Source organism: Arachis stenosperma, chromosome 1, assembly GCF_014773155.1.
Source record: "Arachis stenosperma cultivar V10309 chromosome 1, arast.V10309.gnm1.PFL2, whole genome shotgun sequence".
NCBI lineage: Eukaryota > Viridiplantae > Streptophyta > Magnoliopsida > Fabales > Fabaceae > Arachis > Arachis stenosperma.
Genome location: NC_080377.1, coordinates 10,347,324 through 10,404,808, shown reverse-complemented (window position 1 = coordinate 10,404,808; position 57,485 = coordinate 10,347,324). Strand labels below are relative to the sequence as shown.

General features: G+C 35.1%; 4 protein-coding genes and 1 non-coding gene across 6 annotated transcripts; all 5 read left to right on the top strand.

Annotated features, from left to right (window-relative positions):
• The first annotated feature begins 22,982 nt into the window (after positions 1–22,982).
• LOC130961906 (protein LHCP TRANSLOCATION DEFECT) lies at positions 22,983–25,599 on the top strand. The gene is made up of 2 exons (XM_057887946.1): positions 22,983–23,423; positions 25,067–25,599. Exons 1-2 carry the CDS (start codon positions 23,124–23,126, stop codon positions 25,319–25,321), a joined length of 555 nt encoding a protein of 184 aa, XP_057743929.1. The 5' UTR covers positions 22,983–23,123; the 3' UTR covers positions 25,322–25,599.
• Positions 25,600–28,898: 3,299 nt separating this feature from the next.
• Positions 28,899–32,887, top strand: LOC130939621 (septum-promoting GTP-binding protein 1-like). Its single transcript, XM_057867713.1, has 6 exons — positions 28,899–29,422; positions 29,824–29,944; positions 30,099–30,195; positions 30,302–30,341; positions 30,895–30,978; positions 32,208–32,887. Exons 1-6 carry the CDS (start codon positions 29,021–29,023, stop codon positions 32,370–32,372), a joined length of 909 nt encoding a protein of 302 aa, XP_057723696.1. The 5' UTR covers positions 28,899–29,020; the 3' UTR covers positions 32,373–32,887.
• Positions 32,888–33,265: 378 nt separating this feature from the next.
• On the top strand, positions 33,266–34,295 carry LOC130939627 (uncharacterized). 2 transcript variants are annotated; one of them, XM_057867720.1, is made up of 2 exons: positions 33,266–33,852; positions 34,005–34,295. In XM_057867720.1, exons 1-2 carry the CDS (start codon positions 33,388–33,390, stop codon positions 34,176–34,178), a joined length of 639 nt encoding a protein of 212 aa, XP_057723703.1. In that variant the 5' UTR covers positions 33,266–33,387; the 3' UTR covers positions 34,179–34,295. The 2 variants fall into 2 exon arrangements, with proteins under 2 accessions (XP_057723703.1, XP_057723708.1); XM_057867725.1 differs by having other exon boundaries at positions 33,973–34,295.
• Positions 34,296–34,678: 383 nt separating this feature from the next.
• LOC130943956 (FHA domain-containing protein DDL) lies at positions 34,679–40,633 on the top strand. The gene is made up of 10 exons (XM_057872064.1): positions 34,679–35,383; positions 36,823–36,851; positions 37,587–37,653; positions 38,476–38,533; positions 38,641–38,733; positions 39,253–39,367; positions 39,480–39,527; positions 39,610–39,655; positions 39,772–39,842; positions 40,323–40,633. Exons 1-10 carry the CDS (start codon positions 34,901–34,903, stop codon positions 40,360–40,362), a joined length of 1,050 nt encoding a protein of 349 aa, XP_057728047.1. The 5' UTR covers positions 34,679–34,900; the 3' UTR covers positions 40,363–40,633.
• Positions 40,634–53,852: 13,219 nt separating this feature from the next.
• Positions 53,853–53,956, top strand: LOC130952632 (small nucleolar RNA R71). Its single transcript, XR_009074814.1, has one exon. It is a non-coding gene; the product is annotated as a small nucleolar RNA R71 (small nucleolar RNA).
• Positions 53,957–57,485: the final 3,529 nt, after the last annotated feature.

Below are 57,485 nucleotides of genomic sequence, written 5' to 3'. Positions count from 1 at the left end.
CCAGGAGGCCAAGGCAAGGTCTCGAGCCAGGACTGGTGGCACCAAGGCGGTTATCTCTCCTCCTCCTCCTCCTCCTCCTCCTCCTCCCCGGAACACGGGGACTCCTTCTCAGCCCATTGTGATTTCTTCTTTAGCTTCATCTCGGCCGCCCCCCTCCGCCCAACCTTCTCCTGAGCCAGAGAAAAAGAAGCGCAAGACTTTAGAGTTTGGCTCTTCTTTTGGAGGTGAGGTTAAAGCGGACGCTCTTGCATTCGTCCGAAAGTATATCTACCCCCATGCTCGTATAAGTGTGGATGATGCTTCTGTTCGGAACCACCTTACCACTCTGGTTGAGGAGAGTCTCAGGGCGGCGGGTGTTTGTGGAAAACTCTTAGATATTTTTGAGAATACTCCCCTCAGCTCTTTGGGTTTATCCTCGAAGGTTGAAGAGCTGGAAGGAAGGCTTCTTATATATCAAAAGCATGAGAGGAAGTTGAAGGAGGAAGTCGCCAAGTTGAGGGAGGAGAGAGATAGCCTCCGGGAGAAGGAGAGTAAGTTGCAAGCCCAATGCAACATGGAGATGAACTTGAGGAAAACAGCACAGGAGAGTTATTAAAGTTTATTTGAAGATCTTGTGTTTGTGAAGAAGGATCTGCTGAATTCTCGAAATGCATATGCCGATTTGGAGGACTCAATTGCTGACGGGGCCGAGGAGGCTTGGAGGATTTTTAAGGAGCAAGTCGGAGTCATTGCTCCTGACTTGGATCTTTCTCCTTTGGATCCTGACAAAGTCATTATCGACGGTGCCATAGTGGATCCCCCTGCTTCCGTGATCGTTTCTGAGTCAGAATTGAAGACTCGGGGGCAGAGGATCATTGAGTCCCCTCCTCGCTCGAAGGATGCTCCGAGCTCTTCCGTGATTCCTCTGACTTCCTCTTCATCTCCTATGGATGCCTCTCTCCCTGGTCCTAATGCTGCTCCTATTACTCCTTCTGGTGGTGATCCGTCTATAGCTCTGAAAAAATGATTTTGTTGGCTATATGGGGGCCCGGCCTGTGGATCCCCCCCTTTTTTAAACTCTTTTATTTGTTGTTTGTTAGTGGTTTACTGAACAATTTTCTTTTTGGCCTTTTAAGGCTGTAAACAAAACATTTTATAATACCCTTTTTTAATAAGGGTTTTAAGTTAAAGTTAACAAAAAATACCCTTTTTTGGATAAGGGTTTAAGTTACCTTATGCGTGCATACTTTTCTGGTTTTGATTTTCGGAAGTTCCCTTGATCTTTTCTGAAAACCCTTGACTTGTCTGTCTTTTTAAGCCTTTTTGTTTTCAAGGTTTTTTTAGGACAGCTTTTAAGCTTTTCTCCTAGGTTTTTTGATCTCTTTTTGGTTATTCCTTGTACTCAACTTTGTGTTATTGAGTTCTTATGACTTAGGCTACTTTTGTAATTTGTTTTTGTTTTACTCGGTTTCTCATTTCGACTTATGAGTCGGTATGTTTTCGAGTTTACCACGATCAACTATAACCTCTTTACACCGACTTGTACCTCGTCGTTTTATCCTGACGACCATCTAGGTCGGTTCATGGGATTTTCACGTTTTGTCAAGCTTAAGTCGGCGCGTTTCGTCGAAAGAAAGAGAAAACAAAAAGGAATTTAAGAGATATTTGTAAAATGAAAAGATCTTTATTTATTGGGGAGGAACTTTTATTGCTACTAAGGGTTTTTGCCAATCTATTTCCCTTAGCCCCTACTATGATGCCTCGTTAAAAACCCTTCTCCAGAAAAAATCCTTTGATTTTGGAAAAAAATCATGAAGTTGGGAAAAGAGTACATCAGGGAGTAGAGTTCGCTTTTAACTGTAGTACCTTTTCATATTACAAGCATGCCACGACCTAGGTAACTCAATGTCGCTCAGGTCGGTCACTTTATAATAGCCTTTTCCTAAGACCTCATTGATTTTGTATGGTCCCTTCCAATTAGCAGCGAGTTTTCCTTCCCTTAATTTGTTGACTCCAATGTCGTTTCTGATCAAGACCAAATCATTTGGGGTGAATGTCCTTCGAATGACTTTTTTGTTGTACTTTGTAGTTATCCTTTGCTTCAACGCTGCTTCTCTTATCTGGGCTTCTTCTCGGACTTCGGGGAGCAAATCGAGCTCCTCTTTGTGTCCCTGTATGTTCCCGATCTTGTCATGGAGAATCACCTGTGGGCTTTGTTCATCTATTTCTATTGGTATCATGGCTTCTACGCCATAGACTAGTCGGAAAGGCGTTTCTCCAGTGGCGGATTGGGGGGTTGTCCTGTAAGCCCATAGCACTTGTGGGAGCTCCTCAGCCCAGGCTCCTTTTGCATCTTGTAATCTTTTCTTCAGTCCTGCCAGTATGACTTTGTTGGCTGCCTCGACTTGTCCATTGGCTTGCGGATGTTCTACTGAGGTGAACTGGTGTTTGATTTTCATACTGGTTACTAGGCTTCTAAAGGTAGAGTCGGTGAACTGGGTTCCATTATCTGTAGTGATGGAATAAGGTATCCCATATCTTGTGATGATATTTTTGTAGAGGAACCTTCGACTTCTTTGAGCGGTGATGGTGGCCAATGGTTCTACTTCTATCCATTTTGTGAAGTAATCTATTCCCACGATTAGGTATTTGACTTGTCCTGGCGCTTGGGGAAAAGGACCTAACAAATCCATTCTCCATTTTGCAAAGGGCCATGGAGAAGTGATACTAATGAGCTCTTCCGGGGGAGCCACATGGAAGTTTGCATGCATCTGACATGGTTGACACTTTTTCACAAATTCTGTGGCATCTTTCTGTAAGGTCGGCCAGTAGAATCCAGCTCGGATCACTTTCCTGGCTAGTGACCTTGCTCCGAGATGATTTCTGCAGATCCCACTGTGAACTTCCTCTAGTACTTCGGTGGTTCTTGAGGTCGGTACGCACTTTAACAATGGCGTTGATATCCCCCTTCTGTAGAGAATATTTCTCACCAAAGTGTAATGTTGTGCTTTCCTCCGAATTTTCTTGGCCTCTTTTTCTTCTTTAGGGAGGATGTCGAATTTCATGTATTCGACCAAGGGGTTCATCCATCCAAGGTTTAAACCGGCTACCTCAAGGACCTCTTGTTTGTCTTCTACTTTTTCCACGGAGGGCTCCTGGAGAGTTTCCTGGATCAGGCTTCTGTTATTCCCTCCCGGCTTGGTACTTGCTAACTTGGATAGGGCGTTTGCTCGGCTATTCAGATCCCGAGTTATGCGTTTGACCTCGGTTTCCGCAAAGCGCCCAAGGTGTTCCAAAGTTTTTTCCAAGTACCTCTTCATATTTGGGTCCTTTGCCTGATACTCTCCACTTATCTGGGAGGTCACCACTTGTGAGTCGCTGTATATCATTACCTTTGTAGCACCGACTTCTTCTGCCAGCTTCAATCCAGCAATCAGGGCTTCATACTCTGCCTGATTATTTGAAGTTGGGAATTCAAATTTGAGGGAAACCTCTATTTGGGTTCCTCTTTCATCCACCAATATTATGCCCGTACCACTTCCTGTCTTGTTTGAGGACCCATCTACATAGAGTTCCCATGTAGTTGGCTTTTCCTCTTGATCTCCTGCGTATTCTACGATGAAGTCGGTGAGGCACTAGGCTTTAATTGCCGTCCGAGTTTCATACCTCAAGTCGAACTCGGAGAGCTCTATTGCCCATTGAACCATTCTCCCTGCAACATCCGTTTTTTGGAAGATTTGCTTCATGGGCTGGTTCGTGCAGACTCTTACTGTATAAGCTTGAAAGTAAGGTCGTAGCCTTCGTGAGGCCACCACTAAGGAGTAGGCAAACTTCTCTAGTTTATGGTATCTTAGCTCGGGTCCTTGTAGAACTTTGCTGATGAAATACACTGGATGCTGGCCGACCTCGTCTTCTCTTATCAGGGCTGACGCGACAGCCTTGTCTGCTATGGATAAATATAGGACGAGGTCTTCTCCCGCTATAAGTCGGGTCAGAATCGGAGGTTGGCTCAAGAATCTTTTGAACTCCTGAAATGTCTCCTCGCATTCAGGAGTCCATTCAAACTGATATCCCTTTCTCAATAAGGAGAACAGCGGAAGGGATTTTAGTGCTGATCCTGCCAAGAATATGGAGAGGGCTGCAAGTCGGCCATTTAACTGCTGGACCTCTCTTAAACAGGTCGGGCTTCTCATTTCCAGGATGGCTCTACATTTATCGGGATTGGCTTCAATCCCTCTTTGTGTCAGCATAAACCCTAGAAATTTTCCCGCTTCTACCGCGAAGGCACACTTTGCGGGATTTAGTCTCATCCCGTGTAACCTTATGGTGTCAAAGACTCGTGAGAGGTCCAACAAGAGGTCGACTTCTTTCTTTGTTTTCACCAGCATGTCGTCGACGTATACTTCCATTAGGCTCCTAAGGTGGGGAGAAAACACTTTGTTCATCAGCCTTTGGTATGTGGCCCCTGCATTTTTTAATCCAAATGGCATGACCACATAGCAAAAATTTGCTATGGGCGTGATGAAGGATGTCTTTTCCTGGTCTGGTTCATACATCGGGATTTGGTTATACCCCGAGTAGGCATCCATGAATGACAAGTATTGATACCCCGAGCTGGAGTCTACTAGGGTATCAATACTTGGCAGTGGATAAGGGTCCTTGGGACAGGCCTTATTTAAGTCGGTATAGTCGACACACATTCTCCATTTGCCATTTTGTTTTTTAACTAGCATGTTGGGTATTTGACTTCTCTAATGAAGCCGGCTTCTAGAAGTGCCTGTACTTGTTCTTCTATTATTAGTGCTCGTTCTTGTCCGAGCTTGCGTCTTCTTTGTTGTACAGGTCGGAATCCCGGGTAGACCGAGAGCTTGTGGGACATGAGCTCGGGGTCTATCCCAGGCATATCGGAGGCCTTCCAGGCAAAGAGATCGGAGTTGTCTCTTAGGAGCTTAGTCAACCCTTGTTTTAGGGTTTCCCCTAGGTTGGCTCCTATGTGAGTATTTTTTCCTTCCTCTTCGCCTACCTGTATCTCCTCGATTTTTTCCCGGCTGTGGTCGCAGCTCTTCTCTAGCCCTTGCGCCACCGAGCTCTATTGTGTGAACTTCTCTGCCTTTTCCTCTCAGGTTTAGGCTTTCATTGTAGCATTTCCTTGCCAATTTCTGATCTCCCCTTACCGTTGCTATCCCCGCTGAGGTCGGGAATTTCATACAAAGGTGGGGAGTGGATACAACCGCTCCGAGTCGATTAAGAGTGGCTCTGCCGATTAAAGCATTATATGCTGACCCTACATCGATGACTATGAAGTCTACACTCAGAGTTTTGGATTTTTCCCCTTTTCCAAAGGTAGTGTGTAAGGGTAAAAATCCTAATGGTTTTATTGGTGTGTCGCCTAGTCCGTACAAGGTGTCGGGGTAGATTCTTAATTCTTTCTCATCCAACCCTAGTTTGTCAAAAGCGGGCTTGAAAAGGATGTCCGTTGAGCTTCCTTGATCTACTAGGGTTCTGTGGAGATGGGCATTGGCTAGGATCATAGTGATTACTACTGGGTCATCGTGCCCAGGAATTATTCCTTGTCCATCTTCTCTTGTGAATGAAATAGTGGGGAGGTCGGATGATTCTCCTCCGACCTGGTAGACTCGCTTGAGGTGTCTTTTGCGAGAAGACTTGGAGAGTCCCCCTCCCGCGAATCCCCCTGAGATCATATGGATATGTCTCTCCGGGGTCTGCGGTGGTGGATCTCTTCTATCCATATCGTCTCGCTTTCTCTTCCCATGACTGTCTTACCTTTCTATGAGATATTTGTCAAGCCGACCTTCTCTAGCCAGCTTTTCTATCACATTTTTAAGGTCGTAACAGTCATTTGTGGAGTGACCATATATCTTATGGTACTCACAGTAGTCGTTGTGGCTTCCTCTTTTTTTATTTTTAATGGGTCTGGGAGGTGGCAGCCTTTCCGTATTGCAAATTTCTATGTATACGTCCACTATAGAAACCTTTAGAGGAGTATAAGAGTGATATTTCCTTGGTCTATCGAGACCAAGTTCTTCCTTTTTCCTAGGCTCCCTCTCCCTCTCTTTTGTTGAAGGAAGGTGTTCGGGTCGCCAACTCGGATCTCTCAGCTTAGCATTTTCCTCAATGTTGATATATTTTTCAGCTCTTTCCTGTACATCGCTTAAGGAGATGGGGTGTCTTTTGGATATGGACTGTGAGAAGGGACCTTCTCTAAGCCCATTGACTAACCCCATTATGACTGCCTCGGTGGGCAGGTCTTGGATCTCTAAACATGCTTTGTTGAACCTTTCCATATAGGCTCGTAAGGTTTCTCCGACCTCCTGCTTTATTCCCAGGAGGCTCGGCGCATGCTTCACTTTGTCTTTCTGGATAGAGAACCTCATCAAAAACTTTCTTGAGAGGTCTTCAAAACTAGTGACCGACCTCGAAGGGAGGCTGTCGAACCACTTCATCGCCGCTTTCGATAGGGTCGTTGGAAAAGCTTTGCATCGCGTAGCGTCGGAAGCATCAGCCAGGTACATCCGACTTTTGAAATTGCTTAAGTGATGCTTCGGATCCGTGGTTCCATCATAGAGGTCCATATCGGGGCTTTTGAAGTTCCTCGGAACTTTTGCCCTCATTATGTCCTCGCTAAAGGGATCCTCCCCTCCTAGGGGCGGTTCTTCTCGTTCGTCACGGGAACTCCGATCTTTGAGGAAGAATTATAACTTCAAGAGTTTGCTTTCTAACTCTTTTCGTCGTTCTATCTCCTCTTTTAGGTTCTTCTCAGTCTCCCTTTGTCGCTCCCGTTCCTATTCTAATTGCTCCAGGCGATTTTGGTGGACGTGGACTAGTCCCATGAGTTCAGTTGCATGGGAGGGTCCATCTTTCTCCGATTCGCGCCCTTCTGAAGAATTTACCTTCGGATTTTTTACTCCGGAGGTACCTTCCCTATGCTGATCGTTGGTTTCCTGGTGAAGGGTCAAGTCTGCGTCATTGTTTCCAGTGTCCAAATTCTCTTGTTCAGAATCTGATTCCACATGACCCTCTTCGAGAGACCTGTCCGCCATCACTGGTTGATCTCTCGGGTCCCCGGCAACGGCGCCAATGTTACGGTAGATAACCGGAGATTAATGGATTGGATGGCTTTGGTTGGCCCAATCATTTGAAAGAGGAGGCCTTCGAGTGGATCTGCACTTTGGGGGCCTCCGCCCGACTTGTATGCGTGAAAGAATGGGGGGTGGTACCTGCAAAGACACTCCGATGCCTAAGTTAGCAAGAGTGTAAGCAGGTCTAGAGAGTATTGGGCTTAGAGATACCTGAGGGATGTCAGTGTATTTATAGTGGTGAACCAATAATCACCGTTGGAGTAGTGCCACTTTTTTAGGGTGTTAACCGTCCCTTTATCTTGGGGAGGTTAAGATATGGATACTGGAAGTGGTTAGAGAGATTTTAAGGGTAGTTACTCATCTGAATGAGTGCTTATCTGCCAGCTAACCCTCGTTCCCGACTTCTTTAGAACAAGTCGTGGTGAGCACCGACTTCGTAAGACGAAGGTCGGTGCCGAGTGAGGCTCAATCCGTGGGATTAGGCCTTTTGTTTGGACCTGGGCCTTTACTGTTGGGCCAGGGTATGAATAGTGCCCTTACTCGAGCCCAATTTTGTTTTCAAGATTTGGGTTCGAGTATTCTACTCGGGGTCGTAGCCGACTTGTTGGAGGACCGACGTGATGGTCTGAAACCGACGTGACTTTTCGTAACTTTTTGGTTCTGACAGTTACGTCTAATCAAGCATCGTGTCCGTTAGGGATGTGCGTAGGGATTGATGGTCTTGGTAACGGTGCATTCTCTTTTCCTCTTTCTCGTTCCCTTTCGCTGTGTAAAGTTAAAATCCCTAACCCTAGCTTTTAGTTTTCGATGATAAAACTAGGAAGGAATAGGAAAAGAAAAAGAAAGAAATTTTTATTGATTATTGATTATTGATCGATTGAATTGAATTATAAGGTTAAAACTAAATATATATATATATAGAGAATTGACTTAAGAAAGATAAAAGTAAATAAAGATAAGATAAGAACAACTAAAGATAAGATAAGATAAAATAATAAAGACTAAAATTATAATTGAATTTATATATTTTTGGACTGAATTTGTAGGGTACAAGACTTCTTTATTGTTGTTATGAGTTAGAGTAAAAAAATAATTTAATACAAATATCTCATCGATGGTTAATCTTTTTTTATATAAAATATTTCATATTTTTTTTAAAGGATCACACTGCGATACAAATGCAAGGTATAGAGATTCTCCCTTAAATTTTTGTAGCCATAAGAGCTTGTGACCATGGTTGTGGAAAGGCTGACTTGGCTAAAAGCACATTTGAGTGATTATATATAAAAGTTTGAGGGCAATGTACTTATATAAAATAAAAGAAAAAAATCTTTACTTAAATATAACATTTGCAAAGTGTTGATATGAGTGTCTTTTTTTATTATTATATAAATCGTGGGAGTTAACCACGATTTTTAATTTGTGCATAAATCGTGGGAGGCTAGGACGATTTTCACTTAGAAAAGTTTGAGCATAAACCGTGGCTGCTCACCCCACGGATTATGAAAAAAACATGCGACCTAAAAACCGTACTTGGTCACCACGGTTTATGAAAAAAAAGTTGTGAGCATAAAATTCTGTTGGCTGTTTATGTTTAGAATAGTATAAATACATAATTCGTGGATAGTCATCATGGCTATCATTTGTGCCAAACCAAAATTTGTTGAAGCCGGGAGGTTGAGAGTTTGAGGGAGAGGCTTTAAGGTTTTGGTGCCATTTGGGTGGTGGAGTCATGAAAGACGAAGAACCGACTAAATGGCGTTGCGTACGTGGCTTAATACATTGACCAAGAGGTTAGTTATTATTATTATTATTATTATTATTATTATTATTATTATTATTATTATTATTATTATTATTATTATTATTATTATTATTATTATTATTATTATTATTATTGGGAGTTGTTAGTATTATTATTATTGTTATTGTTTTATTATTGTTATTATTATCATTAGAGAAAATAGAAAATCAATGTGGGTGTATAATAATTTTTTTAAATTATATTTGCTGTTATTAGTATTGGTCGTATATTGAGGATTTTCTTACTCACATTTTGTAGCCTATTAGGGTTATTAGCGGTGTCAGGAGACAATAGAATATGCCTTTACACGACCGGATTATACCGTATCTGGAGACTGCTGGCTTGTATCACCTCGCTAGGCTGAACAGTCAGTGGTTCTGCGTTGATGAGCCTTTACTTAACGCATTCGTTAAGAGGTGGTGTTCTGAGACCCAAGATGTGGCATATCAGCTGGGTTTACCCATCGATGGGGAGGCCATTAGTGGGTGCCTGACTGACTTTGAGAATCTGATGGAGAATGGAAGACCCACATGAGTGTGATTTCGTGAGTTGTTTGGCGAGTTACCGCCGCAGAATAAATTCAAGCAGATGACGGTGTGCTACACATGGTTCCATGAGAGGTTTCGGGTTCTCCCAGCAGACGCGAGTGAAGAGACCGTGCATATATACGCGCGTGCTTATACTCTGATGTTGTTGTCCTCTCAACTGTTTGCGGACAAGAACGCAAACCGGGTTCACCTTCGCTGGTTGCTTTATTTGGCATCGATGGATGACTTGGGTAGATATAGCTGGGGATCGACTGCACTGGCCTGGTTGTATAGATGTCTTTGTCGTAGGACAAACAGAAACGTTGTTAACTTGGCTGGGCCACTACAGCTTCTACAGTTTTGGATTTTCTGGAGGTTTCCCAATTTGAGACCTAGTGGTTTTGATGTGTTTGGGTTTCCGCTTGCATCCAGGTACAATTTATTATTTTCGGTCCATAACTTGTTCAATTTCATGTGTTGTTGTTCGTTATGACATGCTTTCAATGAAACTTGTAGGTGGGCTACATATGAAGGTACATCGTTGACTCATCGACCTGATCCCCAAGTCGAACAGGAGAGGTCTTCAACACAGTGATTGTCCCGGCCATGGTCGACTATACCCCTAGCATCCAACGTGGCAATTCGGCATACGACTCTTTTCAGTCTTCATATATTTGTGCTATTGCCTTTTGTTTTGCCATCCAAACCTTTCTGTAACTAGGCCTGAACCTGTAATCGGCTTCTGTTGCTTGTTGCAAGACCTTTATCGTAATCGCAACATCCGCCCTAACCAACAGAAAAATCCTCGCACAGATAACGTGGTAATCAAGGTGACGGTGATCACTAGAAATAGAGGTTTAATTTCCAAGCAAGTGTGAGGACCGTTGTACCTCCTAACCTCCCAAGTGCCCTTTCGTGCACGAAGCGATATGCGAATCAACCAACTACAGCCCTTAACAAACTCCTTGCATTTTCCATGATACTTCAGATGATCCGATTTCAAGACTCTGTACTTAACACCTCGACGGATGCTATAGTTCTTCACACTCAGAACAGCTTCATCTTTATTCTGGAATGATTGCCCAATCTTAAATTCTGTAGAACCTCCAATTGTAGCACCTCCATCCGTCTGTTGACCCAGAGCCTCCAAGTTGAGAGTGGAGAAGTGTGGAGGGTACTGCTCTGTGCCAGAACTTGAAGGCCCGTGCTGTGTATGTGGATGGGCACATGTGTCATCATCGCTGTCCCCAATGATATCTACAGGCTCCTGGTCAGAGTCATCGTCCCGCATTACATTCTCTACTCGATCAGGTTCCTGAAGCCTTGAACATCATGAATCAAGGCACCATCGGTATCCACCTCAAATGCCTGCTGCCAGACCCCAAAATTCTCCAACGATACAAAACCAATTGCCTCCGTTCAATCTAAATCAGCCGCGAAGGAAGGGGATGCGACCTGCGGAACAGATGGTCCGACCGCAGGCATTGAACTAGACGCACTGCTTGCGGCAGTCGAGTTATGAACTGGAGCTGATGCGCCAAAATTATCGACACCAACCTCCAATTTCGCATACAGCTTGTGTATTTTGACCTCCAGAAAACTCCTAACGCAATGAAACAGAACCCTAATATCTTCATCAGCCGCTAGCACAAACGTATCATACTTAACACCGGTCGAGACAACTGCGATGGAAATATTGTAGAATAGCTTCTTCACCCACTTGCTCCCAAATACTCCAAACTTCTGTAAGATGCTATTCTTTACATCTGACAAAGTGCTTGATGAACTGATGAATACACTCAATGGTTTTCTGTCAGTGAACTTCACACCATATTTTTTGCTTCTTTTAATTTTTCCAGAGCAATGCACTAAGACAAGAAAACTCTCTTCCTCACTAGCCATTGTGTGATAATGATGTCTTCAGCAGCTTCAATATCGCTCATATATATATATATAATTCTTCTCCTCATAAACCGTGGCAGCCTATAAGAATTTATAACTTTAAAAAGTCCTTCATAAACCATGGATGGTTAGAGGATTTTATGGTGATATTTCTGCCTTGTTAAACTGTGGCTACCTACCATGGTTTACGTTCAATGCTTCTCCTTCATAAACCGTGCAAGACTGCAACGGTTTATATGTAAATTAGAAACCGTGGTTAGCTCTCATGGGTTATATAATAATAAAAAATGACATGCACGTAAGGAAGTTGCAAATGTTGCATTCAGATAAAGATTTCTCTCTTTTATTTTATATAAGTACATTGCCCAAATTTGATAACCTTATTTATTTTTTATTCAAGAGTTTTAAGAGTTTTGTTAAAGATTTTTTTTTGCCTAATAACAATTTTATAGTAATATAAATTTCTAATGGAGGTTTATCAAAAAAAATATTTTTAACAAAGACTACACATTTTTTTAAATACATTTTCATAAATAAATATCTACATAATTAGTTAATAGTACCATAAATTCCTAAAAATAACAAGCAATAATTACAATTCTAAATTATACCTCAAATAATAATTTTTGGATTAACAATGTATTGGATAATAATAGAGTAGAATTTAGATTCTATCCTAATTTTATTCGCATGTTTAAATTATTTTTAAAATTCAACTTTATCCTATTTGCAAGCTAAGGATCTTTGAATTCTAACCGTATTCGTATTTTAAAGTTCTTTATCTAACTCTATCTACAATATATTATTTTTTTAATCAAACATAATATTTAATTATTTTTTAATTCATAAATACATTGATTCAGTATCTTATTTTTTGTGTATATTATTATGTCGAATATAAATAAAATAAATTTAGAGTCAATGCATCAAATATTAGTATATCAGTATAGACAAATGTGTACACTTTAAAAAAATAAAGAGTGTAGTGCTCTATAAATTTAACCTGCTATTAAAAGTAAACAAAAAAAACAAAAAAAAATAAATAAATAATAAAACATCATAAACTCTAAATCTAAAACTTTAAAATGTAAAGCTTACAAAATCATAATTGATATGATCGTTATAAATCGGTCATAAATCGGTCATACGTTATAATTTGGCCAAGAATGTTATAAATTAGTTATCAATAATAATCATCAAAGCAGATATATTAAAACACTCAAATGCGCTATTATTCTCTGTTAATGGCAAAATTACTCGGAGACTCATCGGGGTGAACGCAGATTGAATCAGATCGGATATGGCCAAAATTTTGATCTAATCTGCACTAAAATCATCGAATTGGATTGGATCCAATATCCGCAGCTTTTAAGTTTGGATCCGATCCGATCCGCACATTTGCAGATTAGGTCGGATCAGATATATTCGCAAAATACAAAAATATTTTTAAAAGTTTATTTTTATTAAAAAATATCAATAAAATTCATTTTTCTATTCTTTTAAACAATGTTCTGAAAATCGGTTCGAACCGGCCGGTCGAACCGGTTGAAATGTGAACCAGTCGCTGTGGCGGTTCGGATAATAAGAAAAACAGCAGGATTTGAAAACCGGACTTGAACCGACGAACCGGCCGGTTACCGGTCGGTCGAACCGAACCGGGACCCGACCGGTTTTTTAACATTGCCTCAATACGCTGCCGTTTTGTGCTGAGGGAACCCTAATTCCCTTTTCTGAGTTTTCTCCTTCGCAGCCTCCACTTCCTCGTTCCTCCATCTTCTCAGTTCTTAACTCCAGCCTCCCACAGAACAGAACACCACCCAGTTACCCACAACTCCAGGAGGCCCTCAACGCACTCACCGCCGTCGCACTCACCTCAACGCACTCACCTCCATCGCGCCTTCAGCACGGTGACGTCGTCACCAGCGTCGCGCCGTCAGCTTCCTGGCGCCGTTGGGTCCGTCGCGCCTTCCGATACCTCACGCAGTCAACACCTTCCCGCCGTCAGCTCCGTCGCGCCCTCAGCCACTTCGCATGTCACCTCCGTCGAGCTCTGCCTCTGAGAAAGCAGTAGAGAAGCGTTGAAGCGTTGTCCTTCGAGCTCTGAGAGAAAGCAACAGATTTCCTCATTTCCAGGTAATTTTTAATTTAGTTATGAACATGATTTTGTGATGCAATCCGATTCTGATGAAACTATGCTCTGATGAACTGAACTCTGAGTCTCTACTCTTTGAAAACTGAAACTGTTATGAACTGATTTTGTGATTTCATTGATTCCGATGAACTGAACTCTGATGAACTGAACTCTGAGTCTCTACTCTCTGAAGGTGTTATGAACTGATTTTGTGATTTCATTGATTCTGATGAACTGTGAACTGTGAACTGTGATGAAAGTCATGAAACTATGAACTCTGTGAACTGTGATGAAAGTCATGAAATTGTGATGAAATATGAAGTGATTTTGTGATGCTTTTGTGAACAAAGAATTTTTTGAACTTGAGATGTTGTCCTTGTTCAGAGTGTTAAGAGTGCGGCATTCCACAACATGATGATCAAGTGTTACAGTTACAAAAATAATAAGAACGAGTTTTGAAATAATGCTCCCCATTTCTCAGTGTAGAACAGAGTGAGGACTAAGAGAAAATTAAAATTGTGGTTGGATCGACAAATTAAAGATAAGAATGGCTACATTATATTATGTTCAGTTCTTCAATTCATTGAGTCTTCTTTTTTAATTGTGTGCCAGTTGTTGTTGAGCATCTCCATTTATTTATTTGCACCTGTGACATTTCTTTTATAAGAAATTGTACCACTAGTTTTGAATTTTTTAAGAATAATTAATGTGCACTTGTGACATTTCTTTTATAAGAATTTTTTGAACCTGAGATATTGTACTTGTTCAGTTGTTTGTATACTCTGATTTTGAAATTTGGATGTTATTTGTTCATTTTGAACCTAAGATTATTGATAATGTGTTATATTTTCTTAGATGAGATTGATGCTGATTTAGATCAAGGTGGTGGTGGTGGTAGTACTAGTACATTTTATGCTGCACCACTTGCTTTTTGTGGTCCAAGTAGTGGAAATGAAGGTGATGAAATCAATGAGGCAAATCTGCAGCAAATTATGGAGGATTTTGATGATTGATGACAAACTTGGATCATTTTGATGCTGCTATGTTATGTTTGATTGGTTGTTTGTTGACTTTTGAAATTTGAATTTGTATTTGAATGAGATTATAACATTTGGTTTATGTAGTACTTTTAATTTGAATGATATTTTAAAGTTTAGATTAGACTATAATTATATTTTCATGTGCTTATTTATATTTTAATTATTATTTTATTATAAAACAGTTTTTACCGTTCACCCACGGTCAAACCGGTTGAACTTATGAACCAGTAAACCAGTGCCTAGAACGGTTCGATGACCGGTTCGATTTTCAGAACCTTGCTTTTAAATATGTTTACTCTTAAAATAATATTAACCATACTTTTCTTAAATAATAAATTAAAGCAATACAACATATATGATAATTATTAGTTGAAATAAAACATAAAAAAATATTTACTTATTTATTTCTTTATTTTTGCGGATACGCGAATATGCGGATCGGATATGTATACCTACACAAAATTCGCAATCCGATCCGATTAGTGTGCGGATCGGATCGGATCCGATATCCTTGCAGATCGGATCTATATCCGCAATTTTCGGATCGGATTCGGATAAACACCGCGGATATGCGGATCAGATTTGATCCATGAACACCCCTAACTCAACCATTATCTTCCATTTCCGATATAAAAGAAAAGGTAAGAATGTTGTTCAAATTAGGGATATTACAACTTGAAAAGCCTATTATTCACTTATTGACTTGAGTGTTGGAGTGCTTGTTACAGATATCCACCCCCTTATTCTCTTATTACCGACGTATAACTCATCTCGACAGAAAACTTGCAGAAATTTATCGACAAACGAACTATATAACCACCAACCTCCACAAAAACAATAATAATTATAACTCTAAACTTAAACCTAAGTCTTATACTCTTAAATCTTAAACAATATAAGCTAAAGCTTACCCCTTAATGTGTAATCGCTTTTTTCTGTTTATAAAAAAAATTACATTTTCAAAAAACCAAGATGACCCTCATATTTTTTGTTTAATGAAATTAAGTTCTTAGATAAAAAAAATTAGTAAAAATTATTTTTAGCATAGTTATTAAATCCAGTTTGATCTTGTTAGCCGAATTGGTAAATCCAATTCGACTTTGTTGATTGAATTAAAAATTTGGTCATTAATTTTTATTGGGTCATTAAAAATAATAACATCTTCTATTGTAACTTAATCTTTTAACAACAACAATAACAATAACAACAACAACATTAATATTCAAATTAAAAAAATTCTTTTAAATTTGGGGTCATTTTTACGTCATGTATAGGTTAATTTGATTAGTATTTAACTATGAGTGAGGTTATAATACTTTTGCACATTCAATTAAGTGTTTTAATTTAAAGAACTCTAATTTTATGTCAATTTGACAATGAACATATAGTGTTTTGTAAAAAACGAGTCTTTAATTTCTAATTAGAAACAATCTTCCACCATTAATAAGTGAAATAAATATATTGGTAATAAATTAGTCATAATATTAATCCAAACTTGTCTATAACTATATATTATTGTTGATAAAATTTAAGAGAAAATTTTATTCTTTTTCTCTAAAAGATACTAAAATGACATTTTTTTTATTTATAAAATATATATTTTTTATAATTTTTAAAAAATCTCCTCTTTAACTCATTTTAAATTGTTTGTGTTAATTATTATCATAGTATCTAAAGTGTGCATATTACTAATATGTAGTATTTATTAATTAAATAAAATCAATAACAAATATTGATTCAAAATGAGTTCATGATCTTCATATTTAATTTTTTATATTTTAAAATAACTATTTTCAGAATTAAAGTTTCTTAATTGTAATAGAAATTAAAATTTTAAATTTAATTAAAAAAAATAAAATACATTTTTAATTAATTTACATACGATTAAAAAATATTATAAGGAAGTTAAATTGTGCTTTTTGGTCTAAGAATTAAAGACAATGTACATTATAAATACATAACTCTCCAATTTTTTATTTCAAATTTTTTCACTCATGTAATTATTTCACTTAATTACAAATTAAAAAAAATCAAGTCAATTTCACTATAATCAAACCCAAGAACCATTTATATATAAACATTGCATAATTAAACTCTTTTTATAAAATTTTTCTTTGTTTGTATTTTTTAGTCGGTTTAATACATGTATCAAGTATATAACTTAAATACTATTAGAATTTAGAAGTATTTAACAGATTAATAGAAAAAATAGTTAAATAAATATGTAAATAATTGAAAACATAATGCCAATTTTTAAATATACTTCATAATTGAATAAATAAAATGTTGTTATTATTATTAACAATTTTAAGTAATATATATATATATATATATATATATATATATATATATATATAAAATAAATTTTGCAAGTAATTAAAAAGGATATAAAATTATGGATAGAAAAATGGTAAGTTGAATTATAATATGAGCAATACTACATAGTGGCTAGTAAATATTATTATTTTTTGTTAATAATAATTTATATCTATATTTACAGACATTTTATACACAAAAACATATAATTTATATTTATATTTACTAGAATTTTATATACATAAATCAATACAATTTGTACCTATATTTTTTAGAATTTATATACATAAATTAATAAAACTTATTTGTTAAAAATAATTTAATATTTGTGCTGGCTAAATAATGATGATCAAAATTACTTGGTTCTAAAAAATTTCTCATAAAATATTAGTCTATAAATGAATAAAAGAAAGTTATGTAACTCTTTTTTCATTTTTGAATTATACAAGAAAAAAGCTCTATTTGATATATATTATATAAAATTAGTTATCAATTTTCTCCATCAATTAAAAAGCACATATGCCATATTTTTTGTAAAAAATAATTATATCAATTAAAATTAAATTCATATTTTAGCTAATTAATATTTTTTATCTTAGCTAATTAATCTTATTATTGGTATTAAAAGTTTAATTTTTTTTATTTTTCTTACAGAACCCATTAAAGAGAAAAAAAATGGAGTCAAGGATCAATTTATATACAACAAAAGGTCCAATACAACATAAATGACTTCTCCTTTATTGTGCCTAACCAAGCTAAGCCACTAACTTTTTAGGTCACCGCAGCTGGCCAAATAGTACACGTGTTGCAAGAAAAATTATGTTATGAAAATATCTATAAACTTAAATCTGTATACTATAATTCACCTTTTTTTTGAAGATATTCCATTATTATATTAGGATAATTATAGGGTACATATGTATATATACAGATATTCTCTTTAGTTGAATACAAAAGTGACATGTGGATCTATGCTAATAATTGGGGGAACAATTTGATCATCTTTCTGAGCAGCTTGCAGTGTTTGCAGGGCTCGTTTATATAGTTCCATATTGAAGTTAAGCTGGTAGAAAAAAATATCATGGATGGGCTTATCATTGTTGGGCTATTATTTTGTTATTAAAATATTGTGTGGATTTCATCACTTAAATCAAAATGCTGTTGGACATCACTTATTTTTGGATCATATTAACTGATGCTATGCATATCACTTTTTTTTAATTTTTTTTGCCATATGTATTTATATTTATGAATGTAAAAATTATATTTTGTATAAATATAAATTCTAATTTATTATATTATTTTATTGAATAAGTACTTATGTAATAACAATTATGGTATATTATAATTTTTTATCATAATAATATAAATTTTAAATTTATTATAGAGTCAAAATATAAAGTGTATATTACATTGTAACATTTAAATTAATATAAAATATTGAAAAAAGATTTATTAGGTAATCAACAAAATAAAATAAACATAACAGCAATACAATTGTTTTAAGAGACTTGTGTAAAAAACTAATATAAATATGAAATTCTAAATGAGTTTAACTCTCTGCAATTCTAGAAAAATTATGCTTTGAGTTAAAAAATTATGGTCTATAAATAAAGCGGACTTAAACAGATCAACCCATTTAATTCGCTCAATTAATTTAATTTTCTTCACTTAACTTAAAATTTTGAGTTATAAAATTTTTAATTTGAAATTTAAATAGATATAATTTACATGAATGATTAAATTTAAGGTTTAATTATTCTGTTGGTCTCTATAGTTTCATAAAATTTTTAATTAAGTCCCTATACTTTTTTTTTCTTTTTAATTGGGTTCTTGTACCAATTTTTTTTTTCAATTAGGTCCCTCTTAGTAGTAATTTCCTTAATTGTATAGGGACCCATCTAAAAAAAATTGGTACAGAAACTCAAATAAAAGGAAAAAAATGGTGTAGAGACTCAATTGAAAAAAAATTAGTGCAAAAACCCAATTAAAAGAAAAAAAAGTATAGGAACCTAATTAAAAATTTCGCAAAATTATAGGGACCAACAGAGTAATTAAACCTAAGTTTAATTGGGTTAATAGTCAAATTAGTCCCTGAAAGGCGAGACATTCTTTAAATTCTGTAAAGACTCAATTGAAAAAAAAATTAGTGCAGAGACCCAATTAAAAAGAAAAAAAAGTATATGGATCTAATTGAAAATTTCGCAAAATTTTATGTCTTTCTTTTTTAAGATGATTAATTTTTTATTTTTTTTATTCTTTAGAATATTCAAATAATATTTTTTATTTTATTTATTTATTTTTCTATATTTAAAAAAATATATATATTTCATATTATTTATTCAATACAAAATAAGCATTTTCAAAAAATAAAATATCTTATGACAATTATTTTTATGTTGAATAAATACTTTTACTGAAGTAAAATGTATAAAAAAAATTGATTGGTAAACTGATTCTTTATCTATATTTTATTTTTATCAAATAATAATAATAATAATAATAATAATAATAATAATAAGATAGTAATAATGTTAAGAAACAGATAGTAATAAGATAATAAAGTTATATTTTTGAAAGAACATAAATAAAAGACGAATAAATGACCATTTGTATACATAAAAGATAAAAACGCTGATATATGTATCCACATTAGATCGAAATTAAATTTGTCCTCACGTAAGATGTTTTCTGTGTGACAAAAGTACCTTGTTTCTGGAGGGTTGGAGTGTCACGTAGGGTACTTTTGTTAAGGGTGGCAAAGCGGGCCGGCCCGCCCCAACTTGCCTAGACCCGCCCCATAAACGGGGCGGACCGGTCTGTCCCGCCAACTAATATGAGTTCAAAATGCTAGCCCGCTCCGCTTTATGGCGAATTGGCGGGTTGGCGGGCTAGCCTGCTGGACTCTTTTTTTTTTTTTTGAAAAATAAAATTCATTAAAATTAACAAAAAAATAATAATTAAAAAATTAAATACAAATAAAAATAGTTAAATTATAATATAATTTTTTTACTATTTTTTTAAATTTTTAACTTTAATAAAATTGTTTAAAATAATATTTGCCAATAGAATCATCTTTATTTTAAAAAATAAGTCACATAATTTGAACATATATACAAAATTGTAAAATAAAATAAATAAAGTTAATAACTAGAAGAAGAATAAAAACAAAAAATGAAAAAAAAAGTGTTTAAAAATTCTATAATTATTAATTTCATAATAGTAATCACTCTATTGTTTAATTAAAAAAAATAAAAATAAAAAGTCTTCGACCCCACGGAGCGGTCCGTCCCGTCCCGCAAAAACCCGCCACTTTGGCGGTGCGGGTTTGGCGGATTTTTTTTTAATTTGGCGGGTTCCAAATCCTAGCCCGACTCGCCCTTTTTAGCGGGTTTAGCGGATCGGCCCACCAGGCTCGACCCGTTTTGCCACCCCTACTTTGTCACACAAAAGACACCTTGCGTGGTACAAGTTTAGTTTCGATCTAGTGTGAATATATATGTTAGTATTTTCATTTTTTATCGATATAAATACTCATTTATTCAATAAAAGACTAATAAAACTATTTTAAAAAAATTAACACAATTAAGTTTCTGTGCTATCTCATTAATCTCATACAAGTATCAGGATTATGTCTACGAACTTAATATCTTAATGTAGTAGATCTAAAAATAGAGATCATTGCAAAGTTATATATAAACTTTATATTAATTTTTTTATTCTTGTGTTTCAATCTTTAAAATTTTTTACAATTTAAATTAAATGTGATATAAATTTTACTATTTTAAAATAAACTTTTTAAATCATTTCGATTTCTCGAAATAAAAATAAATGGCTCTAAATCAGATAAATATTAAAAGAATTAAAAAGTATTAAAAAAATAAATTGACATGAAGGCAGCGTAAATTTTCATTTGAGGCTCTATTATTACTGCTAATTACTAAATATGGGCTGTTTTCTCTTTTTTTTTTATTAACAAAATTCAAACATTTGAGGTTCAATTCATTATTTGGAATATTCAATCCAATGCTGCCACAACCCAATCCAAAAATTTACCAACTAACACTAGCAATGGATAGACTTGGCTCAGCCACAGCCACCATCATCCAAACAAGTCCTGACACTAATTTCTATTTGTCGATTTAATAGTGAACCAAAAAGTATATCTGTATATCTGTACCAACTTGTATTTATATCCTAGAGTGACCCATTATATTATGTACAAAAGTCTACAGTGAAATATGTAGTTAATTGTGTCTCTGTACATGACATAAGTGTAGGGACTTCACATGAAAGTGTATAACATTTCGTATTTAGTAAAAACTTAAGTTAGTTAATTTTATGTAAAATTAATAGTTAAAAATTATTAAATAATTTAAAAAATTTAATTAAATTATTATCTAATAATTTTTAATTATTAATTTTATATAAAATTAATTGTATTTAAATTTTTATTTTTATATAAAATATATAAAAATGTAAAAATTTATATAAAATTTATAATTAAAAATTATTAAATAATTTAATAAATTTAACTAAAATATTATTAATAATCATATCAAAATTAGTTGATAACTAATTGTATACATACATTTTTACTATATCAAAAACCCTAAACTTTATAACAAATTAACGTATTATAATAAAGCATAGACTATAATTTGGACATATTTGTGTCCTCACGTTTGTAATCCTTTCTTACTCATAGGGAGAGTTCTTTTTTTTTTAATATTTGTTGTGGTTATTAATTCTATTATAATTTATTTAAATTTTTAGAATACATATTACATATTTACATTTTTTTCTTATATTGGATTAATATTTAAATTAATACTAATTAAATTTTTATTCTATCACTTTTTATTTTTTCTACTAAATATAATAGTTACTATTATTTTTTGACACTTATTTTAATAAAGATATCAAAAATATTTTTATATAAATATTTTTATTTAAAAGTATGATTTATTTATTTAATTATATTTTAAACAAAAATAATATTTTTATAATATATTAAAATTAAATTTTACAATTTATTATTTAACGATCAAAATGACATATCTTCTTATGAGGATAATTGTAAAGTTTTTGTTGAAATATCACTAATTTTTCTATATTAAAAAAAAGGTTGAGAAAAGATAAATATTTAACCATAGTATTATAGTAACCTAACGTCATAGTGTCTCATATTTATAAATAATGCAGTTAGTATAGTTATGTAAAGTACTATGAAGGAAAAAATTAGAGAAGTTCCCGATGCGGTTTAGATCGGTTTTGAGTAAAAAATTAATTTGGTTCGAATATTAATTTTATTTGCGGTACGATTTAAATTAGATGTTTTTTTTAAAAAAAAATCGAAGTCGATCCAATTTCAAGCAGTTTGGATTGGATTGGATTTGTGGTTTTATAAATTAAAAAAATTAAATACATATAACAAGTCTCAACATCAAATTTTAAATAATCAATAATGATATAACAAGTCTCAACAATATCTTAAAAAGTCAATGATAACATAACAATAGAAATAAAATTATAAGTTATTTAAAATAAATAAATAAATAACAGTTTGAACATAAAATATTTATTAAATAATAATAATACATGAATAATATAAAAATGTATAAAAAATTGAACATGTTATAAGTATAATTATAAATATAATAATAAAATAATAATATTATAGCACATTGTGGAGTTTGAATTGAATTGGATCGGTTATGAAAAATAAATTCGAAATTTGATCCGATCAAATAGTTTGCAAAAAATAAAATCCAATCAAATCTAAATTAATACAATTTTAATCAATTTTTAATTTAAATTAAATTAAATGAACAATTTAGTTTGGATCGATTTATACTTGAACACCCTAGAAAAAGCAACTGTTATTTGCATTCTTTATAGAAAATCAGTGATGTGTGCATGTGTCTAACATGTGATTATATCTTGCACTTAGCCAATAATAATCAAACTATTATTTATTTTTATTATTATATTTATTGGAAAGTACAAATATGCCAGCTTAGTGATGTGTCCATGTGTGAGTCATTTTTGAGATTCAGATAAAGAGAAAAGTACAAAAGATCTTGTGGACCAAATAAGAGTTTCAAGGCTGCAAAAAATCTAAACCAAAAAACCTATGGCTTCAGATACTAAAACCAACCAAATGTGAAGGGCCCAAAATGCTTTTTGTTTTTCACATCAATCCCAAAAACAAAAAAAAAACATCATTTGATTGTTGGTGATTCTCTCTGTTTCTGACATGTGGATGGATAACACACTCAGAAGAAGTGAAACTAGTTCTTGAGAAAAACTTTGAACACAGCAATGGCTTCTATCCCATGCATCACTCACCAACCCATTACCACTTCTTCTTCTTCTTCTTCTTCTAAGTCTAAGTCCTGTTTGGCTTCTACAAACAGGTTGGGTAGTTGTGAGTTTCTTGGAAGCAGAAAAAGGGTTGGATGGTTGAGAGTCACAAACTCTGGTATTATTATGATTGGACCCTCCAATGGTTCCAAATCCACATGCTGGTTCAAGTTTGGTAAGAATGGTGTTGATGCTGAAGGTGCTGGAATTTATGGTAGCCAGAGCCGTGATGATTTTGATAGAGATGATGTTGAACAGGTTCTTATCTCATTTCATTTCTATATAAACTTTTACCCAATTTTTTATGTCATTTGTGTAATAGATAATGATGCCAGTTTTGATCCAATTTCAATGTCATATAACAAGCCAAAGAGAAACTTGAGTAAAATTGAAAATTCTTGATCCAATATGATGATAATTGTTGTAGCAATGCACATAAAAGATTGAAAATTTTTTGTTTTTTATTTTGATTTTCAGTGTTTTCTGATGTCATGATTTTGTGAAGAGTAAGTAGCCATTTCCAACCATGAAAGATTGTATCCGTTTGACATTTCTAACCAAATGCTAGAAATGGTAGAAGTGAAAATTGAAACAAACAAAAACACTGACAATGAAACACAGAAAAGAATGAAAATGCAAACCAAAAGCACCATTTTTTAGATCACAATAAAAATGGATTTCTTGGTTTACATTGTGATACTAAACAATAAAAAGATAAAATCACTCTGCAGTAAGAATGTTAGATGACACTTTATATCATACATATTTGGGATATAATATATATGATGACTTCTTGTTTGAAAATTTTGCATCTTAATCACTGCATAGTTCTGTCAAATTTCTGTTGAGATGACTTACAGTGAGTAAAGATAAGATATGCATGGTTTCCATGAAACAATTTTTCTCAAAAGCTTAAGCTATTAGGTAAAGCTGTAAAGGCACATGAATGGTGAATCCAATAAAAACATTGCAACTTTGTTTAGAATCTTCTCTCTTCAATTCTGCATTTGAGTATACATATATATTGTTTTGTAAGGACTTCAGAAATCAGGGCCAGCTACTATCTCTACACTGGAAGATCTTGATGTTTAACTCGATGCCATTTCTTTGCTATTTCGAATGGTTTTATAGCAACACTATTACTGAATATGCTGTTAATATGCTTTTCCACCTTCTTTAAGGTTTGTTGACTGTCATATTCTTATTGTGTTTTGTGAATTCATTTTTGGAAGCACCATCTTTGGTAATTGCAAGTTATTCGGCACCTGGTCCCTTAAAAAAGGACTCAGATTTAAGTACTTTAGATGGAAATCTAGTGCTGAAAAGGCTTTATCCTACAGTTGGCTAACTTGGCTCGAGCTAAGATTAGTTAGAGTTTGGTGAATTTCGGATATTCATAGGTTTGTGTTAGACCCTCTTTGAGTCGGTCCATGACTCCACAAGAGAATGCCCTTAGGCTGCGTTTGTAAGGGAAACTGAGACTAGGAGACAGAGACTAAACCAAGTCTTTGTATTGTGTTTAGTGTGAAATGTATTGGACTGAGTTATGTCTCGGTACTATGTTTAGTTTAAGATAAATATGGATATTAAGGGGTAGATTTGGGATTTGAAAAATCAAATGAGGGTATTTTTGAAAAGAAATATTATTAAAGTTTCAATCTCCATTGATAAGACATTAGGGTAGTCCATATATTTATAGACCTAATCAAGAATTTAATCCCTAATAACCCATTATAGCTCTAATTCTAATTAGAGCCTAGTTACTATTGGACTTAGGGTGTACCACTTTTGACTCTAAAAAACTGTTTTGAAACAGAAATTGTGTGTGATTGAGAAATGCTTTTAGGATTCCTTTACAGTAGTAAGAAACTTGATATTCATATCATAATACATTTTTACAGTATTTCAACTATATGGGGATGCTTGCGGTTGAAGGAACATATGATAAAATGGAGGCTCTTCTAAACCAAAACATCCACCCTGTGGACATCCTACTGCTCTTAGCTGCCTCAGAAGGTGACAAGCCTAAAATCGAGGAACTCCTGCGAGCCGGAGCGAAATACGATGTAAAAGACGCCGATGGTCGAACGGCGCTAGATAGGGCTAGTGATGAAATCAAAGATTTCATTGTTAATTTTTCAGTGCAAAGAGCATGATGAGTAGTTTGTTTCCATTCCATGCTAGTTCAGCCAACATAGTTGTTCAGCCTATGATAACTCTTGAACTGTGCTAGTTTGGTATTATTTTAGCCATTTATCACAAGCAATTAAGCATTTAATCCATTTCAGTCTTTAGTATCTATAAACTCATGACTATGCTTAGACTACTAATTACACTCATCTCGAATTAAGTCCTAAAGTGGTCCTTGAGATTGATCGCGTGCACTAAAATAGTCTCTAAGATTCCAACTACACCAATTACGTCTCTGATATTGTCAAAATGCACTATGCTATTCCCCAACTGCTTGATGAGTCACTTGATGGAAAAAGATTGAGGAATTAAGTGATTAACATACTACACTTTTATCAATTTCAGGGACGTAATTGGTATAATTGGATCTCGAGACTATTTTAGTATATCTCATCATTTTGATGGACCCTTTAAAACTTTATTTATATCTCTTGAGGTTTTATGCATTAGTTGCAACGGCTTTCTATTTGTGCATTTGACATGGACCGTCTCTAAATTCTCTTTTAAAGCGGAGGATAGTGTTTTGTTTAAAAGGACATTTAGTTTTATATTTTATAAAATATAGAAGTATCAAAGATTTTTATATTTTTTAATTATTTTTTTATATTGTTTTTAATTTTATAATTAAGTCTTTTTTGGTATAAAAATGATTAGAATTAACTAAATATTTTTTTGTAAATTAAAAGTATGCATAATTAAAAATTTAATTAGATTTTTACTATATTTTTTGTGATATTTTATTAATTTTAATGTTTTTTATATAAAAAAATTTAATTATAAAATTAAAAATAATATAAAAATTTAATTAAAAAAATATAAAAATTTAATTAAAAACTTAATAAAACTATAGAGACTATTTAAGTAATTAAACCATATAAATATCCTTTATTGCATTTTCATGCATCTAACATGTCTTATAGAATTTTGTGAACACAATTTCACATCACAGAACCTAACTTTCAAAGTTAACTTAACTTTCCAAAATAACATCCAATTATCCATAAATCAAAGTCAATATGCAAAGAACAATACTACCACTCAAGTATACTAAACAGTTTACACGTACTAAATGGTTTGTGATTAGCATCATTCAATTTTCAAATCCGTGTGCTTTTCACTTTCTTTATTCTGTTTGTCAGCATGTGCATGATTGTTCTCTGCCATCAACACCTTGCACAAAAATTTTTATACACATAATTGGTGTTAGTTGATGACTTAGGATAATATTTATCTGCATCCTAATCTTACTCAATTATTATAAACGACAGAGATCACATAATAATTACTTGTAACCAAGTGGAATTATCTTTATTTTGTCAGAGCTATTTCTGAGGAGAGAATATTTATTAATTCATACTGTAAGAAAATTATATATTAAGAAATTGGTCTAGCATTTTATTTTTATTTTTTACAAGAAGTAAAGAGTATAGTTAAAAAATACGTTATAGAAAAAAACACACATTTAAAATCGTCATTTTTTTTAATGAAAAGGCAGTGTTCAGAAACTGAATTTATTTTGATTCATTAGACATTAATAATGGTGATAACAACAACAGCATGTAACACATCACAAATAAAAATACATTTCATACTAAAATAAAAATAATTATTCATTTGTTAAGATTTTAATTAAAATGAGATAAAAGTCTTGGAAATATATAGCCTTTTAATTGCATGTCCTACTTATTATGTATAATATTTTTTTGAGTTACACATTTCCTTATGCTTATTAATAAAATATAATGTAAATTAGGAGGACGTAATATATATAATCTCAATTATTTATCCAACCTTTTTTGGTTGCCACGTATTAGGCCAAGAAAATTCGGACTCAGTGGACGACTAAATTGACTATTCGATTAATTTAAGTTGATTTATTTATGGTTTAATTATTTTGTTAATTTTTATAATTTTACTTAATTTTTAATTAAATTTTTATATTTTTTTTAATTGAATCTTTATATCATATCAAATTTTATAATTAAGTTCCTGTCATAACAAAAATGATAGAATTAACAGAATATTTTATTAAAAAAACGAATATATCTAATATTCGACTAAATATTCTGTATAATTTAATAGAATATTCTGTTAATTCTAATATTTTTATCACAATAAATATTTAATTATAAAATTTAATAAAATATAAAAATTTAATTAAAAAAATATAAAAATATAATTAAAAATTTAATAAAACTATAGATACTGACATAATAATTAAATTTTTATTTATTTATCCAATCGAAATTAATTAATACATGCATGGGTTTGTATTTTTTTTCCCCCACAAGATGTGGACATGTGGTCTTGCCACTTGGGCATGGAAGGTGATAGGAAGGACTGAAGAAGTGACATTGGTTTCCACAAGACTTGTCTCATTGTACTTTAGAAAATAAAATCTATTATTAGAATAACATCACGATTGTCCTTACTCCATAGCATATATAAAAAATCACATAATTAACACAATGGAAGCCTCGAAGACATCGAAGAAAATAAAGCTCATCAAACTATTGTATGTATTTGTTTCGGTCTTATTATACATTAAAAGTATGCATGCTTATGGAGGAATATGGAGTATTTAATAAGGGCGTTACTTCGATGAAGACGAATAAATAACCAATCGAAAATATAATGAAAGTTTATAGGGTAGAATTGGCTAATGGGGTCTTTAATTCAATAAAAAATTTTAAGTTATCATATAATTATGTTTAACATTATAATTTTGTCGGATGAAGTTATTTTAGGAGGATACAATCAATATTATTTATTTATTTTAAAAAACTATAAAATTTTGTTAAAAACCAAAAAAATTGAAAGTCAAAATAATAGTTTGTTCTCTCTCTCTCTCTATATATATATATATATATATATATATATATATATATATATATATATATATATTTGGAATTTTGGATTAACTTTAATTATCACCTTAAATAAGGAAAAAGGTTCAAAACTTCAACCCAAATATTCCACATATTGACAACTAGTCAACACAGAATTAATTGAGATTAGTCGTTGTATTTCACTATTGGTATCTTGACATTATAAAAACATTGTATAAATACTAAAATTTATTACTAAATCATTATATATATATATATATATATATATATATATATATAGTATTATTTTAATTTTTTTAATAAAGTAATAATTATCTTCTAAAATAATTAAATTTGTTGTAATAAAATATCACATTTTCTCATAATAACATGATCAATTTTTTTATAAACACAAAAAATATAATTTAATATTTATATTTTTGTTTCAATTATAAAATAAATCTAATTACATTTTAACATAAAACTTAACTATATTATTTATACAATTTGTTATAAATATAAAAAGGTGACCATTCCATATATGTATATTAAAAATTAATTATTATATATTTTTATATAAATATATATTATTTAATTTTTTAATATATTTTTATTATTAATAATTAATTTAATAACTAATTTTGTGTGTGCAACTAATACAATAATTATAAAAGAACATGTAGACTTGGAAATTTAGAATCAAATCCTCATTAGACTACTTTTCTAAGTTCTAACATATTGGGCGGCATAATAAGAATCTATGCCTACTTAACAACAATAATGGGACCCAAAACAAGGAGAAGAAACTGAAAAACCCAAAAAAATAGAAAAGAAAAAATGGAGCTACGACCTTCTCTGAGTCTCAGACAAAAATCCAGAAGAACAAGAACCAAAACACACGACACAGCAACGACCATGACTCAGCTCAGAAACACAATCGAACTTCAATGGAGCTTCTTCTTCAATAAAGTCTCCTTTGTTGGTCGTTTATGCTTCCACTTTGTTTGGGATAGGATCTTGTCTTGCTCTCTAAGTTCACCACCAAGGCCTCCTTCTTCTTCACGTTACCAGAGACTTTCACTCCGCCGTGAGTCTCCGGTGGACGACGACGGAGGTGAGGGGATCATGCAGGGGACAAGAAGGAGCTGTGGTGGTGGTGGGTATGAGTCAGATTCTGATTTGGTGAATCTCAAGATTAGTTTGTTTGGTGATTGCCATATTGGAAAAACTAGCTTTGTGGTATGTAACTATCTATATATATCTTGAGAACACTTTTCTAATTTTTTTTCTTTTTTAAATTCTGGGTTTCATTTGTTTTAGTAGAAAGTTTAAATTTTTAATGTTTTTGGTTTTTTGGGGTAAATTAAAACCATTAAAAATATTGATTTTTGGCTATCCTCTTCATTTATAGTGAGTAGGAATTAATAAAGTTTTTATTTTTTATTTTTTTTGCTGCGGTTGCATGTTTTTTTTTTTTTCATTGGAATAATTTTGGGTTTCATTTGTTTTAGTAAAAAGTTTAAATTTTTAATGTTTTTGTTTTTTGGGGTAAACTAAAACAAATAAAGATATTGATTTTTAGTTACCCTCTTAATTTATAGTGAGTAAGAATTTAAGAAAGTATTTTTTTTTTCATTCAGATCAAGTATGTAGGGGATGAGCAAGAAAAGAGGAGCTTGAATATGAAGGGACTTAATCTGATGGACAAAACTTTATCTGTTAATGGAGCAAGAATTTTGTTTAGTATATGGGATGTTGCAGGTGATGATGATTTGGTTCAATTTCCCTCCTTATCTCTTTCTCTATATCTTTTAATTCATATTTTATTTATTTATTTTGAAATTTTTTGTTTTTTTTACACAAATATCTCATCAAGGGTTTGACTTGAAAGTTATTTTATGGTCTATATATGTAGGTGACAAAGGGTCATTGGATCAAATTCCCATGGCTTGTAAAGATGCAAATGCAATTTTGATTATGTTTGATCTCACAAGTAGATCCACACTAAATAGGTAGGTTCATAATCTATCTATCTGCTAGGTTTTCTACTGGGATTTTTTAGTAACAATTGCAGAAATGAGTTTTGAGTTTTTGCACTTTTTGGGGTTTGTTTTGCAGTGTTGTTGGATGGTATAGTGAAGCAAGAAAGTGGAATCAGGTACCAAAACATTAGTTTTTTAAGAATGGCTTAAACTATAAGTTTAATTTGATACACTTGTTATTCAACCAGATTTATGCTTTTAGATTTTTTTTAAGTTGTGGGTTTGAAAAGTAGTCCCTTTTGCTGATGTGTCAATACACGATTGGTTGTCTGTGTAAAAAATTCTTTATACTGACATTGCATTAAAATTGAATTCTTAAACTATTGTTTCAAATTTAGTTGGATTAATTGTTGGTGAAATCAATAAATTGGTATCATCACTCATTAAACTTTGGCTCCAAATGCTTTTTACATGGAAAAGCTTTTAAAAGGGTACAAAAGAAAACACTTCATACATGCATTTCTGTTCATAAAAGATGGAACTTTAATTTACCATTATGATCAATAATCGACTTCAATTTGTCATAAAAACTATACAAAGAAATTAAAGGTGCTGATTTGTTGATAAAAGGCATAAAGGTGATTTATGTAGTAATTGTTCTATCTGTCATATTCCATTCAATCATTCAAATTTGAAGTTTTTTGAAGTCCATTTTTTTTTCACTTGCAGACTGCAATTCCCATTCTAATAGGAACCAAATTTGATGATTTTGTTAGACTTCCACCTAATTTGCAATGGACCATTGTAACACAGGTAAATAACTAATTATTTATTGCACCTTATGCAAAAGTAAAAGATAATCCATACATTTTATTTCCGGTAATACTAGAGAGACAAAAAAAAAAAAAAAACAACAGAACTTACCTTATTTATCATTTATTAATATCCTCTTAATCACTTATGTTGTGTAACTGATTGGTTTCTTTGTCTTGACATTTTCTAAAATAAATGCATATATGATATGATGCAAACATAACACTCATTGATTGCCAAATTTCCGCGTTATGCTTCTAAAATTTGGGTCCTACACTCCTACTTATTGATTAAAGCAATATCCAATGCTCCCCTATTTACTCCTTTAGATAAAGCGTCACTTTCTATATATGCCTTAGCTTTATTTATTTATGAATAATAAATATCCCAAATTGGTTTTCGAAAAATTTTTAGTTGGATAATGTGAATGAGTCCGCATCGTTAAAATTATCCGATTAGTCTTTTTATGTAGACGAATAATTTGATGTGAGGATTAATTTGTTTTTGAAATAAAATTTTGGAGATTGATTTTGTAATTAAATTTTGCCGGAAACTATAGTGTTTGACGAAAAAATTTCTTAGAGACCGATTTGAAATATTATTTTCATTTATTTATTTATTTATGGGTTTATGAAGTTTCTAGTCCTAATTTGTGGTTTGTGTCTTTCTATTTGTTATTAATTTAGTTTCGGTCCAAAATTTTTCAAAAATAGGTTAAGTTGGTTCTTATTATCATCCACATACAAATTAATTTAGAGATTAGTACTTATGCTTTGAATCATAGATGTGACAGTATGGATGGATTTCAAGTTTTATAGGGACAAAAAAACTTAAACCATATTATGTGTGCACAAAAAATCAGCCATCCCTATCAAATATATAGGGGGAATACGAAATACTCATTGTAAAAAACTTATAGTTTAGCCAACTTGAGTTGGTCGAGTGTCAGTTCACTCGCCCGCTTAAGCAAGTGTTGGGGTTCGAATCCCGTTTTGTACATGCAGCAACCCATTTGCCAATGACAAACCCTTAAATAGAGTTTAGATCTGTGACGAATTAGTCATTGGCCTGTCGGAGAGGATATTGTGGGCAACAAAAAAAAAACTTAATAGTTTTATGTGCACATAGCAATTTTGAAAAAAGTTATTTAAGATTTTGTTTATTTATTTTTGAAACTTTTTGTTCAACTTTAACTTGGTAATAATAGTGCATTTATTTTCTTGATTCAGGCTAGGGCTTATGCAAGGGCAATGAAAGCTACCCTTTTCTTCTCAAGTGCAACTCACAACATTAATGTGAACAAAATCTTCAAGTTCATAATGGCCAAGCTCTTTAACTTGCCATGGACAGTAGAAAGAAACTTGACTTTGGGAGAGCCCATTATTGATTTCTGAAATATGTTTTTTTGCTAATGTAAATAGTAGCATAGAGGAAAACAACAACAACATCAAGTGAAGAGAAAAGAAAAGAAAAAACATGATTCGCCAACACTCTCACCTTACATATTAACCACTCTTGTTAGGAGTAAATTACATATCCTCTTGAAAAATGTTATTTGGACATAACAATTTTAGGAGACTGTATCGACATATCCTCATCTAATGATAGATGAGAGTAGTTGATACAGTCTCCTATAATATGGTTTGTTATGTCCGGTTGACATTTTTTGTTCTCATTAGGCTACTTTGACTAAATCTTAAAAGGGGAGATGGGTGTGACTGAATTTTCTTCCACCCTTGTCATTTCTACCTCAATGTTCCATTGCAATGGCTAAGGTTAAAAGCATAGCCATTCAGGTTTAACTTATAGGAGGTATAGAAGGAGCTGAGTAGAAACATGAGAAATAGAAAGATAGATTGCATTGACAAAGATTTTTTTGCTTTTGAATTTTCAACACTCATGGTGAACCAATTTATGTACATTTTTTTAAAAATTTAATTGAGCAATTTTAACGTATTAATAGTCAAAATAATATCTAAAAAATTAGACGTATGTTAATTTAGTTTTTAAAAAATTATCTCTTTTAAGATTAAATGATAATATGTGACCAATTATAAACACTTATGTTTAACTTTTAAGAGCAAATTGTATAGGTCTTGAAGATAGAGTTATTGAAAAAACTCAATCACTAAGAAAATAGTAACTTAAGTTTATGTAATGGTTTAATAACACTACTATATTCTATCCAGTACAAAATAAATTATCCAATATTTAAGTATATTTTTTGTTAGGGTTTTGATTTTTTATTTTTGGTAGAAAGATATGATAAGTATATAAGAATGACATTTTGTTAGGTGAATAAGTATTTTTTTTTTTAATGAAAAAGTATTGGGTATCATGAGTCTGTCAATTTTTGACAATTTAATTAATAATTTTAAATTATTTTAATAAATTTGAATAATAAGGATTATGTTGAATAACCGTCCACAAGGTCACTGTGATGTAATCAGTATCCATCTTTCTCCTATTATCACAACATCTTCTTTCTCGCCAACAGTGCTGCTTTGCTGTCGTCGCTGCAGTGCGCTCTCGTCACAGCTGCACAACTACTATGCATCAGTGCGCGGCCGTTTTGCTCCGGCAGAAACTTTTATCGTACAGGTTGTGGTCATCTTCTTCGCCAGGTGCCGATTCGCTGCCATTGTGGTGCGTTGCCGTTTGAACCGCAATAACCAATGCGTCGCCAGTTCATTGGTACGCTGCTGTTTCGTGACGGTGAAACCTGTTATCGCGAAAACTCGTGTGTGTTTCATCACCCGATTGCCATCGAATGCATATCCTTCGACACCGCAAACAAAAATCCCGCATCTTTCGACGGCTTTGTTGATGGAACATATATTTGGAGAAGAAGGAATGAATGCATCATTCATTGATGTGGGTTATTAATGTTCTTTTAATGAAAGTATATTTTTATGCATGTGTCTTTTAATAGATGTATCTTTTGTGGATGTGTCTTTTAAATATAAGTGTCTTTTGTGAATATGTCTTGTCCAGGAAGTGTCTTCTTATGCATGTGTCTTGTACAGCAATGGCGGCACTCAGATACACTTCCGAAGATCAGTGGTTGCTCGCCGACGAAAGTGCAGGCGGCACTGACCATTGTTGACACCGGTGATGGAAACATGTCCAAGGAAGGAGGAGGGAGGTCAGGAAGGGGAAGCCGCCGGATTTGGGGGGATGAGGCTGGACTTGAAAAGTGAAAGATAGAGTTAATTATGTTTACTAGTGGTAATTAATGGTGAATTAAATTTACCGATTAGACGTGTTTTTTTTTTAAATGGGCTTTGGAGTCCCCCCAATAGAAATTGGACGGAAATCGACAGAACCTCTCTTGGTTATTTAGTAAGATTGTTTTTTAATTAAGTTTCAAAAAATTATTTTATTAAAAATAGAAATACAAAAACATTTATAAAATAAATATAAAAAGTTCTTATAACGTACACATACTTTTTTTGATAAAACATGTTGGAGAAAACGTTGAACCTATTTTTTAGACTTTTGAGACATTAAGAAAATGTTTATTTTTCTTCAAATATTTATATTTGTATTATTTATTTCGTTAATAATAATAACAAATATGTGTATTCATCTTGTTTGCATTTCTAACAAGATAAGTTAAAAATAAAAAATATAAATATCTAAAAGACCACATTTGAGTGAATAATCAATTTATTTTATTTATTACTAAAAAAATGGCCACTCAGTGTTGAAGCTGATAAACCCTAAACTGAACTTGAATCTTCCCCGCTACAAGGAAGAAGGAAGCATTCACAAATCAAAATAAATTCAAAATTAAAAAGAAAACCAGCAATGCAGTACAGTGGCAGTTTCAGTTTCAGTTTGTTAGTTAGTTAGTAAGTTAGTTAGAGTTTCTCTACTGGAACTCTCGAGATCCTCTGCGGTCACCACCACGCTCACAACCATGGGCCGTTACTCCTCTTCCACAAACCATCACCATTCTCCTTCCTCTCGCCGCCACCGGAGCCACCGAAGCATCTCTCCGCCGCCTCAGCGAGACACCAAGCACCGTTACTCAGAAAAACAGACTCGGACCAGTTCCGGTTCCCCGGATCCTCCTCCTCGATCCCGGTCTCGCTCTCGTTCTCCATCGCCGAGAACCAAGCGATTGAAGAGAGCTCAATTGGAACGTGAGAGCGAGAAGAGCCATGGCGAAAGCGGAAGAGGTAGGGGTTCCGAGAGGGAGGTGGCGGAGCGGAAGAAGGAGAAGAGGAGGGAAGCCGATGACCGCGGCGATGGAGATGCCGACGGAAGGAACGGAAGGAGGTCGAGGTCTAGGCACGAGAGGTCGCCGGAGCAAGAGCGCAATGGTCGGAACAGGCACCACCGGTCGCAGTCTCCGCCTTCCCAACATCGCCGTCACGACTCTGCAAAGCCTCGTGATGAGGTGTCCGGTGATATCCAACCCTATGTTTAATATATTGCTTCATGTTCCTGTTAATTGCTATTTTACTTAAAATCTCTTGTATGCTGTTGGAATTTGAAGAATTTGGATGTAGGTCAGGAAATGGTATTGTGTTCCTTTCTGTTATTTTCTGAGTTTATGATTGGATTCCTGTTTTGGGATTTATATTCTTTAGTGTAACCGTGCAAGTGTTATCACCACATTAGTTGGAACATAATATTAGTGTATGATTGGCTTTGATGGAAGAGATGGCATGAAATCATGAATGTTGGATTGGAACTGCAAGCATGGTGTACTAAGACGAGCGTAGATGATTTGTTGAAGCAGATTTGAAGGTTTGAGGAGTAGAGCTTGAATTAGTTGGCAAACAAAGCTTTCTGACTTTTAAGTGACTAGGAGAGTAGGAGACTTTGCTAATGCACGTGGAATTTGAATTAGGGTATGTTAATTTAAAGTGCCTTTGAACCTTAGGATCCTAGAGAGTGTTCAATGGTTAGGCAGGTGGCTTTGAGGAGATGTTTAATGCAGTATATGATTGTTAAAATAACAACAGTTTTATCCAAATCTTTGATTCTTAGGGGAATAGTTCCAGTTAGGATGTTATGAGAGATTGAGAGCTCTTATCATGTTGTCTTGTGCAATGACATGGACAATTGTATGGTATATGTTGTGTTGAAGATTGTACATGATTTAAGATGAAGTTTGTGAAGTATTGGGTTGGTGGAGGGCTGGAGGCTATAATGTTGCAGTTCAGTCATTTCAGTTGATAGATAAGTGATGATAAGCATGATAATTGTGTGAATAGTATATTCAAATTGTGAACTTTTGTTGATAAGGGTGATGGGTGAAGTCACAGTCTTAATACTTTGTTGGAAGTGACAATTGATGAACTGATGAGGTGCTAGTCATGTGGAAACATGACGGTATAGAACTATACTCTTGCGTACTGGACTACTGGGGTTTGTTTTCATTCAAAGATTAATTTATTTGTTGCGTTTTTTGTTTAAACATCTCCAATCCTTGTTTCACACTGATAGGGGAAAAGAGGAATTTATAATTATTTAACTTCTTTCTATCTTATTTCTCATTGAGTATAATGTTTAATAGTTATGTTCCTGAGGTATTCCTAGGGTGAGGTGGGAGGGTTAATCAAGTCAATATGACTGTTTGGAGATAACTTTTAGGAATCAAGCGCGAACGGTTTTTGTGTGCTGAGTTTAGCATTGAAGTGTTACTTCCAAATTCCATTGTCTTGTTTCCCCACTTGGTTCTCCAAAATTTTTAATTATTTGTTCTTCCAAACATTTGGCATTTATTTCTGCATTTATTTCCCCATTATTATGCTCTCTCCATTCCTGCTTTTTTCAGATTAAATATTCTCCAGCTTGATGCTTATTTGGACTGCTGTTTAATGCTTGCAGGTGACTAACATAAGAGGAGCTGAACAGATGTAAGCTGCTGTTCGAACTTTGAACTCTATATTGACGTGTTGCTGATCTTGGTGGTGTTCATGCTATTTGATGTTATTTTAGTTTCATTTAAGCCAAATCTTTTAATGAGAGTTCTATTCATGCGTGCTGGAGTGATGATTCTCCTTCAACCTGTGCCAAATCTAGCTTTGTAGAAATGCATTTCAGAAAGGCAGCTTTCTTGCATAGATGTAATGTACTCAAAGTTTGATAAGTTGGAGAGTTGTGGGAAGGTGGTAGCTGTTGCATACATTTATAAAATAATTGAACAACCATCTAAATCTGAAGTTATCATCCCTAGGTGGGGTGTTTTCTCCTAGTGATCACTACATTGAAATGCAGTGCAAGGGGCTGGATTGGCATTTATCAAACACTATACTTCTGGTGGCCTAGTGTCATTGATTTATCTATGTGGCATGTGGCAAGATATGACATGTTATTGTTGGTTGTTTGTAACATTTAGCATTGGATAGATAAGATTATGGATTAAAAATGTATGTTTCTTGAGTTTAGGAATTTCAGCACATTGACTTGAATAATGTTGAAAATGCCAGATTAGTGATAGGAAAATCTAAAATGACATTGGTATTTTCTTGTCTTCTGGTTTGTCCTTATATTCTCTGCTTCTCTCTCTTTCTATTTGAATGCATTGTTTTCAAATATATTGGGGATTGTTGGGGAAGCTTGTGATGCCAGGTTGATGGCTATTTTGGCAGGAATGATGAGGATGATTCTATTTCAAAAATGAAGGCTGCTGAGGAGGCGCTGGAAGAAAAAACAAAGGTAATGATGTGCTTCTTTTTTTCGTTGGGTAGGAATCTCATGCCTCTAATACTTTTGTAGTCTTGTGTATCTTCGTTGTGTCAGTGGGATAGAGTTAAGAACCCTTTAATCCAAGTTAACTTTTGGGACATTTTCTGTCCTGTATTTTGTTGTTGATCTCCAAGCTGTTGAGTCATGCTATGATTTTTGGGAGTTTTGTTTTGCAAATCTGGCGAGAATTGAGGTGATGCTGTGTTACAAATGTTCTTCCAAATGCTATCTTTTTTCCTTTTTTTCTTTTTGTTCGCCCATTTAGATTGTCTTAGAGGAGTCAAACTTAACCAACGTGTTAAGACCCTATTAGTTAGGATCAATGACTAAAAATAAAGGGGAGAAGGGTTAGTTAGGTGCGGTTAATTATTTGCAGTAAATTAGCCACTAGAGGAGCTCTCACTCTTAAGTTAATTAGTGCGGTTCTTCTAGTTCTAGGCATATTGCCAATGTTCCTATGACAGTAATACAGCCACTTTCTTTTCTTGATACCAATTCTAATGCAAGGTTGGTCAAAACCGATGGTTTAACGATCATTATAATCTGCCATAACCATTACTGTAACTTATGTTTGGGCATTCTCACTGTCTATATATAATCAAGTTGCATTGCAAAAGAAGGAAGATGATATGCGAGAGTGGGGAACCCTCAAGTCCACCCCCAAAAGCTAGTTCTTGAGAGATAGGGTCACACATTATCCGTAAATCATATTTTCTAGTTTCAAGGGAGGATAAAGAATAGGTTTTGAGTGATCCATTCTGGTTGGTTTCTGAAATCCTCTGCCTTTTGCAGCAAAAACCTTCATTTGAACTATCTGGGAAGCTTGCGGCTGAAACGAATCGATTCAGAGGTGAGAGACCCATTATTTTTCACTGTGCACTGTGATGAATATCAATTTATTTTTAAGTAGTTTTGTTATTCATTTTCAATATATGCTAAATGGTAGTGCTTGGTCAGGTGTTACTTTGTTGTTCAATGAACCACCAGAGGCTCGAAAACCTGACATTAAATGGAGGCTTTATGTTTTCAAGAATGGTGAAGTCCTCAATGGTTAGTCTGCATAACTTCTGCACTTGTTTTATATTATTCTTAATTCAATTTTCTCATGACCCTAGCCCTGCTATCCCCCCCCCCAAAAAAAATTTTAACGTGTAGAAATATGCTTTACTTATAAGAATAAGCCCTTCTTGCTTGCTTAAGACCATTAAGTATTTGCTTTTACTGACTACCCTTTTTTTTTAAGAAAAAATCATGATTACTATTACTATATATTTGTCTTTGTAATTTATTATATTAGTATCTATTATCATAGCTATTGGGATGAGCTTTTCATAATTAGACAGCTCCTCTACCTGCTTCCCTTTTTTTACTTCTACATTGTTGTATTTCTGTTCAATCTATGATTTCATTTGTACAATTTTCATAGTTTATCCAGTAATTTCTCTGAGTTTTGATCATGCTTTATCTATTCTTCTTGTGTTAAAGCAAAAATCTTCAATGATGTCTGCGAGCAGACACTTTTATCTGTTTGTACGTATTTTTACTAAACAAAATGTATGTGATTGACAGAGCCCCTTTACATTCATCGGCAAAGTTGTTACCTTTTTGGAAGAGAAAGAAGGGTTGCTGACATCCCTACAGATCATCCTTCTTGCAGCAAGCAACATGCTGTTATTCAATTCCGGTATTTCATTGTTTTATCTTTTAAGCAACCTCATGGAGTTGTTTATTTTGTTGGTGCTTTACATTTTAATCCAGATTGTGTTAATTTTTTTCCTTTCATTTTCCTTTCTTAGGCAAGTTGAAAAGGAGCAACCTGATGGCTTAATATCAAAGCAAATAAGGTAATGCATTTTTATTTTTTATTTTATTTTTCACTTTGGTTTCTGCATACCTGTAATCTAATGGGTACATGAACTGCACTAGGCCTTATGTAATGGACCTCGGAAGCACAAACAAAACTTTCGTAAATGTGAGTGGCCATTGAATGCGTTCGACAATTTCTCCTTGTGTTCTTTTTTTGTGATAGCAATTAATTAGTTAAATTAGATTTCTGTTGAATCTATCTGTTGCCCTCTGCTTCTGCAGGATAGTCCCATTGAACCACAACGTTATTATGAACTTAGGGAGAAGGACACCATTAAATTCGGTAATAGTAGGTGAGTAGCAAGTACGTTTTTTTTTTTTTTTTTTTTTTCAGTGGACAGGTTTTTATTGTTCTAAATGATGTTAAAAATGCAACATATTTTGTGGCCTTGATTAAAAATTATTAGGCAGGGCTAGGAAGGTTTCTTCTATGATTTAATATGAACGTTCAGCAAATGTTTCCGCACTTACCATTCGAAAGAAGAACTTAATTTTTATGGCTCCCTTCATATAAAAGGTTTAATCATCCAATTTTAGGAATGCCTGTTATTGATTGTGAAAGTTAAGCCTCTAGTATGGAAGTGGTTCTAGAGAGACTACAGAGGAAATGGAGGAATGTTATTGCAATAAATTTTCTGACCACCCTCACCAATCGACGATATATAATGATTTTATTTCTCATAACGCTAATGCAATTTTGAATTGCTGTTCCCTAATACTTCCTGTTATGATTGACTGAATGCTTCTCAACATATTTGTTTTGACTGTTTCAGCCGAGAATACGTATTACTACATGAGAACTCAGTTCAGTAATTGTATTAACCTCCAAATCTGCTCCATCTGAAGCAAGTAAAAGCAACATCGAACCATCAGAGTTCGTCTAAGTTATGCCCTAGATTTGTGTATTCTCACTTTTCAGAAGCTTTTAGGTCAGTTTTCTACAAGTCCCCTAGATATTAATACAAGACAGATTGGATATTTTTCTATTTCTGGGTATGGACAACATTGTATATTGCACACTTTGTACTATACACAATCATCTTGAGGCCCCAGGGCTGACATGAGAATTTTGTACCGTTGAAAACGTGACTTGCTGCTATCACTTTCTGAGTGCAAGATATCCTCATGTCTCGACCTCATTGTCATGTTACATCCATTGGCAATGTCAACATTGATTAGCCTAATAAGTTGGTTTCTACTTTTTGAATGGAAACAAAAAAATCAAAAAAGAAAAGAATAGGAAAAAATAGAAGAGGGTACTTAAGATATTTTCTTACGTAGATTTGATTTGTTCCTGGTGTTTTGGCTGAACTTGGGTTGGGAATTTTAATTAACGATAATGCTAGGGAGGCAAAAAAAAATTAGAATTTGTCTTATTTAGTATTCACTAATTGTTAATAAATGTTAAATAAGATAAGTTTTGGCTGTTTTTGGTTAATTTTTTTGTTTACCAAATATTTTCGTTTAACTTATTTCATTAGTAGTTTGCCAATGGTTTTTCATTTACTGAGTTTGGGAAGTCTCCACAGTTACATTAATTCAAGGTAGATAAAATGAGAGTGGTCCCTGTTAGTGATGTATCTTAATATATTAACTGCTAGTGGTCTTATTATATTTATTAGCGAATTAAAAGTGTACTTTTTTATTTTTATTTCAATTTCTCTAAGAATTCATTCGAATTGCATAAAATTATTAAATTTGGATATATTATTTTATTTAACTATAATTATATATTATATATCTATTGATAATTTTAAATATGTTACAGAGGAATTAAGTTCATGAATCATATCATGAACTTACGAAAGGTGGTAGAATAGAATTTGCGACGGGAGATATAGATTTCAAAGAATTAGTTTGGTTTTACGTTGGGTAAAGCTATCATCAAGGCTATATATTTATTAAGTCAAATGATAGAGGTATTAGAATAACAAAAAAATCTACATATGATCATTATTAACTTGTTTTTTGAAAGGTTTTGGAGAATAAAGGTTGCATATGTTCATGCAATTGCCGACATATATAATGTGACAACTATTATGAAAATTTAAAATGGTGTGGCTGATAAATTTTCCACATTTTTTTGTTAGTTTTGGAGGCATTTACTAAGCACATACAAAAACACGTACGGTAGTGTATATTTTTTGTTATTGACATCGTCTTTGCAGGGGACCAAGAGAAAATTTAAATTTAAAATTAAATTTGTGGAAAAAATTGTAGAGGTGTATGATTTGTCCATAAAGCGAAACAAAAAATTTCCACGCCTATACAAATCTTATAAGTCCTCAATATCTTTTATCCATAAAACGCGCTTCTCTTTGGATGTATATTTCACGCGCTTGCTTAACAGATTTTTCAATCAATCAACGCGCGAATATTTAATTTTCTTTTTTCAAAAGGATTTTGTTTCTTTTTTCCAATTTCTTCTGCGTTTCCTTGCGTTCTCTCTTCGATCTCTTTCGAGCTTTTCTCCTTTGTGTTTTACCTTCGTTTCTCTCTGCCTTACGTGCTTCAGATTTTTCGTTTCGTTTTGTGTTTGAAGATGATGGATGATTCAACTTCAGATTTTCAGGTGAACCAGAGCGAAGTACATTTTGAAACTGAATCCAATGAAGTTCTTCAGGTGTGATTTAGGTGTTTTTTTTACCAAAGATAAGAGACTCGAACCCGCAACCTCTTAATTGAGTATGGGGAGATTATGTTATTTGAGTTATAACTCGTTGGCAGGTGTGATTTAGGTTTAGTTAGTAATTGAATTTGAATCTTATTAGTAGTTTTTTGATTGTGTAGCTGAATAATATGTGAAATTTGCCTGTTATATTTTGCTGTTTGTTCTTCTTTATTTGAATTGAACCTAATGCATTAGATCTCCTTAGAATTAAAATAATTTTGTCTATTTTATATCAGATTCGGGTGTAGATCAGTAATAATTGGGTGCATTTAAGGCAAATTTGGGTACATTTTCAGTTTGTTACAGTTTATTATTTTAGTTGAATTGTTTTAGTTTCTGTTTTAATATAGTGCATTTTAGCAAACCTCTTGTCCAGTTGATGACAAGTTTGTCCCCAAGGTTGGGATGACTTTTAAAACCCTTGACGAAGCTGCAAAATTTTACAAGGATTATTCAAAGGTTGCAGGTTTTTCTACAAGAGTTCGGTGCACAAATAAGAAGGAAAACGAAATTAAGAATCAATTGATTACATGTACTAGAGAGAGAAAATGGAAATCCAAAATATCTCCCACCGAGAAGACAAATCCCTCAGCTGGTTTAAATTGTCTTGCAAGAATTTATATACACGTATTGAAGGATGTTGGTATTTGGATCATTTCGAAGGTCATGTTGCATCATTCACATCTTTGCTGTCCAGATCAAGCACAGATGCTCAAACAGCACAGGGAACTAAGCATGTCCGTGTGTCGTACAATAAAGGATAATGAGGAAGCCGGTATCAAACCTAGCAAAAATTTCCAATCATTTGTTGCAGCAGCCGGGGGTCCACCGCGAGTTAAATTTTATCGAAAAAGACGTGAGGAATTACATCAATAGAGAAGTGCGGAATGTTTAGGAACAAGAGGATGCAAAAGAATTCGAGAAATACTTATTAAGAATGAAAGAGAATAATCAAAATTTCTTTTTCGAGCTCGAACTCGAGGACGATCAGTCCATTAAACTTGCTTTTTGGGTAGATGCAAGGAGCAGAGCTGCCTGTGAGTATTTCGGAGATGTTATTTCATTTGACACCACCTACAATACAAACAGGTAATATGGTGTTCTGTTTTATGATGCTAAATTTATGTTGTTTTATGAATCTGCTGCAGAGGTGCATATTGGCATCTTTTGGGTGCATAAATTCATTATTTGGGTGCATTTTGTTGATTATAATTCTATTTTATGGTAATCTAATTCAGGTATAATCTGGTTTGTGGTTCTTTTGTCGGGGTGAATCACCACGGTCAGTCAACACTTCTTGGATGCGCTTTGATGAAAAACGAAGATATTGAATCATTCAAATGGTTATTTCAATGTTAGCTTCGCTGTATGGGAGGAAATGCTCCGAAAGGAATTCTCACCGATCAATGCGCGTCAATGAAAAGGGCTATTGAGGCTTGTATGCCCACAACAATTCACCGTTGGTGTATTTGGCACATCACGAAGAAGATTCCAAGCAAATTAAATGGGTACAATGGACATGCAGAAATTGAACAAGAAATGAGCCAAGTTGTTTGGAACTCTTATACCAAAGATTCATTTGATAAGAATTGGAATGATTCTCTCCTGAAGTATGGTCTTGTGGACAACAAGTGGCTTTCAGGTAATGTTTTTTAAAATCTGCAGCAGAGGTGCAATTTGCATGTTTTTTGGGTGCATCGTAGCCTAATTTATGAAGACCGACATATATGGGTCCGAATTTATCTGGATCACCACTTCTGGGTTGGGATGAGAAGCACACAAAGGAACGAGAGCATGCATTCATTTTTTAACAAGTTTATTACCCGGAACAGCTCGCTTATTCAATTGTCAAATAATACGATAATTACCTCGGAAGCAGGTAGCAAGCAGAGAGGGAATCGGATGCTGCAAATTTTCATACGGTGATACCGTGTGCAACAAAATCCTCCATTGAAGCTCAGTTTCAACATTTGTACACTCACCAAAAGTTTAGGGAAGTCCAAGTACAATTCAGAGGGAAGGCGAATTGCATCACAAGATTAACGGACTCCGTTCTAGGCTCTTCAGTATACGAAGTTAGAGAACAAGTTTCCAACTCAATATTCAACAAGTTTGTGGTTACTTACGACTCAGTAGCAGCCCAAGTGAAATGCCAATGCTTATTATTCGAGTCAAGAGGGATATTGTGCCGTAACGCACTAAGCGTGTTAAGCTTTGAACGAGTAACCCAAGTGTCACTGAGATATATATTGGAACGATGGAGCAAGACGGTAAAGAGGCGACACACACACATCAAGAGCAGCCACGACAAGCCACTGTTGGAGCCAAGAAGCAGAAGATTTGACGAATTGGTGTTTTGTTCGCAAAATATTTGTGAATTTGCATCAGAATCGGAGGAGCTGACTGCCATTCTGCACCGTGTGTACGATAACGTCATGGTTGAGATGGAAGAACTGAAAGCAAAAAGGAAGGGGACATGTTCGTTATCTCACGAAGATGCCAACTTGGAATCCATTAACGAGCTTCAAAGCCCTCCAAGGGTTCGAACAAGAGGACGTCCAAAAAATAGACTAGGTTCAAAGTTGGACAAACAAATTGCAAATACCTCAAAGAAGAAGAAATCGAAAGCTTTAAACGAGGTAAAAGTGATGTTCTTTAAATATGTGGTAATTGAGTTTAATTTTGTTGTTAATAGTTTTGCTAAATGTGAGTTTATAATTTTCCAGTTAAACCTCTTTGATGATGCATCAGTGGTGCGTCCAAATTCCAGTCAATATCACGGACATATTATGAATTATCAGTTCAGTGAACCAGCAGCAGGGGATAGTTTTTTGGGTGTATAGTTACAGAATATGGGTGTAAAGCTTATTTTTTTGGGTGTATTTCTGAATTTTCTTGTGTTTGACATTTTACATTTATATATTTTTAGATGCTGCTGCTTATGTTATAAATTATTGTTTTGTTTAGTTCTTATGGTTTAAGTTTTACTGTTTTAGGGTTTATGGATTAGGGTTTAGGGTTAGTTTTTAGAGTTTAGGGTTTTAGGTTTTAGGGTTTAGGATTTTATGGTTTATGGTTTAGGTTTTAGGGTTTTATAGTTTAGGGTTTTATGGTTTAGAGTTTAGGGTTTTAGGTATTTAGGGTATATATTTGGGTGTTTATGGGTTATATTTGGGTGCATATTTAGGATTTAGAGTTTAGGGTTTATGATTTTAGGGTTAGGTTTTTAGGGTTTAGGGTTTAGGGTTTAGGATTTTAGGGTTTAGTGTTTTACAGTTTTAGGTTTTAGGGTTTATGGTTTAGGATTTAGGGCATAGTTATCAAACCCGAACCGGACTGGCCGGTTTGACCGAAAAACCGATGAACCGAACCTTAGGTCGGTTTGGATTAACCATCTAACCGAATAAGCATACGAACCGGTCAAATTTGGAAAACCCGATCAAACTCGGTCTAAACTGAAAATTGAACCGGACCGGTTGACCCGCTGACATCTGCACGCGCACACTCAAATCTAAAAAATTTGGAGCATATGCCAGCGGGGCACGCGCACACTCAAATCTCAAAAATTTGGAGCATATGCCAGCGGGGTTCGAACTTGAAACATTCAAGTTATAAAAGAAGTTTGCCACCACTTGGACATGGTTATTTTCTGCCATTAATTCTATCTTTTAATAAATATATTATTAATTATTAGATATATCCTAATTAATAACTTATGTATTAATTCTTTTAGTCATACAAATTTAAGATATTTTACTTATCTTTTAGTCATATTAATTTAATTTATTTTTGTTTTATATTTAATCTTTCTTAAATTAATTACTTTTTAATTATATCATTATTAAAATAAAAATTAAACTTTGTTAAATATCTATAAATTAAGAAAAGATAAGTAAAATTTTTTTATTAATCATAACAGATTTTTGTTATTGATAATTATATGATATCTATTAATATTAATATTTTTTAACATATATTTGAATAATGTAATAGATACTAATTAATTAATGAATTAGAAAATAAGTTAATTTGATATAAAAAATAAATTTTATATAATTATTTAATTATGATCGGGTTAACCGGTTGAACCTGTGACCCACCGGTTGAACTAGTGACCCAGTGACCCAGTAACTTGGCCGGGTCGATTGCCGGTTCGGTTCTGATAACTATGATTTAGGGTTTTAGGTATTTAGGGTATATATTTGGGTGTTTATGGGTTATATTTGGGTGCATATTTAGGGTTTAGGGTTTAGGATTAGGTTTATGGTTTAGGGTTTTAGAATTTAGGGTTTAAGGTTTTAAGGTTTAGGGTTTAGGGTTTTATGTATTTAGGGTATATATTTGGGTGTATACGGGTTCTATTTCGGTGCATATATAAAATAATTGGGCGCATTAGTTGGTTTGGTTTTATTTTCCTTTATTTTCTATGTACCTGTAATTTCAGCCTTTGAATACAACACATACAGTTTATTTATGCAAACAAATTTTATAATACAAATGAATAAAAAATTCACAAAATTTACAAGTGTTCAAACTATTTTAAAACTACATAAAACTGAACCTTCAATCACTGTCACTTTCAATATCATACAAATCGACTTGACAATATGGGCTCAACAAAGCTGCAGATGGCTTCAACAATCTCATTGTTTCACTTCCCTTTATTGCTGCATCTCTGTCACGATTCGTGTCATGAAAAAGAATCTTGAAGCAAATTCAACTCTGAAGTGGTCAACCTCTGCCTACAATTTGAAAGAATATTATTTGAATTAAATCTGTTAATTCAAAAGTAATAGAGAGATATATAGTTTTAAATATAATTACCTGAGTCCAATTGTCCCACTCATACTTTTCCTTTTTAACGTTTTGGTTGAGAGAGAAGGAAGAGTAGTGAACTTGGTGATTACTGACAGTGAAATTAAGAAAGTGATGGACTAACGAGTTTGAAATGGAATTAAGAACTGATGATAGTTATTATGAGCTTGGTGGATATGGAAGAAAAGTGTACAGGGCCTATATCCCTGGCGTAGCAGATTTCTCTGCTGCATCAGTAGATGTTGTTGAAAGTGATTTGAGATGAGAAATGGTAATGTCTGGTGATGAGTTGAAGTCGATGGACTTGTTGGATTATATGAGAGTATGAGACCTATATCCCCGACGTAGCATATTTCTCTGTTTAATGACTAGTGTTATTGAGAGTGTGCAGGGCCTATATCCTTGGCGTGGCAGATTGTTCTGCTGTATGATTTGTTGTGGTTATTTCCTTCTCTGCTGCAGAAAGTGTGCGGAGCCTATATCCCTAGCGTAGTAGACTCCTGATAGCGCGAAATTGTGATCAATACTTTTCACAACTCAAATAATCCCCAGTAATGAATCCAAAAACTTGGTGTTCAATACCATGGCATAAACACAACTTCGCACAACTAACCAGCAAGTGCACTGGGTCGTCCAAGTAATAAACCTTACGCGAGTAAGGGTCGATCCCACGGAGATTGTTGGTATGAAGCAAGCTATGGTCACCTTGTAAATCTTAGTCAGGCAGACTCAAATGGGTATGGGTGATATATGAATAAAACATAAAGATAAAGATAGAGATACTTATGTATATCATTGGTGAGAGCTTCAGATAAGCGTATGAAGATGCTTTGTCCCTTCCGTCTCTCTGCTTTCCTATTGTCTTCATCCAATCCTTCTTACTCCTTTCCATGGCAAGCTTATGCAAGGGTTTCACCGTTGTCAGTGGCTACCTCCCATCCTCTCAGTGGAAATGTTCAACGCACCCTGTCACGGCACGGCTATCCATCTGTCGGTTCTCAATCAGGCCGGAATAGAATCCAGTGATTCTTTTGCGTCTGTCACTAACGCCCCGCCTGCTAGGAGTTTGAAGCACGTCACAGTCATTCAATCATTGAATCCTACTCAGAATACCACAGACAAGGTTAGACCTTCCGGATTCTCTTGAATGCCGCCATCAGTTCTTGCCTATACCACGAAGACTCTGATCCCACGGAATGGCTGGCTCGTTTGTCAGGCGAGCACTCGGTTGTCAGGCGATCAACCATGCATCGTGTATCAGGAATCCAAGAGATATTCACCCAATCTAAGGTAGAACGGAGGTGGTTGTCAGTCACACGTTCATAGGTGAGAATGATGATGAGTGTCACGGATCATCACATTCATCAAGTTGAAGAACAAGTGATATCTTGGACAAAGAACAAGCGGAATTGAATAGAAGAACAATAGTAATTGCATTAATACTCGAGGTACAGCAGAGCTCCACACCTTAATCTACGGTGTGTAGAAACTCCACCGTTGAAAATACATAAGAACAAGGTCTAGGCATGGCCGAATGGCCAGCCTCCCAAAGAGGGTTCAATCATCAAAACATGATCAAAAGATCCTAAGATTGAAAGATGAAAATACAATAGTAAAAGGTCCTACTTATAGAAAACTAGTAGCCTAAGGATGAGTAAATGACATAAAAATCCACTTCCGGGCCCACTTGGTGTGTGCTTGGGCTGAGCAATGAAGCATTTTCGTGTAGAGACTCTTCTTGGAGTTAAACGCCAGCTTTTATGCCAGTTTGGGCGTTTAACTCCCATTTTGGTGCCAGTTCCGGCGTTTAACGCTGGAATTTCTGAAGGTGACTTTGAACGCCGGTTTGGGCCATCAAATCTTGGGCAAAGTATGGACTATCATATATTGCTGGAAAGCCCAGGATGTCTACTTTCCAACGCCGTTGAGAGCGCACCAATTGGGCTTCTGTAGCTCCAGAAAATCCACTTCGAGTGCAGGGAGGTCAGAATCCAACAGCATCTGCAATCCTTTTCAGTCTCTGAATCAGATTTTTGCTCAGGTCCCTCAATTTCAGCCAAAAAATACTTGAAATCACAGAAAAATACACAAACTCATAGTGAAGTCCAGAAAAGTGAATTTTAACTAAAAACTAATAAAAATATACTAAGAACTCAACTAAAACTACTAAAAACATACTAAAAACAATGCCAAAAAGCGTACAAATTATCCGCTCATCACAACACCAAACTTAAATTGTTGCTTGTCCTCAAGCAACTGAAAATCAAATAAGATAAAAAGAAGAGAATATGCAATGAATTCCAAAAACATCTATGAAGATCAGTATTAATTAGATGAGCGGGGCTTTTAGCTTTTTGCCTCTGAACAGTTTTGGCATCTCACTCTATCCTTTGAAACTCAGAATGATTGGCTTCTTTAGGAACTCAGAATCCAGATAGTGTTATTGATTCTCCTAGTTAAGTATGATGATTCTTGAACACAGCTACTTCATGAGTCTTGGCCGTGGCCCAAAGCACTCTGTCTTCCAGTATTACCACCGGATACATACATGCCACAGACACATAATTGGGTGAACCTTTTCAGATTGTGACTCAGCTTTGCTAGAGTCCCCAATTAGAGGTGTCCAGGGTTCTTAAGCACACTCTTTTTGCCTTGGATCACAACTTTATTTCTTTCTTTTTCTTTTCTTTTTCTTTCGTTTTTTTTTTTCGCTTCTCTCTTTTTTTTTGTATTCACTGCTTTTTCTTGCTTCAAGAATCATTTTTATGATTTTTCAGATCCTCAGTAACATGTCTCCTTTTTCATCATTCTTTCAAGAGCCAACATTTATAAATCACAAATTCAAAAGATATATGCACTGTTTAAGCATACATTCAGAAAACAAAAATATTGCCACCACATCAAAATAATCAAACTGTTATAAAATTCAAAATTCATGCAATTCTTTCTTTTTTTTCAATTAAGAACATTGTTTATTTAAGAAAGGTGATGGATTCATAGGACATTCATAACTTTAAGGCATAGACACTAAGACACTAATGATCATAAGACACAAACATGGACAAACATAAAGCATAAATTTTCGAAAAACAGGAAAATAAAGAACAAGGAGATTAAAGAACGGGTCCACCTTAGTGATGGCGGCTTGTTCTTCCTCTTGAAGGTCTTATGGAGTGCTTGAGCTCCTCAATGTCTCTTCCTTGTCTTTGTTGCTCCTCTCTCATGATTCTTTGATCTTCTCTAATTTCATGGAGGAGGATGGAATGTTCTTGGTGCTCCACCCTTAGTTGTCCCATGTTGGAACTCAATTCTCCTAGGGAGGTGTTCAGTTGCTCCCAATAGTCTTGTGGAGGAAAGTGCATCCCTTGAGGCATCTCAGGGATTTCATGATGAGAGGGGTCTCTTGTTTGCTCCATCCTTTTCTTAGTGATGGGCTTGTCCTCATCAATGGGGATGTCTCCCTCTATGTCAACTCCAACTGAATAACAGAGGTGACAAATGAGATGAGGAAAGGCTAACCTTGCTAAGGTAAAGGACTTGTCCGCCACCTTATAGAGTTCTTGGGCTATAACCTCATGAACTTCCACTTCTTCTCCAATCATGATGCTATGAATCATGATGGCCCGGTCTAGAGTAACTTCGGACCGGTTGCTAGTGGGAATGATTGAGCGTTGGATAAACTCCAACCATCCTCTAGCCACGGGTTTGAGGTCATGCCTTCTCAATTGAACCGGCTTCCCTCTTGAATCTCTCTTCCATTGGGCGCCCTCTTCACAAATGTCAGTGAGGACTTGGTCCAACCTTTGATCAAAGTTGACCCTTCTAGTGTAAGGATGTTCATCTCCTTGCATCATGGGCAAGTTGAATGCTAACCTTACATTTTCCGGACTAAAATCCAAGTATTTCCCCCGAACCATAGTAAGCCAATTCTTTGGATCCGGGTTCACACTTTGATCATGGTTCTTGGTGATCCATGCATTGGCATAGAACTCTTGAACCATTAAGATTCCAACTTGTTGAATGGGGTTGGTGAGAACTTCCCAACCTCTTCTTCGGATCTCATGTTGGATCTCCGGATATTCACTCTTTTTGAGTGAAAAAGGGACCTCGGGGATCACCTTCTTCAAGGCCACAACTTCATAGAAGTGGTCTTGATGCACCCTTGAGATGAATCTCTCCATCTCCCATGACTCGGAGGTAGAAGCTTTTGCCTTCCCTTTCCTCTTTCTAGAGGTTTCTCCGGCCTTAGATGCCATAAATGGTTATGGAAAAACAAAAAGCAATGCTTTTACCACACCAAACTTAAAAGGTTTGCTCGTCCTCGAGCAAAAGAAGAAAGAAAAGAGTAGAAGAAGAAGAAATGAGGAAGAAAGGAATGGCTTTGTGTTCGGCCAAAGAGGGGGAGAAGTGGTGTTTAGGTTGTGTGAAAATGAAGGGGTGAAGAAGGGTATATATAGGGGAGGGGGGGCTCATGGTTCGGTCATGTATGGGTGGGTTTGGGAGGGAAAGTGGTTTGAATTTGAAGGGTGAGGTAGGTGTGGTTTTATGAAGGATGGATGTGAGTGGTGAAGAGAAAGATGGGATTTGATAGGTGAAGGGTTTTTGGGGAAGAGGTGTTGAGGTGATTGGTGAATGGGTGAAGAAGAGAGAGAGTGGTGGGGATCCTGTGGGGTCCACAGATCCTGTGGTGTCAAGGAAAAGTCATCCCTGCACCAAATGGCATGCAAAATCACGTTTTGAGCCAATTCTGGCGTTAAACGCCGGGCTGGTACCCATTTCTGGCGTTTAACGCCAGGTTCTTACCCTTTTCTGACGTTTAACGCCAGTCTGGTGCCCCTTTCTGGCGTTAAACGCCCAGAATGGTGCCAGACTGGGCGTTAAACGCCCACCTGCTAGCCTTACTGGCGTTTAAACGCCAGTAAGTTCTTCCTCCAGGGTGTGCTGTTTTTCTTCCTGTTTTTCATTCTGTTTTTGCTTTTTCAATTGATTTTGTGACTTCTCATGATCATCAACCTGCAAAAAACATAAAATAACAAAAGAAAATAGATAAAATATAACATTGGGTTGCCTCCCAACAAGCGCTTCTTTAATGTCAGTAGCTTGACAGAGGGCTCTCATGGAGCCTCACAAATGATCAGAGCAATGTTGGAACCTCCCAACACCAAACTTAGAGTTTGAATGTGGGGATTCAACACCAAACTTAGAGTTTGGTTGTGGCCTCCCAACACCAAACTTAGAGTTTGACTGTGGGGGCTCTGTTTGACTCTGATTTGAGAGAAGCTCTTCATGCTTCCTCTCCATGGTAACAGAGGGATATCCTTGAGCCTTAAACACAAAGGATTCTTCATTCACTTGAATGATTAGTTCACCTCCATCAACGTCAATCACAGCCTTTGCTGTGGCTAGGAAGGGTCTGCCAAGGATGATAGATTCATCCATGCAATTCCCTGTCTCTAGGACTATGAAATCAGTAGGGATGTAATGGTCTTCAATCTTCACCAAAACATCCTCTACAAGTCCATGAGCTTGTTTTCTTGAGTTGTCTGCCATCTCTAGTGAGATTCTTGCAGCTTGCACCTCAAAGATTCCTAGCTTCTCCATTACAGAGAGAGGCATGAGGTTTACACTTGACCCTAAGTCACACAGAGCCTTCTTGAAGGTCATGGTGCCTATGGTACAAGGTATGGAGAACTTCCCAGGGTCCTGCCTCTTTTGAGGTAATTTCTGCCTAGACAAGTCATCCAATTCTTTGGTGAGCAAAGGGGGTTCATCCTCCCAAGTCTCATTTCCAAATAACTTGTCATTTAGCTTCATGATTGCTCCAAGGTATTTAGCAACTTGCTCTTCAGTGACATACTCATCCTCTTCAGAGGAAGAATACTCATCAGAGCTCATGAAAGGCAGAAGTAAGTCCAATGGAATCTCTATGGTCTCATTTTGAGCCTCAGATTCCCATGGTTCCTTATTGGGGAACTCAGTGGAGGTTAGTGGACGCCCATTGAGGTCTTCCTCAGTGGCGTTCACTTCCTCTCCTTCCTCTCCAAATTCAGCCATGTTGATGGCCTTGCACTCTCCTTTTGGATTTTCTTCTGTGTTGCTTGGAAGAGTACTTGGAGGGAGTTCAGTAACTTTCTTGCTCAGCTGTCCCACTTGTGCCTCCAAATTCCTAATGGAGGATCTTGTTTCAGTCATGAAACTTTGAGTGGTTTTGATTAGATCAGAGACCATGGTTGCTAAGTCAGAGGGGTTCTGCTTAGAATTCTCTGTCTGTTGCTGAGAAGATGATGGAAAAGGCTTGCCATTGCTAAACCTGTTTCTTCCACCATTATTGTTGTTGAAACCTTGTTGAGGTCTCTCTTGATTCTTCCATGAGAAATTTGGGTGATTTCTCCATGAAGAATTATAGGTGTTTCCATAGGGTTCTCCTAGGTAATTCACCTCTTCCATTGAAGGGTTCTCAGGATCATAGGCTTCTTCTTCAGATGAAGCATCCTTAGTACTGCTTGGTGCATTTTGCATTCCAGACAGATTTTGAGAAATCAGATTGACTTGTTGAGTCAATATTTTATTCTGAGCCAGAATGGCATTCAGAGTATCAATCTCAAGAACTCCTTTCTTCTGATTTATCCCATTGTTCACAGGATTCCTTTCAGAAGTGTACATGCATTGGTTATTTGCAACCATTTCAATTAGCTCTTGAGCTTCTGTAGGCGTCTTCTTCAGATGAAGAGATCCTCCAGCAGAGCTATCCAAAGACATCTTGGATAGTTCAGAGAGACCATCATAGAAAATACCTATGATGCTCCATTCAGAAAGCATGTCAGATGGACACTTTCTGATTAATTGTTTGTATCTTTCCCAAGCTTCATAGAGGGATTCTCCATCCTTCTGTCTGAAGGTTTGGACTTCCACTCTAAGCTTACTCAATTTTTGAGGTGGAAAGAACTTTGCCAAGAAGGCATTGACTAGCTTTTCCCATGAGTCCAGGCTTTCTTTAGGTTGTGAGTCCAACCATGTCCTAGCTCTGTCTCTTACAGCAAAAGGGAATAGCATAAGTCTGTAGACCTCAGGGTCAACCCCATTAGTCTTGACAGTGTCACAGATTTGCAAGAATTCAGCTAAGAACTGATGAGGATCTTCCAATGGAAGTCCATGGAACTTGCAATTCTGTTGCATTAGAGAAACTAATTGAGGCTTAAGCTCAAAGTTGTTTGCTCCAATGGCAGGGATAGAGATGCTTCTCCCATAGAAGTCGGGAGTAGGTGTAGTAAAGTCACCCAGCACCTTCCTTGCATTGTTTGCATTGTTGTTGTTTTCGGCTGCCATGGGTTCTTCTTCCTTGAAGATTTCTGTTAGGTCCTCTACAGAGAGTTGTGCCTTAGCTTCTCTTAGCTTTCGCTTCAAGGTCCTTTCAGGTTCAGGGTCAGCTTCAACAAGAATGCCTTTGTCTTTGTTCCTGCTCATATGAAAGAGAAGAGAACAAGAAAATGTGGAATCCTCTATGTCACAGTATAGAGATTCCTTGAGGTGTCAGAGGAAAAGAAAAATAGAAGGAAGAAGGAGAATTCGAACTTAGTGAGATAGAGTTCGAATTGTGTATTGAAGAAGAGTGATACTCCATAAATAGAAGGATGTGAGAAGAGGGAAGGTGATTTTCGAAAATTAAGTAAAAGAATTTGAAAACATTTTGAAAAACATTAATTGATTTTCGAAAACCAAGAGTGGAAAAGAAATCAAGTAATTTTTTGAAAAAGATGTTGAAGTTAAAAATCAAAAAGATTTGATTGAAAACTATTTTGAAAAAGATGTGATTAAAAAGATATGATAAAAAAATTATGCTTTTAAAAAGATATGATTGAAAAGATATGATTTGAAAACAATTTTAAAAAGATTTGATTTTAAAAATTAATAACTTGGCTATCAAGAAAAGATATGATTCAAACATTAAACCTTTCTCAACAGAAAGGGCAACATACTTGAAATGTTGAATCAAATCATTAATTGATAGCAAGTATCTTTGAAAAAGGAAAGAAATTGATTTTGAAAACATTTGATTGAGAAGATGTGATTTGAAAAAGATTTGATTTTGAAAAACTTTGAAAACTTGAAAAGAAAATTGATTTGCAAACAAAATCCTCCCCCTTGTGCCATCCTGGCGTTAAACGCCCAGAATGGTGCACATTCTGGCGTTTAACGCCCAATGCACTACCTTTTTGGGCGTTAAACGCCCAACCAGGTACCCTGGCTGGCGTTTAAACGACAGTCTGCCCTTCTTCACTGGGCGTTTTGAACGCCCAGCTTTTTCTGTGTAATTCCTCTACTGCATGTTCTGAATCTTCAGTTCCCTGTACTATTGACTTGAAAATAGAACCAAGATCAAATAAACAATGCATGCAAGACACCAAACTTAAATTTAGACACTAGACTTAAACAAGAAACATAAAATCTTTTTTGGTTTTTTATGGTTTTGTAAATTTTTTGTGCTTTTTCGAAAATTATATGAAAACAGAAAATAAAGGTTTCAGAATTCTTAATTTGGATTCCAGGAATCATTGCAATGCTAGTCTAAGACTCCGGTCCAGGAATTAGACATGGCTTCACAGCCAGCCAAGCTTTCAAAGAAAGCTTCGGTCCAAAACACTAGACATGGCCAATGGCCAGCCAAGCCTTAGCAGATCATTGCTCCAATAGCAAGATTGATAGAAATCAACAAGCTCTTGTGATGATCAGCTGAAACCTCGGTCCAATAAGATTAGACATGGCTTCTCAGCCAGCCAGATTTCAGCAGATAATCATGAAACACTAGAATTCATTCTTAAGAACTCTGAAGAAAAATACATAATCTAAGCAACAAGATGAACCGTCAGTTGTCCATACACAAAACAATCCCCGGCAACGGCGCCAAAAACTTGATAGCGCGAAATTGTGATCAATACTTTTCACAACTCAAATAATCCCCGGTAATGAATCCAAAAACTTGGTGTTCAATACCATGGCATAAACACAACTTCGCACAACTAACCAGCAAGTGCACTGGGTCGTCCAAGTAATAAACCTTACGCGAGTAAGGGTCGATCCCACGGAGATTGTTGGTATGAAGCAAGCTATGGTCACCTTGTAAATCTTAGTCAGGCAGACTCAAATGGGTATGGGTGATATATGAATAAAACATAAAGATAAAGATAGAGATACTTATGTATATCATTGGTGAGAGCTTCAGATAAGCGTATGAAGATGCTTTGTCCCTTCCGTCTCTCTGCTTTCCTATTGTCTTCATCCAATCCTTCTTACTCCTTTCCATGGCAAGCTTATGCAAGGGTTTCACCGTTGTCAGTGGCTACCTCCCATCCTCTCAGTGGAAATGTTCAACGCACCCTGTCACGGCACGGCTATCCATCTGTCGGTTCTCAATCAGGCCGGAATAGAATCCAGTGATTCTTTTGCGTCTGTCACTAACGCCCCGCCTGCTAGGAGTTTGAAGCACGTCACAGTCATTCAATCATTGAATCCTACTCAGAATACCACAGATAAGGTTAGACCTTCCGGATTCTCTTGAATGCCGCCATCAGTTCTTGCCTATACCACGAAGACTCTGATCCCACGGAATGGCTGGCTCGTTTGTCAGGCGAGCACTCGGTTGTCAGGCGATCAACCATGCATCGTGTATCAGGAATCCAAGAGATATTCACCCAATCTAAGGTAGAACGGAGGTGGTTGTCAGTCACACGTTCATAGGTGAGAATGATGATGAGTGTCACGGATCATCACATTCATCAAGTTGAAGAACAAGTGATATCTTGGACAAAGAACAAGCGGAATTGAATAGAAGAACAATAGTAATTGCATTAATACTCGAGGTACAGCAGAGCTCCACACCTTAATCTATGGTGTGTAGAAACTCCACCGTTGAAAATACATAAGAACAAGGTCTAGGCATGGCCGAATGGCCAGCCTCCCAAAGAGGGTTCAATCATCAAAACATGATCAAAAGATCCTAAGATTGAAAGATGAAAATACAATAGTAAAAGGTCCTACTTATAGAAAACTAGTAGCCTAAGGATGAGTAAATGACATAAAAATCCACTTCCGGGCCCACTTGGTGTGTGCTTGGGCTGAGCAATAAAGCATTTTCGTGTAGAGACTCTTCTTGGAGTTAAACGCCAGCTTTTATGCCAGTTTGGGCGTTTAACTCCCATTTTGGTGCCAGTTCCGGCGTTTAACGCTGGAATTTCTGAAGGTGACTTTGAACGCCGGTTTGGGCCATCAAATCTTGGGCAAAGTATGGACTATCATATATTGCTGGAAAGCCCAGGATGTCTACTTTCCAACGCCGTTGAGAGCGCGCCAATTGGGCTTCTGTAGCTCCAGAAAATCCACTTCGAGTGCAGGGAGGTCAGAATCCAACAGCATCTGCAGTCCTTTTCAGTCTCTGAATCAGATTTTTGCTCAG

Excerpts from the sequence above, each read along its gene's own strand:
- LOC130961906 (XM_057887946.1), top strand. The coding sequence starts at position 23,124 with ATGGCTTCTATCCCATGCATCACTCACCAACCCATTACCACTTCTTCT. Across the intron at positions 23,424-25,066 it reads ATAGAGATGATGTTGAACAG|TATTTCAACTATATGGGGAT; the intron begins GTTCTTATCTCA and ends ACATTTTTACAG.
- LOC130943956 (XM_057872064.1), top strand. The coding sequence starts at position 34,901 with ATGGGCCGTTACTCCTCTTCCACAAACCATCACCATTCTCCTTCCTCT. Across the intron at positions 39,528-39,609 it reads TTAATATCAAAGCAAATAAG|GCCTTATGTAATGGACCTCG; the intron begins GTAATGCATTTT and ends GAACTGCACTAG. Across the intron at positions 39,843-40,322 it reads ATTAAATTCGGTAATAGTAG|CCGAGAATACGTATTACTAC; the intron begins GTGAGTAGCAAG and ends TGACTGTTTCAG.
- LOC130939627 (XM_057867720.1), top strand. The coding sequence starts at position 33,388 with ATGTTGAATAACCGTCCACAAGGTCACTGTGATGTAATCAGTATCCAT. Across the intron at positions 33,853-34,004 it reads TGAATGCATCATTCATTGAT|CAATGGCGGCACTCAGATAC; the intron begins GTGGGTTATTAA and ends TGTCTTGTACAG.
- LOC130939621 (XM_057867713.1), top strand. The coding sequence starts at position 29,021 with ATGGAGCTACGACCTTCTCTGAGTCTCAGACAAAAATCCAGAAGAACA. Across the intron at positions 29,945-30,098 it reads TAGTATATGGGATGTTGCAG|GTGACAAAGGGTCATTGGAT; the intron begins GTGATGATGATT and ends CTATATATGTAG. Across the intron at positions 30,196-30,301 it reads AGTAGATCCACACTAAATAG|TGTTGTTGGATGGTATAGTG; the intron begins GTAGGTTCATAA and ends TTTGTTTTGCAG.